The 72,089-nt window shown below is 34.1% G+C and overlaps 1 protein-coding gene, 2 long non-coding RNA genes and 2 pseudogenes across 3 annotated transcripts; 3 read left to right on the top strand and 2 right to left on the bottom strand.

Moving 5' to 3' along the window:
* The first annotated feature begins 17,602 nt into the window (after positions 1–17,602).
* On the top strand, positions 17,603–33,386 carry LOC132314597 (cytochrome P450 89A2-like). The gene is made up of 3 exons (XM_059813439.1): positions 17,603–17,990; positions 31,154–31,188; positions 31,580–33,386. Exons 1-3 carry the CDS (start codon positions 17,762–17,764, stop codon positions 32,816–32,818), a joined length of 1,503 nt encoding a protein of 500 aa, XP_059669422.1. The 5' UTR covers positions 17,603–17,761; the 3' UTR covers positions 32,819–33,386.
* On the bottom strand, positions 21,027–31,322 carry LOC132312903 (uncharacterized). Its single transcript, XR_009483347.1, has 3 exons — positions 30,594–31,322; positions 29,585–29,637; positions 21,027–21,267 (listed from the first exon to the last, which is right to left on the bottom strand). It is a non-coding gene; the product is annotated as an uncharacterized LOC132312903 (long non-coding RNA).
* An 18,195-nt stretch (positions 33,387–51,581) lies between the features above and the next one.
* LOC132312902 (cytochrome P450 89A2-like) lies at positions 51,582–54,884 on the top strand (annotated as a pseudogene).
* A 6,864-nt stretch (positions 54,885–61,748) lies between these two features.
* On the bottom strand, positions 61,749–65,671 carry LOC132315028 (uncharacterized). Its single transcript, XR_009483563.1, has 3 exons — positions 65,450–65,671; positions 64,428–64,480; positions 61,749–61,805 (listed from the first exon to the last, which is right to left on the bottom strand). It is a non-coding gene; the product is annotated as an uncharacterized LOC132315028 (long non-coding RNA).
* Positions 65,672–65,998: 327 nt separating this feature from the next.
* Positions 65,999–67,673, top strand: LOC132314596 (cytochrome P450 89A2-like; annotated as a pseudogene).
* Positions 67,674–72,089: the final 4,416 nt, after the last annotated feature.

Genomic DNA, 72,089 nt, shown 5'->3' with positions numbered 1-72,089 from the left:
TAAAGAATGTTTATATAGAAAGAATTGGAGGACAAGCAACGCGAGTCCTACCATAATTTTACAATCTTTTGTATATAAATAGAGGCTTAGACCTCCAATAAATGAATCAAGCAATTCTACACTTCGACATATATTGTTCTTGTTTATTTTTACTATTGACTGAGTGAGTTGTTTTATTTTTCTTAATCATTATTGGTTGAGCGAAATTCTGTACCTACAGTGAAGTACCCAGATGTTCAGGCAAAGCTTTATGAAGAGGTCACCGGAGTTGTGGGACCGCCGCCATCATCGGATGAGGAGTTGGGGTTGGCAGTGATAAAGGAGGATGATTTGCAGAGGATGCCATACTTGAAAGCGGTGGTGTTGGAAGGGCTGAGGCGTCACCCGCCGGCGCACTTCGTGTTGCCTCACTCGGCGACGGAGGAGGTTGAGTTAGAAGGGTTCGTGGTGCCCAAGAATGCCACCATCAATTTCATGGTGGCCGAAATGGGTTGGGACTCTAAAGTATGGGATGATCCCATGGAGTTCAAGCCAGAGAGATTCTTGAGTTCTACTACTGTCAATGGGAATGGTGGTGATAAAGAAGCGGTAGTCGGCGGAGGAGGAGGGGAAGCTGGTGGTTTTGACATAACCGGGAGCAGAGAAATCAAGATGATGCCATTTGGAGCAGGAAGGAGGATTTGTCCCGGGTCGGGTTTGGCTTTGCTTCACTTGGAGTACTTTGTTACTAATTTGATTTGGTATTTCAAATGGACGGCTGGTGATGATGGTGATGTTGATCTATCAGAGAAGCAAGAGTTCACTATTGTGATAAAGAATCCGTTGCGGGTCCATCTCTCTCAAAGGACAAAACAACATTAATGATGGAATATTTATTATTATAGATTAAAAATATGGTCTATTGGTCGTCTATTTATTTAATTTTATGTAATATCCTATCCAACTTGCCTTGTTTCTTCTGGTGTGGTGTTATGCATAGACGGTTGCAACTGGACTGGGATTTGCCGTCCTTCATCAGACCACCGCCGGAGCCGCCAGATCAAGCCACTCAGGGTTGTAAACCCTAATCTTGTTCTCACCGGAAGAGTATTCAATTTAGACACGCATAGTCTACAGTTCGTTAGACTAGAAGTGTCTTTGATTCTGTAAGGCTTTTTGGCCTTTGCACGTCTTTGGTGTATGTTTGGGCTCCTGTATCCTCTTTGTTTGTTTGTTGGTTTGGGTTGTCCATGTTTTGTGGGCTTTCCCTTATGGTTTGTGCATTTTACCTTTCAATGAATCTTACTTTCCAAAAAAAAAAAAAAAAGGTCATCAATGCTGCTTATTAGTATGTCATATATATTATATACAAATCATGTGTCCGTGTAACTATGGTTTACCCAACAAACAAAAACAAAAGATGGAAATTTATAAGTCAATGTAAGCATGAATACGACCCCTTGCTTTAATTGAAATTTGTCTTTCAATCTCATGTTTTTTTCTGTATAATTTTGCATAAATATATGCATATGATCCATATCAAGTTGTTGACTCATCTAGACCATAGGATAGACTTTTGAATCATAATTTAAGTATGAATAACAAAAAATTGGTTTTGGAGATCAAGTAAATCCCACCCTATGTGTATTGATCTGAACTTTGTTATGTAATAAACTCCACTTTATGTGAATTGATCTCAACTTTTCTTTTTGCTTCGTTAGAAAAAAAAAAAAAATAAAAAAAAAAAATTGTTTTCATCTAATTGAAGACTTATTCTTTGATCTAACAATCACATTCATATGGCTCTCTTCCATGTAATAGGTTATCTTCCATACGACATAATTCCAATCAATCATATGAAGTCACATAAACAAAAAGTTAACACAATTGCATGTGATTTGCTCCCGAATCATGTAAAAATTTCTCTAATTGACTTGGCAAATGAAATAGGTGGGATTGAGTGGGTGGAGAACGTGTTACAAAAAAGCAAGTGCAAAAAAAATGAAATTTCCAAAAGAAGGAAACAATTTTTCGGATTTGCCTCATGGTCTCATTATACAGGCAGCATGCACACTTTTACCGCTCTATTGGTCCTCGTGTATCCATGATGATGTGAAACCGAAAACCAAGAAGGAAGGAAAACTGAGAGCACTAGTTATGCTGGCAGTAGCAGCTCCACTTTGAAGGAAGTGAATTTGTTACTCAATTTTTTTTTATATATTTTTTTTGTTCTCTAGATTAATTGTTATATTTTATATCATTAGATAAGTATTTCAATAGTGTTGTGCTCTCCAGAGTCTTTGTATAATATTACTTCTATGTTATTGTGCAACTCACTGTTCTTATTCATCATAACCTTGTGGTACAGAGAGACATTGGATTGGACATATCAAAGCAAGTCGTGACTCTCTGGCTTTTTCACATTGTGGGAAAAAAAATCACAGCACAACTCTCATGCTTGATGTTAAGGCTGATCATAGATGAGGCTGGTAAGAGAAACGAGAAATGTCCGCGTTATTTTGGAGTGAATATGTTTTTCTGAGAGGTGGTGCTCCCAGGCATCTGGACTGAATATATATATAGGGTATTCTATATGTTTATGAGCTGGGAATCTGATTCTAAGGTATACATCGAAGAATTGTTTGAACAAGTTGCAGACTTTGTTTATGAGGTCGATGAGTTGAACATTGGCAATGTTGGGCTGCTACTGCTAACCATGAAATCACAATTTGATGTTTGGTCTTGCAAGAGAGAGTCGGTCCTTCCTCTGTCATCCTCTCTTAACAACTTCCAAACAAGGTGTTAAATTCATGATTATTATTATTATTTTTTTGGGGAGTTTTAAGCCACTGAAATATATATATAAATGAAAAATGGTAATAATTACAAAAAGGGCCATTAGGCCAAACCAGTCCATTGGACCGAACAAACAAGCCCAAAAAAGACCTACAAGAGATAAGCCCAGACAAAATAAAGTGAAAGAGCACAATTTCGGTGAACACAAAGCAGGCGGACACTAAGTAATCATTGATTTAATTATTTTTGGCCCTCTACTTTGCAATCGTAGCTCCGCCCCTGCCTACATTAACGGTTTTGGAGAACCGTTAATGGAGGGTGTAAGAGCACAATTTCGGTGAACACAAAGCAGGCAACATTGCCGCCAGCGAGACTTAGTCCGGAGGCCTTAATCAAACACCTAAATGTAGGTTTTATATTGCAGAGAATATGACCTCATCAACCGGCAAGAACCAGATCCTCTCCCGGACTAATTTATGTGTTGTATTTGTTGTGCATATGAAATACTTTTTCTTGGAGAATGCAACATCATTACATCAAAGTACAAGTGTAAATTGACTTTAAAAAACAAGTACAGTTGTAAATTGTAATATTAGCATCTTTTATTCTTCACCGTCCAAAATTCTCTTTTACGCGCCTTCCTCTGCAATTCAGTTTCCTTTTAGGATATGTTTGGTAGGGTTGATTTTGTTGACCCTAAAATCGGCCGGTTAGAGATGATCTTGATTTGAGAAGTTGCGGGCGTGCCAGAACCACTTGTGTGGTTCGATTGTAAATAGTCAACGTTAGTCCCTTTGAGAATGTTGACTTTCAAACGATGCGTGGAAAAAATGAACAATAAAATTCCTCTTTTGAGTTCAATAATGCTTTAGTTAAAAGGACTTTTCAGTAAATAATTTATAAAAACGAATCAAGAGAATAGAAAGGGAAAGAAAATAGATATAACAAGAAGAGAAAGAGAGATAGATGGAAAGAGAGAAATAAATAGAACGAGAGATTGAGAAATATTGATAGAAAGAGAGAAGGAATAGTAAGGATGCTATTCTTAGAAAAGCTTGAGAAAGCAAACAAATAATAATAATGATTCTATGTATGATATACGGAGTATATTAAATTGCGGACCTAAGTAACACATGAATGTAAAGTTAATTTTAAATAACACAAGGCAGGGCCGAATAAATGAATAAAAAAAGCATATTGATGGGATTACGAGTTAGGGGTAGGAAACCTTTGACATAGGGGGTCTGCAATCAGGATCTTGTTGTAGACACAAGTAGGCAGCTCGAGCTATTGCCTGTAGTTCATGGGACAAGTTGTGGAGTTGGCCAGAGGCTGCAGCTGGGTCCCGCTATTGGGGTTGTTGTGCACGGGGATTGTGTTTCGGGATAGTTGCATTTCATACATTGTTATTTGATGTACATTTATGTGGCTAGGTGTTTAAGCATGAGTGGGAGATCAAAGAAAGTTGGTTCAAATCCTTTAAGATGATGATTCATGTCAACAATTTTGTTTGGATTCTTATTTCTAGACCAAAAAAAGGCCCAGGCCCATAGATACAAACAACAAAAACTCGTTTGTTATAGATCGTGTGGGCTTGGGTTTTAGGCCTAAGTATTGGGCCGAGTCACTTGCATTTGTATGATTATTAATTGTGAGACGCCAGTGAGTGAATTTCACACACAGATGCATGTGCTTCGGTTCATAATTTCGGTTGAAATGAAAAAGCAAACAACCATTTTGGCCTACTCTACCAAAAATCAAACGTTGGACCCACTATATTAATTAAGTGAAAAGGCAAACATAGTTCATTGGTTTTTCAAGCCTCATTAATTGTAGGACGGGGATAATAAAAATTTCATTTGGGCATATGAAGGTAAAATTGAATATATTTAATCCAACCCCAAGTTTGAATGACAAGCATGAAGAAGTGTGTGTTGTGGAGAAGTGTCTTGACAATGAATTTGATAAAGCTAAGTCTGTGCTTGAAAGTGGAAGTTCCAAAAGTTCATTTTCCAAAAAGATTTCACAGAATGTTGTTTTGAAACCAAAATTTGAAAGGGCATGGAAGCCCAAAAGTTGCATTGACAAAGGACAATTAATCTCTTTTGATTCGAATCCAACAAGTTCTTTAGAGAACCATTTGTTGGGTAGGATTCAAAATGTCATTCACCCCGTCAAGGAGGGGATGCCAAACAAGATTTTTGATTCGGGCTAAAAGAGTCCAACGTCTTGCTAGAGATGTTAAAGACTAGTGCATTTTGTAGGGTTTGATAGCCCTATTCCTCCCTCATTTCTATTTTACATGTTCTTGCGTCATCTAGATATGAATTGAATTGAAAAATCTGGCTTGAGAGCCATTTTTTGCATTTTGAGTACTGCCAGGGACATTTTGGTCGATCAAACTTAAGTTCCTAAATTTCTGTTTATCACTAATATTGACACAAATTACAAAATGTCCCTCTAAAATTCTTTATTTATTTATTTTTACTCTTATTCCTCAACAAATATTTGTGATTCCTTCAAAACAACAAATGTACCGATTTTCTCTTCAAAATTTTTATATTATTCTTCACTGGAAGAAGTCAAAAAAATTGCCCTAGAGTAGTGGCGATTGATCGCTGAAGATCCACGATCGATCGCAGGCCACGCGATTCATCGTAGCTACCTCAACAATGGATAAGACTGTCACCTCATCATTCGTTTCAAGTGGCGATCGATCGCAGAAATTGACGATCCATCGCAGTGCCACGTTAGCGCCAGCTAAGAGGATAAGGTTGTAGGTTGTCAAGATAAGGATGCCACGTCATCGGCGATCGATCGCTGAGGTTGGCGATCGATCGCAGAAGTTGGTGATCGATCGCCAGGCAATTAGTTGTTTAATTCCTGAGCTCACCCGAACTCCACCTACCAAAGGGGCTACGAGATTAGACCAATTAGAAGGCCATTTTCTGACTTGTTCACCGCACAAAGGAGCTTGTATTTAAATCAAATTGAACCATTTTGTTGAGGTTCAACAATTTGTTCTACAACTTTTAATTAGTTTTTAGAAAAAGCAATTTTTAAACGTAGTTTCTCTTTCTAGAGATTAGGGTTATTGAGTAAGAAAAGAAGCAATAAAAAAGAAAGAAGATGGAGCTTGACTTGAGGATAACCCTTGAGTGTTTCATTTCTACATCCATGAGTGGCTAAATCATCCTCTTGCTTAGATTGCCCTGACCCACTTCCATTTTTCAGGTGTTCGTCAGTTCTAGGCGTAGAGATTGTTCGTGTTGAGCAGAGACAGCCACTCATTCTTCCGACGACGTAGGATCTCTCTTCATGATTTAGTTCTGGATTTCTTTTAGTTTTCCGTTTCAGTTTGGGATATTATTAGGGGTCTCTTATAATTTTCAAAAATAATATTTTATTTTCTGAATGACGAATCAAACAGATCACAGTTAAAAATATTAACTTCAACAACTCAATTTCACAATTCCTAAATTAATAATAAGAACCACAAATACTTTCAACATATATGTAGGAAGATTTGCATATTCCATCACCTACTTCTTGTAACAGCATACAATACAAAAGTTAGAGAGATCAAATTATTATTATCATGACTTTTTAAAACATGTATCATGTATGAATTGCATATAACATCAACATATTTTTCTAACACGTTAAAAAAATTAACTTCCACAACTCTAAAATCTATATAATTAGTCAATTATTTCAAAACACTAAAACCTCAAATAAATTTATATTTGGATACTGAACTGTACCGATACGTAATTATCACTCATTTATGGCTTAAACAAGTTTTACAGCAGTGGTATCCAAATTTTGATACAGTGGTTACTAATTGTAGGTTCAAAGAGAATGTTATTGATAAATGCATATACATCAAGTTTAGTGAAAGTCATTTTTTGTTTTCTTTGTCCTATATGTTGATGATTTTTTGCAAGGTAGCAATAACATTCATGTGATACATGATATTAAGAATTTTATGTAAAGTTTTGACATGAAGGACATGTGTATGCAAAATATGTCCTTGGCATTAGGATCCATAGAGATCATCATCTGAGCTATCAGTGTCAGTTTCAACACAATCAATATCACCTTCTGCCATATAATCTTGATTCTCTATCCTAAAATCATACACATCATCTTTCTCCACATCATTAACCTTTTACTCATTGTTTTCATCATCCAGTTCCTCATCATTTTCATCACTTAGTCCCTCACTATTTTTAGCATCCACTTCATGATCCATATCCTCATAAGGCTCATCCATATCAGGATCTAAATCAACTGATATATTTAAGGGTTCAACTTCTTCTACCCGGTTTTTGTTTTACTTTGATTCCTTTTTTGGTGAAAACTTGCTAACTTCTGGAGGAACAAGATTTTGTATGATTAGTTTCAAAACTTTGCTGGATATTAGATGACTTAGAATTTGATTTTTTTTTTTCTTGGTTGGACACGATTAGGACATGGCATTGACATAGTTGGAACATGAAACTAACACATTTGGGATACTTTTAGGACATGGTGTGGTAGTTTTACAATATATATTTTAAAAAGGATATCTAATGCATTTTAAAAACAAATTATGGGTTAATTAGAAAAAAAAAAATTTTAAACTTTTAGAAAATGAAAACACTCATTCTGAGCTCCGAATTAGTGATTACATTCATGATAATGTTTGGTAATCCACCAATATTATTAAATCCGCCGGTAGTAACCGCTGTGCCGGTGTATCAGCCACCAGTGAATAATAATCAAAATGTATAATGCCCACATGTGCAGCCGATTCCTCCGATGAGAGATCATCAAGAGGTGGTGGAAAACCAAAACCAAGGTAGGACTAATCTATTGATACCTCCGACGGTTGCCGAGGGCATGTAAATGCAAATCCACAATGAGAGTGGGTTAATCCATTTGTTTAGAAATCAACATAAAAAGCTATCCAGCAACAAATACATGCCTCCTTGGTCATATCCAACACACAAGTTGAAAATAATAATAATAATAATAGTAATAATAATAATAATAATAATGAAAACTTCATTTTAAACACACGAGGATATTTTCAGAACTTTAGTGCTGAAACAAAATTAAAGAGACAGCTGAATGAGGGCTATTTCAGTCGACTGAAATAGAGTTTTGGATAATTGAACTGGCAAAAATTTCACAAAAAAGCTAAAATTGAGGGAAGGAAGTTTCGGTAGACCGAAATAAGCCATCGGTTGACCGAACTGGGTCCAAACAGTGAAAAGGCTACTGGAACAAGTGTTTTACTGTGCAATGAAGTTCCCAAAAGCTATCGATCGACCAAACTAGCGTTACGGACGATCGAAATGACTCGAAATGGTGCTGAAGGACCTGATTTGAACAAGAAATGTTGAGACTTCACCCAAGCCTCAAACCCCAACACGAAATTGGTCTAAAAACAAGATTTTAAGCTATGTAAGCATGCCAACAAGTGTACTTTAAGTATTGAAGTGTGTTACTATGGCCCATGGCACGAATTCGGGCTTTGCTTCGATCAAATTACGAGTAACATGCAATGTGGTATGTGGGGTTCGTGAATTGAGCAAGCAAGCTATGACAACATTGCAGGTTCGCTCGCCGGGGATGCAATGAGAAGCAATGTAGAGGACGAAACGATGGTGAGCTTCGGAGAAGCGATTGGAGTGATAGAGGGCGTGAATTATGGTGCTGAAATTGAGAGAGTCCGGGCAGTAGCCGCGAAGGCAAAGATGGTCAAGAAGGCGAATGGCTTCGTCGACGTCGCTCGACCTTCTACTTTGGAAGGAGAGGAAGAACGGTTATTAAGAGTCACTGTGATATTTCTAAAAGATGGTAATCTCAATTAAGTCCTAAAAGCATGGGCATCCGGATGTGTCTGTACGCGCACACAAAGCAATGACAATGTGAGTTGAATGTGTAACTAGCCTTCTTTCATCAATTAGATACATGTTTTATGCTTTGTTTGGTTAGAAAGAAGGAATGAGGAACAATGGAGGAAAAGACGGATGAAAAATGCTTCCATTGGATGGAAGGAAGGGATGTGATATCCTTGGATTTACGAATGCGGGTTGGCCAGGCCTACGCTCGAATACTCGAGGATATCAAAGACAAATCGGTAATAAACGAACACAGAGTACAAAAGAATAAATATAAATAAATAATTTGCTGAAAGAAAACTAAAATAACAATCTAATAACTCATCAGAATAAATTCTTATTAATAATAAAAACATTCTGATAAAATTAATCCTCCATTAATATAACTCGGGAATCCATACTGTGTGGATCCCTAGAAAAAATTCAAAATAGAACAAGTGACAGCAATAACTGTCTACATCAGAAAATTGAAACGTAAAAGAAACTCCTATGTAGACTCCGGAAGAGTGAAGTAGACAGATCCCTTCTCAGCACAAATAACCTCTACTCCTGACAAACACTTGAAAAATAATGGTGGGTCAGGCCCACAAACAAGTTCTACTCTACTACAGTCCAAGTAGAGATTCGATACACGTATACATCCTAATCAATCCAACAATAACTAATAGTCCGTATATATATATACACACTAAAGGAACCTCACTAGACTATAGGGTTGTCTCAATTTGAATAGTAGGCAACATGCAAAACGCACATATAGTGGGCATGAGTACTTAGACCTACCAGGGTAAACAACTACACTATATCTAGATACACATCCCTGGCGATATACGCGCCCTAACCACTGATCTTGAGACTTAAGCTCATATCATGGCACCATACTTATATATATAAAATCTAATAACCATCATATCTAGTATAAATTAATCCTCCATAAGTCATTCAACTTGTTCAGCTGACTTGACTTGAATATAAGTAGGACTTAACATTTTAGTTAATCCATTCCCTTATATAATAAATTAATCCTCCATAAGTCATTCAATTTGTTCAGCTGACCTGACTTGAATATAAGTAGGACTTAACATTTTAGTTAATCCATTCCCTTATATAATAAATTAATCCTCCATAAGTCATTCAACTTGTTCAGCTGACCTGACTTGAATATAAGTAGGACTTAACATTTTAGTTAATCCATTCCCTTATATAAAATAGGTAGGACTTAACTGATAAGTTAATCCGTCCCTAGAATGCCACCGTCCCATACCGGTGCATTAAACCACACAATCTAACAATTGATGTAACAATTAAGGAAATATATCAAACATTTCAGAAATAACTATGATAATATGATATCAAGTTATCACATAATAGGAATGACTTATTATTTATTTAAGCTTCCTATATCATATGTCCTACACAAACTGAATCTTATACATAATGATATTTTATTATACCGTCAAATAAGCATTCTCCATATCCAATTCATCCTATACATTTAATCTCAATTGCTAAAACATTTTAAAAGATTAAATCCATTCGTTTGTTTAAAACATTCAAATAATAAGTATCATTATGATTGAGTCTATTTAAATTTATTTAAACCCAAACCTAGTTCCTATTTAATGTTCAGGAATCCTAGGCATGTTTCTACGTTCCATCATTCCACAAATATGAAAAATACATAATTTAAACATGTAAAATTTCACACCAGAAATCAAATCAAGCATTTATCAATTCATAACACAAGAACAGATATGAACCAATTTCAGGGTTTTTCTCCTCATTCCTTCCTTAATTTTCCTCCTTCCCTCTCTAACTCTCTCTCTCTAAAATATATCACGTGAATATTTCTAACCCCCTTTTACAACCTATAACAATATATTTATGGGCTAAATAAAATAACCCTAACCCTTTTCCCAATCCAAGTCAACCTAAAAAATAAAAAATAAAATATTAAAAAGGTAAGTAAAATATGTTAAGTATATAATTTATGTATATCTTTATTAAATAAATAAATTATACACATCCCATTATTTATTAATGGATTATCCAATAATACCTAAGTTACCATAATATTATAAAGTAACTTAAAACACAACACGTATCAAATCTATGTATATTTTTATTATTTAAATATAAAACATATACATCAGATTAAATATTACTGCCCAAGTTACCATAAAAGTAATTAATAAATTACCCATTATTTATTAATGGATTATCCAATAATACCTAAGTTACCATAATATTATAAAGTAACTTAAAACATAACATGTATCAAATCTATGTATATTTTTATTATTTAAATATAAAACATATATATCAGATTAAATATTACTACCCAAGTTACCATAAAAGTAATTAATAAATTACTTTCCCTTTTATATATGTATATGATATATATATATATATATATATATATACACACACACACACACAAACACACAACTATTCATGGGTAATAATCCATACCCATCTAAGTAGTCCATGAGATCCAATTGGTTGGCCCATTACTACTAACCATAATCATAAAAGAAAAATAAAAGAAAATATTTAATTTACAATTAATCAAAACACCATTTAAGCACACAATCTAATTAAACAATTAACACATAGACAAACACAAATAACACATACACATATAATCAAATACTCAAGTAACACTTAATTCAATTCAACCCATAAACAATTAGTCAAATAATCAATTAAATAATTAAAAATACAATTAAAATAAATAAATAAATACCGAGACTATCCTTTAAAAATTAGGGGTATTACAAGGGAAGAAAGGGAGGAAGCAAGAAGAAATGAAACATTCTTTATGACTCACGTTTTTTCATCATTCCAAAATTATACGAAAGAGAGAAGGGAAAGAAATTCATAATTATTATTTGTATATATAAGTTTGAAATTAACCTTTCAAAAAAAAATTGTATATAAAAATAATAATAATAACATATTCATGAAATAGTTAGAATAATATCAATTTGAGATTAAATTATCGTTATCCGTCCATTATGGTGGTCCCATTACAAAGCGGAATTTAAATTCAGATTTTAACGTTTAATCACATGTTCGTATAAGTATTTTATAAGTATACCAAGAAATGATCAAAATGAGACTTGAAACCGATGTCGGTGGTTTTGCAACTTGCCGACCGATCCATCCCTGCTCTCGTTTATGGGAGTGGGGAGGTGATAGCTGCCTCCCACGGCTGCAATGAACTCGGCGTGTTTCAATAAATGTGCTTCATGGGTGTGTTTTTACGCCCTTTTTGTTTTTGTTTGGTTAAATCTGCTCATATTTAGTTCGTTTTTGGATCACATAGATGGATCTGTTGTTTTTTCTCCAGCTAGATCTTCAATCTAGGTTGGTTTTGGTTTTGGTTTTGGTTTTGTCCCACCTTTGGATTGACAAAAAAAAAAAGAGTAATTCAAAGCTCCTTTTCGCAGTGACGTAGTTCTTTCATCTCTTTTATATATGTAGTATATTTCTTTTTTTATATTCTTAATATTATCTTTATTTTTTGTTTAATTTTTTGGGGAAAATCAAGCAAAGGCCAAAGTGTAAGGTGTTCAATTAATAAACTTTGTTCATTCAAGGCTTCAAGCAGACATTTACTTGTGTTTTGTGGTTCAAACAGTGTGTCTCTACGTTGAGCATGAAGATTGATGAACATAGTCGTCTTCAGAGCATAAAGCTTGTGAGGACATAATTTTTGTGATGGTTAGGGTTTGGCTCTAGTACGTGGACAAGTGTCCTCTAAGTCATAAGTGCACACTAGGTGGTACCTTGTGGGTTCAGAAACTCCTACTCATCGACTCAAGATCCCTTTTGAGATTTCCCAATCCACTAGAGCTTCTCCTTAATGGTGGAGAGTAAACCTTCTCATGAAGCAAGCCTTGCTTCTTTTTCTTGCTAGGAGAACACCCTTCTCCTAAGCTTCTTTTGGGTCATACCAACCCTTACAAGTTTGCCATTTTGCAACAAAAAAAATAAAAAAAAATTATTCAACGATCGCAGGCCGGCACGCGAGGAAAATTGAGCCCCACTTTTTTAGTTAGGGCGCTGTGCGCCCAAAAGGCCTTTGGCTAGCGAAAATTGGGCTTCTGCGAGCCCGCTGCACATGCTCTTAATGACTTTATAAAACCCATATGTAACTTTCAACTGGTTGTATGATCATTAAAGACTTTATAAAACTCAAATCTAACTTTCAACTGGTTGTATGTTGGTTTTATATCAAAATTCATTATACAGTAATAGAACCCACATCGAACAACAAAACATACAACCAAAACAACAAATAAGCCCCTGACAACAACACCAACCTTGATTAACATCATTAGCAGGTGGACTCCACCTTTGAATAATTTAATCAGGCTAAACTTTAGTGCATGTTTCCCTAAGGAATTTTTGAGAGAAGCATCGTTAGAGATCAAATAAAAGGATTACTTTTGCCTTTTTTTAATCTAACAAACAGGTGTGAGAACATCAATTCAAAGATTCTGGCTCCCCGAGCTTGTCTTGTAGATACTAAATGCCAGGCTTGGATTAAATAATTATCTAAAAAAATTTGTCCAATATAATTTGGAGGGCTATTAGAACCTCAAAATTCAGCGGAGAAACGATAATCTTCAAGAGAGATCATTCTCATATAGACAAAATGAAGAGAGTAATTATTTGGTCCCCTAACTCATCAACTCAAACATAAATTCCCAAGCTAAAGGTGGCACTACTTGCTAATATGTAAACATAACTTGTCGTTAGATATGGTACATTCTGGCATAGAAATCTCCTGGGTAACTAAAATTACATGAGAGGTCTTCATGCACCACTCAATATTGCAAAATGCAGCATTAAGGTACTTCTTTTCTGGATTATTAGCTCAAATGGACTTCAACAACCTTGGGGAGGGTTTGAGCCTTCCCCTTGGCTTTTCCAAGAGTGTTTGGATGGTTCCTCCACCCGGGATTGTAATGTGTGCGATACGGATTATTCCCTTGGTTGACAAATGTGGCATTCACTTGTTTATGGTTCTCATTTTGTACATGTCCATTGGGACAAAGGGTGTTGGACCTCTATCTCAGCATGCCTCTCTAATTATTTACAAAATAAAACATAGAAACAAACTCCTGTATGCAAGTACTTTACTTGCATTACAACTCTATCACAACTAGCTATAAATTCAAAATAAACTAATCCTATAGATAAACCAACTAACTACAAGTTTAAAATAAATTAATCCTAAAGATAAACATAAATATTTAACTTACATCAACTAAAAGATAAATACTAAAATTATAATCCCTATCTATTAAATAATTCAAATGTTTCAATCTCCTTTGCCTTTGAATGTAGCTTCTGTAACCTTTTCCATGTGTAAATTTATATCCAAATTGGTTGCCATGTTATTAATACAAAATTTACCAAAAAGGGTGTCAACAGATTTGGAGGGATAGGGAGAGAAAAGAAAAATAGTGTGAGAGTGTGTTTATGTGGGTTAAGTAGAGAGAAAATAGAGGATAGGGAGAGATAGGGAGTGATAGCTATCTCTCCCTATCCCTTATATGATTTCTCTCCCAATTTAGTCATTATCCTTTCTTTTCTTTTCTCTCCTATATCTTATCCAAACAAGAATAACTATCTTTTCTTTTCTTTTCTCCCATATCTATCCAAACACGAATAGAAATTATTACTATCCTTTCTTTTCTTTTATTTTCTCTCCTAACTAATACTATCATTTCTTTTCTTTTCTCCCTTATTTATCCAAACACACCCTTAAACATGACTACATAGGCACATGTCAAATCTCTCCTATTTATACAAGTTTTTATTTATTTATTTATTTAAATGATACAATTTTTAATTTATTTATTTAAAGGCAAGAATGTTAAGAGTTAATTGTTAAAAGAGGGAGGGTGCAAGGTTCCAACACATTCAACAACCCAATTATTCAAACAATATGACACTTGCTTCGTAAAATTTTACTTAAATTCCCGACTAGACTTTGTAAAATGGCCCAAAACACTTCCTCAAAAAAAAAAAAGGTGTTAGTTTTTCTTCTTCACCATTAAGAGTTTTATCAGATGAACTCTAGAATTTGGCTAACTAATTACCGTCTATGGCTTAGTTTGGTTTTAAGGGTTCGGATTATAGGAAAAGGAAAATTTTGTGAGAGTAATTTTTTATAATCACCTTTCTCACAAATTTTTTCTATAAAAAAACACACGAAAATTTTACTTTTTTGAAGGAAAAAAAAAAATAAAATTTCAATTGTACCCCTCTTTTATGGTACGTTTCACACTCTACAAAACCACAAAATGATAATTTTTCATAATTTTCTTCAAAAAAATTCATGCTAGTCGAAGTCTCGAAGACATGGAAAATTAATTTCTGTTTCTTTCCTCTCACTTTCCTTTGTCAATTTCTATTTAACTAAATAGACCCTAAAGCACTTAAAAATAGTGCAGCAGAAAACAAATTGTAACACAAAGCTTATATATTTGTGTGTGTATTATCTAACAACATGAAAACCAAATTTTCAAAAAAAGAAAAAAATAAACATGAAAACCACAAACATTTACAAGTTCATATCAACTCCAGTTGAAACTTACAAAACTTGAGTATTAGATTGAGACTTACAAAACTTGAGTATGAGATTGAGATTGAGATTGAAAACATATAATATATATTTTTACAATTTATAAGTTCATCCACTGAAAATGTCATATACACGTGAAGTAGTCGGTTGAATTACGAACGCATATCATAAAAATTTACAAATTCATATAAGATTCCATTAAAACTTGTGTATGAGATTGAGGTTGAAAAGATTATAATATATATTAACAATTTACAAATTTATCCACCGTAAAGGTCATGCTTTTTGTTGAATTACGACACTTATCTCACAAACACTTCCGCAAAATGTAATAATAAGTCAAAGTTAATGAGGCTCATTTCATTTATTTAATAAACTTTAAAATATTATTTTAGCATAAAACCACTTGTTACTTTCTCTTGTTGCAAATTAATCAAATCTGATGACAGTAGGATGAGGTTTGGTAAAACATCAACCAGTAGAAAGAGACAGCATTGAAACCTCATTACCCTCTTGACAGTTGACACTCATCTGTTTTGATGACCCACTTAGATGATCTATTTTCAAACGGGTCTAGACTCTAGACTTAGTGGGATCCAAATTGAGATTTGAATAGTTGACTAGCCAATGAAAAGATTAACGTTGATCAAAAAGACCAATCAAAGTTCACCACTATAATATCTTAGGCTCTATTCGGATAAGAATAATATTAGTTACAAGGGAAAAAGAAAAAAATTAGTAATAATCTCTATTTATGTTTAAATGGATAGAAAAGAAAAGAAAAGAAATAATCGTATTCTTAAAAGGATATGACAAAGGGAAGAAAAAAAGAGAAAGAACTTGCTTTTAATCGTTGATGACATTTTCAGGATTATGAAAATATTACTACACTATCATTTCTCTCCATAAATTTTTTTTTTTTTTCTTAGTTAGTACTCAAATACAAATGCCCGAGACTCGAACCTCTAACCTCTTTTTGATAAGTAAGGGCTTAATACTGTTAGGCGACTGGCCTGTTGGATTCTCAACCTATCTTTTCATTTTTTGAGATATAGAAAATGAGAGATCCCTCCCTATCTCTCTGTATCATTTCTTTTCTTTCATTTTTAACCAATCAAGCACACTCCTCACACCATCCTTTCTTTTCTTTTGTCTCTAATTTCTAACCAACCAAACACACTCCTCCCACTATTCTATTTGTCTATCCCTACCCCATATTCAAATGTACCCTTACAGTTAATAATATTTACTCGTATAATTTTTTTAGAAAAATAATAAAAATCCTGATCTTGATTATATTTATTGATTACTATGCAAAAGTCTTTGATAAACACTAGTCACCAACAATATGGAGTACTGATTGGTATAGTGGTGAAGACAAAATGTTCTTCTTCTTAGCTGGAGTGAGGGAGAAAATGGAATTCTTTATTATTAATGAAATAAGGAAAAAGAGCGTGCATAAGGTGCCGCCAATACAAGAATGTTAATCCAAAGCAGCGAGTAAGAGGGGAAGCTTAAGATAGACCTATAGCTGGGCATCTAGCCCGATTGTATAACTTCTCTCCATTCTCAAAAATGATGAGAGACGTTTGAAACCTATTGTGGAAGCAAAAATTGTGTATTAATATTAGGGCAAAATACATAAAACCTCCCTTAAACTTGTAGCATTTTTTTAGTAAACTCCTCTTATCTATTTTTTAATCAAAGAAGCCCGCTCGACTTGTAACATTTTCTAATTAATTTCCTTGTCTAATTTTTTTACCAAATAACCCCCCTTAACAATCTGGAGGGGGTAAAAGAGTTGATATTTGGACCGAAATTTCCTTTTATTTAAATCTTAATTCTTCCGAATCTCAAAAAAATAAGGATTTCAAAAATATAAGATTTGTATAATAAAACTTCATAACCCGAGAAAAATAGGTAAATAAAATACTTGAGATATTTGCAAGAAAATTTTCAGAATTATTCATTTACATATGGAACCGAATAAATAAAATATTTAGCCCCATCAGAGATCGATTTAATGAGATTTCATATTTTGTGTTCAAAACATTTTTATTCTTTTATAGACTCACTATTTAAAAAAAATTTAAAATAAATATTCAGTTTTTATTAGGGCTAATTTTTTTATATGTTATGTTCCATATAAAAATAAATAATTTTGAAAATTTTCATACAAATAATCCGAATATTTTATAAAAAATGAAATAAAATAAGATTGTTGCAGTAATTTTTAAATTGTTTATTTTTCTCTTATTATAAAATTTTGTTAAATAAATTTTATATTTTTGTAATCCTTGTTTTATAAGAGGAAGAGATATTTCTGTGACCAGGAAAACAAAAGAAAAAAAAATGTTATATCCACCGGCTTGTGGGACTCATTAGTTGTGCAACAGTGTGGGTGCCCTTACCTTTTATTTGGATTTTGGATTTCAAAGATATTGTCCCTATATTTGTACACACATAATCATTAAATACCACACCCGAGTTGAAGATGATAATCATGGACACCTGGTTCATCATCGTCGTCTCGCTATGCATCTCAGCACTGATCAAATCTTTCTTCAATCTCCTCTTCTCTTCTTCTTCTTCTTCCAACAACAAAAAGAAGCTTCCGCCGGGACCCTCTATTTTTCCGATCATCGGAAACTTTCTTAGAAGGGTTCGTGGCGCCGAAGAATGCCACTATCAATGTCATGGTGGCCGAGATGGGGTGGGACTCTAAAGTATGGGATGACCCCATGGAGTTCAAACCAGAGAGATTCTTGACTTCTACTACTGTTAATGGGAATGGCGGTGGTGCTGATAAAGAGGCGGTGGTCGGAGGAGAAGCTGGTGATTTTGACATAACTGGGAGCAGAGAAATCAAGATGATGCCATTTGGAGCGGGAAGGAGGATTTGCCCCGCGTTGGGTTTGGCTTTGCTTCATTTGGAGTATTTTGTTGCTAATTTGATTTGGTATTTCAAATGGACTGTTGGTGGTGATGGTAATGTTGATCTATCAGAGAAGCAAGAGTTCACTTTTTTGATGAAGAATCCGTTACGGGTCCAACCCTCCCCAAGGACGGAACAATATTAATAGGGGTTAGTAAATAGTTCCTCAATTCAGTTCTAACCAATTCGATTTGTGTGATTAGGTTCGATTTGATGATCATATCAATTTTTAGATTTTATAGCTAAGTGATAATTTAAAAAAATAACAAATTTACTATTCGTGATTCGGTTAATAGATTGGGATTTTTATTTTGTTCTATTTGGATATTTTATACTACTATTTGGTACTGTAATATTATTAAAAATATTATAATATTATTAAAAGTATATTGTAATATTATTAAAAACAATGTTTATATTTGTTATTGTAATATTATTAAAAAAATATTAATGTCTGAATCATAATTTAATGATGGATGACAAAGGATTTGGATTTGGACTATTGATCTCAACCTTCTTGTTGTAATAAACGCCGCCGTATGTTAATTGATCTCAACCTTTCTCTCGGCTTCACTCACTAGCTTTTCCATCCCTTCATTCAAAAGAAATATTATTTTAAAAATAATAATAATGCATATCAATGTCATGCCTAGGATTGTAATATTGTTTATATCCATTTTAAGATATATACTTTGATCTAGCAATCACATCCATACGGCTCTCATCCATATATGGCTTATCTCTTAAGAGTGGTTTTGTGCATGCTTCTTTTAAACCAAGCCACAATTACCTTGATAGTAGTTTAAGCATGCTAGTGTAGAGAATCTGCAACTCACTGTTCTTGGTCATGAAAATTTTAATCTTATTTTAATTATATTATTTTGGTGGTGTTTAGAGACACCTTCTCCAGCTCGGTAGAATCATTAAAGATACAGAGGGTGCCGGTGAGGTTTAAGTCATCTCGTTAGTGTATTAGCTTAAAATGGTGTTGTACTTTTTTTGGCACATCAAGCTTTACATTTTGCTAATATATTCTACTTCTACATCAACGCAGCTTTATTACAAGCCGTGTCAGTCCTTGCTACTGCTAACCATGAAATCACAATTTGAAGTTTGATCTTGCTAGAGAGAATATGACCTCATCAACCGGCAAGAACCAGATCCTCTCCCGTACTAATTTTTGTGTTGTATTTGTTGCGCAAATGAAATATTTTTTTCTTCCGGAATGCAGCATCATTACTTCACGATTGCAACATTATTACTTCAAAGTACAGGTGTAAATTGTAACATTGGCATATTTTATTCTTCACTCTCCAAAATTCTCTTTTATGTGCCTTGCTCTTCAATTCAGCTTCTTTGAACTTTTATCCTTCTTTATTGCTCCCTTAAACACGACTACATAAGCACATGCTTTGTTCTTCATTCACATCTGGTCAAATCTCTCCTATTAATACAAATTTTTATTTATTTATTTATTTAAAGGCAAGAATATTAGGGATTAGTTGTTAAAAGAGGGAGGTGCAATGTTTGAACACATTCTCCCAAATACGGAGAACAACTTAACGACATGATACTTGCTTTGTATTAGTTAACCATCAATTTTTTTCTCTCACCATCAATTCTCCCAGAACTTAAGGACTATATCATTTGAGAAGAGACTCGAGAGGATCAAAGAAGCTCAGCTTTCTCACGTAACATCTTAGAAGTTTATATAGACATTGTAAAAAATCAAATCACATCTTATATGGCAAAAAATCTAATCACTATTCTAATAGGTAAAAATGAATTTGTACCTCTAGTTCAGATGCTTTGATCTCTTCTTTCAAAATAGTTCGTGTATTCGGTTTTTCCTCTTCCTCTATCCCTATTCCATAGGTACAGTGTTTGAATCAATAGAAAACCTTTTCTTCTGTATGAATCGATATTCTTTATTACATTTCAATTCTTTCCTGCTACCTCCCAAGGAAAATCTCGAATTGGATCTCAAATTGACGACTTAGTGTAAACTTATCCACGCGGTTTTTTCCAACACATATTTAGAAGGTGACTCGTCTTTTATACACCCTCCTCGAGAAGATGGCTTGGCTTAACTTGTAATTAATCCTACTACATCCGCTAGATTTCAAAATGAATTACCTATGTAACAAAGAATTGTTGTGCATCAAATTTTTGAATAAAACATGGGTTTGAACCTGGATGTTGGGTCTACGGTGCTCACACAAAATTTTACTTAAATTCCCGACAAGATTTTGTAAAATGGCCCATAACACTCTCTCAAAAATAAATAAATAAATAAAAAGTGTTGGTCTTCTTAACCATTAAGAGTTTTATTAGATGAACTCTAGAATTTGGTTAACTCACTACCAGAAAAAGAATTTTTTACCACGGTGGAAAACACTTTCTACCATGGTTTTGAACCGTGGTAGAAACAGCCGTGGTAGTAAGTCATGACTTTCGACCACGGTTTCTCTTTCTACCACGGTGCGAAACTGTGGTAGAAAGTCCTTTTTCAACCGTGAAGTCGTTCTTTCAACCACAGTTTTACACCGTGGTAGAAAGAAGACTTTCTACCACGGTGCAAAACCGTGGTTGAAAAAGGACTTTCTACCACAGTTCAGAACCGTGGTAGAAAAAGGACTTTCTACCACAGTTCAGAACTGTGGTAGAAAGTGGTATATAATTTAAACAAAAAAAAATAGTACAGCCCCCATGAGGCCTTTTTTTTTGTTTTTTTTTTTTCCCTACTACTACTAGCCTTGTAAGGACTTCAGAAGCAAGCACTAAATAAATAAAAAATAGCATCATAACCAAAATAACTTACAACTAACCGAAATCATCACATATATATATATATAACAAATTCCAAATAATTGTTTTATACAAAAATTAACCGTATACAAATTTCTTGCTTCTTATACCATATACCAAAATAAAACAAAAATTCTTATATGTTCTTGCTCTGTTTTAGTCTCTCTCTTCCATTACATATGCAACTTCTTCATGAGCCATACAAAAAATATAACGGCAACAAAAAAAGTAACGGCAACCGCAATCCTAGCTTTGACCTACAAATATGTAATAGTTGAAGTCAGAGAATGTAAAGCAAGTTGTAAAGTTGTCAAAATTAAACCAAGCAAAGCAAGCAATATAAGAGACTCTTCGTATTAACTCAATATCTTGGGTCATTGACATCCCGTCACCAAAAGAAATCATTTGAGTAGTAATGCATGACTACAATAGTCCTCCTTCAAATCTTCAATGTAATATATATCATAATCAAATAAAGAGGAACTAAAGAAACATTGAGACTAATTAGAATTCTAGTTACATGCACTTAGCTTCGTAGTTATATAGGCTAGCTGAAATATCATCAGCTTCTACTATATAAAAGTACTTCAAGTTTTCAAATAATATCCCACAATAACAAGATTTGTTATAATTCAAATTAATTTACCTTTACCCCCATTCCCCACCCTACCCCACCCCCACCACACACACACACACACAACAGAACATTCATGATAGATAGAGACAATAAAAATAACAACACAATAGAAACAAAAAGATAGAAATCATAGAAAAAAGTTATCATTTCCATGCATATATATATGTGTGTGTGTGTGTATAGTTGATAAAAATGGTCTCTAATTAAATACTAATAAATTTTAATCATAGGTACAATCAGGCCATTGTCAATAATTAAATATATGTTTCATGTCAGGAGAAGAAAATGTTTGATTATTTATAACTTCTTTTCATTATAGGGTTACTCTTCATCAAAATTAGAACACTTTAAATGGCCAACAAAGAATCATAATGATTGATAGTGCGAATAGATGCTTTATTTTTCAAAGTGGTAGTTTCACACCCCACTAGAATTGCTTAAAGGGAAACAAAGTTCCCTAGCTAGCATATATCCTATGTACCATCAGTTATTTCTTTTAAGTCCAAATGCACATAAAATGAGCACTTTTTTTTTTCTAAAAGTATAGAAGAACAATTGATGTTTCACCTTAATTTAACCAAATAAAGTTTAGAAAAATGAAAGGGATTCATCAGCATTAGCCAATCAAAAAAGTGTTGTCGGCTAGAATGACTGAGAAAATTTTCCTTAAAACTCTATTCCTAGGAAAAATATTTCACTGCTCTTGAACTATATATGAATGGTATTGTAGCCTATGTAGTTTGGAAGCTGCCTTATATATATTCACAGGCAATCCCTCATCAACGCCGTTCTTCGGACTAAGAGAAGATGATTAAAACCAGATGAAGCAGCAGCAACAACCTTCCATACCCACTTCTTCAATAGCTCTAACCACAGCACCTCAGAAGAAAAGGACAAATCTTAGATAGGTTTAATAATTTGAAGTACCAATACATTCGTAAGTTGTGGTTAGTGTTTGCGCAACTTAAGGTCTGAGCTTGAGAATTTTAAGTCTTGGAAATTACTCTTCAAAGTCAGTTAAGTTGAACATTCTTCCGAAAATTTAAATAGGTCTAGTATAAAGTCTTATTTCAAAGGAAAATAGAACTAAAATAAGAAGTATGTTCATACTAAATAATTTTTTCCTTCTATAATACAATCTTGAAACTATGTAGGCACATTGTTTGCATTAAAAATGGCATCCTGATTTTGTTTATACAATTTCGAGCATGTATTGTTGCGAAGATATGATAGTTGACAATAAATGGGCATCCTTCCATACCCACTTCTTCAACAGCTCCAACCACAGCACCTCAGAAGAAAAGGACAAATCTTAGATAGGTTTAATAATTTGAAGTACCAATACATTCGTAGATTGTGGTTAGTGTTTGCGCAACTTAAGGTCTGAGCTTGAGAATTTTAAGTCTTGGAAATTACTCTTCAAAGTCAGTTAAGTTGAACATTCTTCCGAAAATTTAAATAGGTCTAGTATAAAGTCTTATTTCAGTGAAAAATAGAACTAAAATAAGAAGTATGTTCATACTAAATAATTTTTTCCTCCTATAATACAATCTTGAAACTATCTAGGCACATCGTTTGCATTAAAAATGGCATCCTGATTTTGTTTATACAATTTCGAGCATGTATTATTGCAAAGATATGATAGTTGACAATAAATGGGCATCCTAGTTAGTAAAGTTATGAAAAAAATAGCTATATTATTTTTGCATGATTAGTAGCCAATTCCATGGAGTTTACCTGGTTGTGTTTCTATCATCATCCTTTAAGGTACACAAATTAGGTACTTTAGGATTGAATTTTTATATTTATGAGTTTTATCTATTTTTGTTGGCACTTTTATCTACTTTTATATTTAAATAGCTTCAATTGTTGATCTTTGTGGCATAAGTCCAAATTGATTGTTGACACTATAATTTCACACCTTAATTTTTTCGGTTGCCAAAAGAAGGGGTGAATGTTAGGTGTTGCAAGGTCATACAAGCATTGAAAATTTAGGGGCAAACCTGTCTCTACTTTCAGATGCAACTAATTGGTTATATCAAACATGTCTTTTTTTTTTTTTTTTTTTTCTTTTTTTTCCCCCCTTGGATGCAACTGTATGTTATAGAGAGAGAGAGATAGCTAAAACGAGAGATGAAGTAGTGATTTTGAGGAAGGGGATTGCATAGTATTTATAGGAGAGAATTAAGAGTAGCCAGTTTTCAGATTGGTTTCCATAATACCAAAACAGTTGACAATACTTGGACATATCACAAAGAGGTAGGGACATGAGAGACGCCCTCCATACTAGTATTACTACAAACTTCTCAACTCTTCTGTAATCCCAGGTTGTCCTTTATCTCTTTATATATATATGTGTGTGTAAATGTGTATTATATATACACAAATATTATAAAATAGTGGGATATCAGGTCTGACTTTTTGTAAACACCTCATTCTAAACTGATCTCTTTCCAATCTTTTGTCATCATAATTTGTGTTATAAGTTGAATACAGTAATTCTTTTTATATATTTATTTTTAATTAATTTTCGGCTAATACATTGCATTTAATCATCTTAAAAGTACAAGATTATCTACTTATCACAATATTTCGACTTCTTTCTCCTACATAACAGATCCAGATGCGAAGGTAATTATACTATTTCCCAAGACCCTAATGGCAACAAACAAGTTCATTTGTGAGGTATGCAACAAAGGGTTCCAAAGGGAGCAAAACCTCCAGCTCCACAGAAGAGGACACAACCTACCTTGGAAGCTAAAGCAGAAAACTACAAAAGAAGTGAAGATGAAGGTGTATCTGTGAGAAGTGGACACAATCAAGAAGCACTACTCAAGAAAGCATGGTGAGAAGAAGTACAAGTGTGAGAAGTGATCAAAGAGATATGCAGTTCAATCTAACTAGAAAGCCATTCTAAAACATGTGGTATTAGAGAATACAGATGTGACTATAGCACTCTTTTTTCAAGGTAATTAATCCACCCCATTTTTTCTTACACCAATCATATGCATATAATATGAATAACAACTAATACATAAAAAAACAAAAAAAAAAAAAAAATTTAAGTTGCCAACTTGCATTAACTCCTTAAATAACATATCAACAACTTCTCCTCCACAACAATCAATCAAAACCTCCACATACGATGATACCATACTCCCATGCTTTTAACATTTTAAAACAAGAAATAAAAATGGCCTCCACACGGGCCGATGTCCCAATAAGATAATAAAGTTCAAGATACACCGAAAAATTAGTCACTTAAAGGCATGTGACCCCCCTGAGTATGAGTATAAAAAGCATTAAAAATGTGCAATCAGAAAAGAATTGTGATGAGCGCTGAAAAGTGCGCATTTAAACCCTTTAAACATAGGTATTTTAGGACCTTTATCTATCTTACTTTTCATTTTTAGACTAATTTCGTATTATTGCCCTTTTTAGGTGTTTATCCCTAAAATAAGCTAATTCAGCCAAATAAGAGCTTAAAAGAAGCTAACTCAAGCTGGATGGAAGAAAGGAGTAAAGTGAAAGCAGAATGAAGCAAAAAGTGTGGAAATCAGCATGTTCGATCGATCTCAAGAATACTTCGATTGATCGAAAGTTCATCGATCTAGACTTTCTAAGATGGATCCAAGCCCTGTTGTCCTTATCCAAAGATCCCATAAAGTTCGATCGATCCAATAATTCTCAGATCGATCGAAAAGATTCCATCTTATCATGTTGTACCACCCTACCTACCACTTTTGTCTCTTTCCCTAAATTTTCTCAGATCTGTCTTTATCCAAAAAGGGGCCGCCATGGGAGGATTGATCCAGCCAAAGTTTGATAGATCTCAGCCATGTTCGATTGATCTCAACACAGTTCGATCGATTGAACTTCCTCAAGTCCGAAAAAAATATATTTCCAGCTCATTAAAAGTTGTCTTATTGTGCAATCATTGGAGGAGCCCTTGTGTACAAGCCTAGACCATTGGGTGTGACATTTGAGCTATCTATATAAGGATTATGAGTCACTTTTACATATAGTCTTTGATATACTTTTTAGAGTGGAGAGATACAATTCTTAGAGAGGAAGAAAAGAGAAGAGGAGGCTAGAGACACATTCTTGAGAGGTTTTTCATCTCCCTCAAGAAGGAGAGCACTTCTACCATGGAGATAGCCCTTGAGGGTTGGAGGACACCATTCATGAGTGGCTAGACATTCTCTTGAGGCTAGAGTTAGCCCTAAACATGCTTTTTTTTTTTTACCTTGATTTATGTATTTTTGAGGGGATTTGTGTTGTAATATATATTTTGACATATTTATTTACATAGATCTTGTTTATTCAATAATTTGTGTGGTTTAATTCTTCCAATTGATCATTTCATTCTATCCATATGTCTATATATGCTAGAATAGATGTTCAGGTGTTTATCTCTATCTTTTGTGTTGTTGATGTATGTTTATGTGTGTTGATGGTATAGATCTAAAGTTTGTCAAGATATAGTGCTTAATAGAATGCTCTTGTGATTTATTTGATGGTTCATACTCATTTCTTAATAGATTGTGCCTCTTCCTTAGTTTAATTAGTTTAATTTTCATGTCATTAGCTTAGATGTAGTGTAGTCACCTTAGTTGTTAAATGGGAGAACAATCCATGCTTGTTGTTTGATGTTCCATACTTATGAATGCAAGTAGTATATTTCTCTAATTATGTGATGTGTTTGGATTGTGAGCTTAAAGAAGGATTAATGACTTAGTTTGATATATTGTGCTATTCATTGTGTTGTTTAGACAATATATACTTAATTGGTCATCCATACTTGTTAAAACAACCACACACACTCACTATTGTTGCAACATATATTTTCCCTCTCAATAATTGTGAATTGAGTGTATAGAAAAGTGATGCTTAGTGGTGATCTCTAAGTCCCAAGACATCTCTCTCTCTTGTTTTCTCTATCCTTTAATTACTTGTTTTATATTGAACTTGCTTAATCTTAATTGTAATTGAATCAACCAAACAACCTACCTTTGATCACTCGACCTACTAACCCTAAGCATTGTTTCCATTACTAGTAGCCCTCCAATCCCTTGGGACGATCCCTACTCACCCTTGCTACGTTAGTAGTAATGGTTTTTATAAATTTAAACTTGACCTAAAAGGCTTTTCTTGAACCTACATTCACTACATTAGTTTGGCGTATAGGAACAGCCGAGACACCGTCAAATTTTATCGAACATAAAAACCATATAACTTACAAATTTTGACATACTCTATAGGCCATGCAATTGACGCTTCCGTCGTTGTCTTTTCGCAACCCCTTTGGAAGACTACATTTCAAGTACACGCAAATCAATTAAAGAAAATATAACACCAAAATACACCCTAAGTGGAGATAGTTAAATGAAAAAACTCAAAAATAAGGGACATTATAAACAAATACACACAAAATCAAAATCACAAAACATCATTAAAACATCTTTGTATGATCATGTGAGAAGTCCACAGAGAATCCATGGAATGAGAAGCCCTTTCAACACCACTGGTTTGGATTGAATTGTAATTGTGAAAGCTTTGAGCTGAAAGGGTTTTAACACCACTGGGGTGGATCATATTTTAATGAATAATTATGCTTTGTGGCTTAATGTTTTACACTTTTTAGTTTTTATATTACTAATCATCTAATTTTTGTTTTTACATCAGTGAAATAAGGGAAAGGGGTGGGCCTTCATCAGGAAAGAGATATATATATTTGCTTATAAATATATGAACAGACCACTATATGAGCAGACCACTTTTTTTAATTGATTGGACTATTTGGAGCACCAAAAATCATAAGGAAGCCCAAAAATCTTTTTGAAATAGTTTTTCCCAAAAAAACGTACTTCCCTTTGATAATTCATAAAAAAATAAATTCTCAAACAATTTGCATGAAACCAAAGTCCATTGGAAGCTTAAAGACTATATTTTTCTTCTATCAATTTAAATCAATTCTTACCGATTAAATCAGGTTTGAAGGAAAATATGGGAAAATTTCTGCTCACAAAACAGTTTTGACAACATGTTAACATCAATTTCGAAAATCCGTAGTAATTTCAAAATTCAATCAATTTGAGCCAAAAAAAAAAGAGCATGTAAACTCATTAATAATTGTACTATCATATCCAAAATTTAATTTAAAAGATAACAGTTTTAAGTATAGATATTTCAGTTCTAAAATCAGTATGTTTGGTTCCATTTTCCAACACAACTCTTCATTTAAATTCTAACAATTCTTCAACTAATTGAATTAAGAGAATGTAAAGCAAGTTGTAAAGTTGCCAAAATTAAACCAAGCAAAGCAAGCATTATAATAAAGGTACATTGAAATATGAATCAGAAAATAGAAGTGGTTGTGGATTAAATATTTTACCTTCAGAGTGTCATGGTGTTGTTCTACTCCTAAGTTTTTAACAAACTGTTAGTAATGGATTCTGTCAGAAAAATATTTCAAAATGTAATGCCAACAAATATAAAATACTCACATTGTATGTTAATAATGACTGTTTTCCCAAAAAAAAAAGAGAGAAAAAAAAAAGGTAGTGAATGACCAAGGCTTAGCATAATAGCCAATGAAAATTCTCCATTAATAAGATTGAACCAACTCTGTAGCAAGTACCAAAACTAAACTTAATTCCTTAAATAAATCTCATTCTTAGGTTGTGCAGCCAACAAAATATAGTATAGAAACGTTTATATATGCATTTAAGCACCTGAACTGATGCACCTTTGAAATTTTTCACGAGACTCCTAATATCCTCCAAGACTACTGCTCTAGCACCAACCCAACACTCCCATCATTGATTGCTCTTATAATAGCTTTTGTGAATTTTACTGGAGTTAAAATGATTTATCATGTGGAGTAAAGATCAATAATTGTATAAGTGACAAAAAGTAACCTAATTTTCAATGTAATGTTAGCAAAATCAGAAGACAAAAAGTAAAATGGGTTGACTGTTAAAAATACTTCTGCTATGATAGTTGCTCTAAACATGTGTCAAATCAATTATAGGCACCTCCTTTTGTAGTCGCGCGCGCGTGCGTGTGTGTGTATTGTGTAAATTCAACTCCTGCACTAGTTGTGAAAAGAAAAAGGATCCACCATTCTTTTGGCCCATTTACAAATATTATCAAGTTCACTATATTTAATTTATGCATGCAGCTTATTCAAGTAGCTTTCTTTCCAAATGTCCCTTTAATGTTTCAAGAATTTGACATTTAGGATGCCGGCTCACTATGACAAACTACAAATATAAAAAATAAAAATATAAAAAAAATTCCAAATGACTTCTCCAAAGATTCAACAACCAAGAGATCCTTCAAAAAATTGTATATGAAATGTAACTCCCAAAACTTAGGTCAATAGCTTCATACAAATTCAGATGAAAAATGTGCTCCATGACAAGAATTATAAAATAAATAAATAAATAAATAATAAAACTAAACAAATATACAACTTTTGGTGAACCATCTATGCAGTGAATATCTAGATGTGTTTCGACACACAGGTTTTTAGTCATATCAATAAAGATCATGTTTCCCTTAGGTAGAGGAAAAAAAAAAATTGAACTTCATGAATTTTATGGTAATGAAGATAGTAAAATAATCTTATAACTGGTAAGAAAGTGCAAATGCAAAATTCTAAACACATTCTTACTTGAAACAACTATTATTAGGGTAGTAAAAGAACATTTTTTTTTTATTTTTTTTTTATTTTTAAGGTAAAATCAATTTTGTAAGATAATAAGATATGCAATACAAGTTAGCCCAGGCTAACCAAATACAAGAATAGCCCATAAGACAGCCCAAAGCACAAGAGCAAAACAAACCCAGCAAGAGTTACATTTGACACAACACAAAGCAATGTGTTTGTAGTAAGAGAACATTTATAAAAAAGAACAAGCATAGTTTTTTACCTTTTGGGTATATCACATAGTTTGAAGAAATGAAGCCAATTGATGAAATGCACCTGACAAGAAAAAATACTTATCTCTAATGATAGAAGAAGAAGAAAAAATTAAAACAAATGTATTTTTTGGTTATTAAATTAATCTTAAATACCCACTTCTACTACACAATTAAGACTATAAACTTTTTCTCATATTACATACTAGAATCCTTCAGTCACATGAAATCATTTAAAAATTGGATCATATATTCCTCTGATTCTGATCATATATGCTCTAAAAATTTTGCTTGTTAATTTTGTTAAAAGACAAAGTAGTATTGCAATAGTAATCTTGAGAATACATAATAAAGAATTCTTTAAAATAGTCATCAAACTATTAGTATGCAAGGTTCCCTGAAGCCAACAAGCTAGCTATATTGGTCACTCATAATTTCTAATACTAGGCATTCAATTGCATTTGAAGTTTGAACCTTTCATCAAGTTTTAAAATGCTAACATGTGATAAGTCAAAACTCTTCAAATTATTCAAATTTGTATGCTCCCTTACTAAGACTTTGACCATCGTTTTATTATTTGCTTACAAAGATGCCAATTTGGAAGCAAAATAATTGATATTTTTCATTATAGTTCACATAACAAATCTTTTATGTCTCACCTTATATATACCAAATCTGGTTCTAAAATTTCTCCTGCACCAAATCTACCTCAATCATAAACAAATCAAGCCTAATATTCCTCTTTGGAGATCAAATTTCCATTTCAAAAAGCTATTGAAAACTCAACAAAATACACAAATTTTCATCTAAACAATTTCTCAAACACTATGCATGCACATAGACACTCACGTAAAGGACTGCAAGTAGTAGTAACCATCAATCCAACTTTAGAGACCAAATTAAAACTACACAGGCACACACAATGTCAATATATTTTCAGAGTACTGTTCAAATCATTTTGCAAAACAAGAACTACAGAACTTGATTAATTGATTTAGAAAAAATAAAACCCATACTTACAAGTTAGCAATTCCAGAGAGAGAGGGCTTTAGAGTTGAGAGACAGCGGGACAGAGGCTGAAGTTTGCGAACGGCGAACCCGAACTGAAACAGCGGGCTATGGAAACTGAAGTAGGGATGGCAAATTCCCCATCCCCGCCCGCCCCGTTTATGGCAGGGATGGGGACCTTTTATGTAAACGAGGATAGGGATGGGGGTAAATTTTGAAAACCCGCCGGGGACGGGGTGGGGATGGGGTAAACCCGCCCCACCCCGATTAAAGGTTAAATTACTAATATACCTTTATATGTAATAATTTATTACTAAATTAGATTTAGTATATATATGAAAATAAGAAAAAATATGTTTTTTTAAAAAAATAATATATGTTAATCGGGGCAGGGGCCGGGGATAAGGGGTCGGGGGCGGGTATGGGGGTGGTGGTGAAATTTTAAGCAGGATGGGAATTGAAAAATTGATGGGGATGGGGAATGAGATCCCCGCCCCGCCATCCCTAAACTGAAGGATATGGGTTTTGATTTTTTGAACAATATATACTGATATGGGTTCTGATTCTTGTAGATTTTGTAGTTTGCAGTTGCAGAGACAGAAAGAGGGTAAGTTCAGAGTTGAGAACGAGAATAGAGATGGAGGCGATTTGGGAGGCTGATATGATTCTTGTAGATTTTGTAGTTTGCAGTTACAGAGACAGAGAGAGGAAAAGTTAACGAGAACAGATATGGAGGCGATTTGGGAGTCTGAAATGATTTGCCCTAAAATTGAATGTGTGCGGTCTGTACGTGTGTGTGTTGCGTACGGCCGTGAAAGTAAATTTCCTTTTTACCACCTGCATTTTTCATTTACCGTGATAGAAAGAGTGGTAAAAAATAAATTCACTTTTTTCTACAGTTCTATTATATTAATTTTTAAAAAAATGATAGTAAACCTGTAGTAAAAAGGATCTTTTATTATGGTTATTTTAAAATCGTGATAAAAAATAGAGGATAAAAAACTGTTTTTCTGACTTCCGAGATACTGCACCCTTCCCGCGTCAAGAATTACTCGGCGGCGCGAAACTGGGTTCTCGCCATCCTAATTAACCGCCTCAATAAATCGCAATCGGAATCGAAATCCGTCATAGTGGTGGATCATTTTCAGTACGCCATGTTCTGTCTTCTGGTCTTGATGTGCTTCGGCGACAAGCTTGACGAAAAGCAAATTAAGGAAATTGAAAGAGTTCAGAGAGAGTTGTTACTGAGTTTTGTGCGATATAACAAACTCAATTTCTGGCCCACAATAGGGAAAATTGTGTTCCGGAATCGGTGGAAAGAACTGATACGGCTGCGACGAAATCAGGTTGCTGTAGTGATCCCTCTTATCAGAGCCCGATCAGTAGAAGTTGCTCTCAAAAAACAACGGAGGAAAGAAGAGTACGGTAGTGGTGTGGTGGCGTACGTCGACACTTTGTTGGATCTGGAGTTGCCGGAGGAGAAGAGGAAGCTTAACGACGATGAGATGGTGAGTCTGTGCGGGGAATTTCTCAACGCGGGCGCTGACACGACGTCGACGGCGTTGCAGTGGATCATGGCTAGCTTGGTGAAGTACCCAGATGTTCAGGCAAAGTTTTATGAAGAGGTCACCGGAGTTGTGGGACCGCCGCCACCGCCGCCATCATCGGATGAGGAGTTGGGGTTGACAGTGATAAAGGAGGATGATTTGCAGAGGATGCCATACTTGAAAGCGGTGGTGTTGGAAGGGCTGAGGCGTCACCCGCCGGCGCACTTCTTGTTGCCTCACCCGGTGACGGAGGAGGTTGAGTTAGAAGGGTTCGTGGTGCCCAAGAATGCCACCATCAATTTCATGGTGGCCGAAATGGGTTGGGACTCTAAAGTATGGGATGATCCCATGGAGTTCAAGCCAGAGAGATTCTTGAGTTCTACTACTGTCAATGGGAATGGTGGTGATAAAGAAGCGGTAGTCGGCGGAGGAGGAGGGGAAGCTGGTGGTTTTGACATAACCGGGAGCAGAGAAATCAAGATGATGCCATTTGGAGCAGGAAGGAGGATTTGTCCCGGGTCGGGTTTGGCTTTGCTTCACTTGGAGTATTTTGTTACTAATTTGATTTGGTATTTCAAATGGACGGCTGGTGATGATGGTGATGTTAATCTATCAGAGAAGCAAGAGTTCACTATTGTGATAAAGAATCCGTTGCGGGTCCATCTCTCTCAAAGGACAAAACAACATTAATAATGGAATATTTATTATTATAGATTAAAAATATGGTCTATTGGTCGTCTATTTATTTAATTTTATGTAATATCCTATCCAACTTGCCTTGTTTCTTCTGGTGTGCTGTTATGCATAGACGGTTGCAACTGGACTGGGATTTGCCGTCCTTCATCAGACCACCGCCGGAGCCGCCAGATCAAGCCACTTAGGGTTGTAAACCCTAATCTTGTTCTCACCGGAAGAGTATTCAATTTAGACACGCATAGTCTACAGTTCGTTAGACTAGAAGTGTCTTTGATTCTGTAAGGCTTTTTGGCCTTTGCACGTCTTTGGTGTATGTTTGGGCTCCTGTATCCTCTTTGTTTGTTTGTTGGTTTGGGTTGTCCACGTTTTGTGGGCTTTCCCTTATGGTTTGTGCATTTTACCTTTCAATGAATCCTACTTTCCAAAAAAAAAAAAAAAGGTCATCAATGCTGCTTATTAGTATGTCATATATATTATATACAAATCATGTGTCCGTGTAACTATGGTTTACCCAACAAACAAAAACAAAAGATGGAAATTTATAAGTCAATGTAAGCATGAATACGACCCCTTGCTTTAATTGAAATTTGTCTTTCAATCTCATGTTTTTTTCTGTATAATTTTGCATAAATATATGCACATGATCCATATCAAGTTGTTGACTCACTTATCTAGACCATAGGATAGACTTTTGAATCATAATTTAAGTATGAATAACAAAAAATTGGTTTTGGAGATCAAGTAAATCCCACCCTATGTGTATTGATCTGAACTTTGTTATGTAATAAACTCCACTTTATGTGAATTGATCTCAACTTTTCTTTTTGCTTTGTTAGAAAAAAATAAAAAAATAAAAAAAAATTGTTTTCATCAAATTGAAGACTTATTCTTTGATCTAACAATCACATTCATATGGCTCTTTTCCATGTAATAGGTTATCTTCCATACGACATAATTCCAATCAATCATATGAAGTCACATAAACAAAAAGTTAACACAATTGCATGTGATTTGCTCCCGAATCATGTAAAAATTTCTCTAATTGACTTGGCAAATGAAATAGGTGGGATTGAGTGGGTGGAGAACGTGTTCCAAAAAAGCAAGTGCAAAAAAAATGAAATTTCCAAAAGAAGGAAACAATTTTTCGGATTTGCCTCATGGTCTCATTATACAGGCAGCATGCACACTTCTACCGCTCTATTGGTCCTCGTGTATCCATGATGATGTGAAACCGAAAACCAAGAAGGAAGGAAAACTGAGAGCACTAGTTATGCTGGCAGTAGCAGCTCCATTTTGAAGGAAGTGAATTTGTTACTCAATTTTTATTTTTATTTTTTTTTTGTTCTCTAGATTAATTGTTATATTTTTATATCATTAGATAAGTATTTCAATAGTGTTGTGTTCTCCAGAGTCTTTGTATAATATTAGTTCTATGTTATCGTGCAACTCACTGTTCTTATTCATCATAACCTTGTGGTACAGAGAGACATTGGATTGGACATATCAAAGCAAGTTGTGACTCTCTGGCTTTTTCACATTGTGGGAAAAAAAATCACAGCACAACTTTCATGCTTGATGGTAAGGCTGATCATAGATGAGGCTGGTAAGAGAAACGAGAAATGTCCGCGTTATTTTGGAGTGAATATGATTTTCTGAGAGGTGGTGCTCCCAGGCATCTGGACTGAATATATATATAGGGTATTCTATATGTTTATGAGCTGGGAATCTGATTCTAAGGTATACATCGAAGAATTGTTTGAACAAGTTGCAGACTTTGTTTATGAGGTCGATGAGTTGAACATTGACAATGTTGGGCTGCTACTGCTAACCATGAAATCACAATTTGATGTTTGGTCTTGCAAGAGAGAGTCAGTCCTTCCTCTGTCATCCTCTCTTAACAACTTCCAAACATGGTGTTAAATTCATTATTATTATTTTTTTTTTTGGGGAGTTTTAAGCCACTGAAATATATATATAAATGAAAAATGGTGATAATTACAAAAAGGGCCATTAGGCCAAACCAGTCCATTGGACCGAACAAACAAGCCCAAAAAAGACCTACAAGAGATAAGCCTAGACAAAACAAAGTGTAAGAGCACAATTTCGGTGAACACAAAGCAGGCGGACACTAAGTAATCATTGATTTAATTATTTTTGGCCCCCTACTTTGCAATCGTAGCTCCGCCCCTGCCTACACTAACGGTTTTGGAGAACCGTTAATGGAGGGTGTAAGAGCACAATTTCGGTGAACACAAAGCAGGCAACATTGCCGCCGGCGAGACTTAGTCCGGAGGCCTTGATCAAACACCTAAATGTAGGTTTTATATTACAGAGAATATGACCTCATCAACTGGCAAGAACCAGATCCTCTCCTGTACTAATTTATGTGTTGTATTTGTTGTGCATATGAAATACTTTTTCTTGGAGAATGCAACATCATTACTTCAAATTACAGGTGTAAATTGACTTTAAAAAACAAGTACAGTTGTAAATTGTAATATTAGCATCTTTTATTCTTTACCGTCCAAAATTCTCTTTTACGCGCCTTCCTCTGCAATTCAGTTTCCTTTTAGGATATGTTTGGTAGGGTTGATTTTGTTGACCCTAAAATCGGCCAGTTAGAGCCGATCTTGATTTGAGAAGTTGCAGGCGTGCCAGAACCACTTATGTGGTTCGATTGTAAATAGTCAACATTAGTCCCTTTGAGAATGTTGACTTTCAGACGATGCGAGGAAAAAAGGAACAATAAAATTCCTCTTTTGAGTTCAATAAAGCTTTAGTTAAAAGGACTTTTCAGTAAGTAATTTATAGAAACGTATCAAGAAAATAGAAAGGGAAAGAAAATAGATATAGCAAGAAGAGAAAGAGAGATAGAAGGAAAGAGAGAAATAAATAGAACGAGAGGTTGAGAAATATAGATAGAAAGAGATAAGAAATAGTAAGGATGCTATTCTTGGAAAAGCTTGAGAAAGCAAACAAATAATAATAACGATTCTACGTATGATATATGGAGTATATTAAATTACGGACCTAAGTAACACATGAATGTAAAGTTAATTTTAAATGACACAAGGCAGGGCTGAATAAATGAATAAAAAAAGCATATTGATGGGATTATGAGTTAGGGGTAGGAAACCTTTGACATAGGGGGTCTGCAATCAGGATCTTGTTGTAGACACAAAGAGGCAGCTCGAGCTATTGCCTGTAGTTCATGGGACAAGTTGTGGAGTTGGCCAGAGGCTGCAGCTGGGTCCCGCTATTGGGGTTGTTGTGCACGGGGATCGTGTTTCGGGATAGTTGCATTTTATACATTGTTATTTGATGTACATTTATGTGGCTAGGTGTTTAAGCATGAGTGGGAGATCAAAGAAAGCTGGTTCAGATCCTTTAAGATGATGATTCATGTCAACAATTTTGTTTGGATTCTTATTTCTGGACGAAAAAAAGGCCCAGGCCCATAGATACAAGCAACAAAAACTCGTTTGTTATAGATCGTGTGGGCTTGGGTTTTAGGCCTAAGATTGGGCCGAGTCACTTGCATTTGTATGATTATTAATAGTGAGACGCCAGTGAGTGAATCTCACACACAGATGCATGTGCTTCGGTTCATAATTTCGGTTGAAATGAAAAAGCAAACAACCATTTTGGCCTACTCTGCCAAACATCAAACGTTGGACCCACTCTATTAATTAAGTGAAAAGGCAAACATAGTTCATTGGTTTTTCAAGCCTCATTAGTTGTAGGACGGGGATAATAAAAATTTCATTTGGGCATATGAAGGTAAAATTGAATATATTTAATCCAACCCCAAGTTTGAATGACAAGCATGAAGAAGTGTGTGTTGTGGAGAAGTGTCTTGACAATGAATTTGATAAAGCTAAGTCTGTGCTTGAAAGTGGAAGTTCCAAAAGTTCATTTTCCAAAAAGATTTCAAAGAATGTTGTTTTGAAACCAAAATTTGAATGGGCATGGAAGCCCAAAAGTTGCATTAACAAAAGACAATTAATCTCTTTTGATTCAAATCCAACAAGTTCTTTAGAGAACCATTTGTTGGGTAGGATTCAAAATGTCATTCACCCCGTCAAGGAGGGGATGCCAAATAAGATTTTTGATTCAGGCTAAAAGAGTCCAACGTCTTGCTAGAGACGTTAAAGACTAATGCATTCTGTAAGGTTTGACAACCCTATTCCTCCCTCATTTCTATTTTACATGTTCTTGCGTCGTCTAGATATGAATTGAATTGAAAAATCTGGCTTGAGAGCCATTTTCTGCATTTTGAGTACTGCCAAGGACATTTTGATCGATCAAACTTAAGTTCCTAAATTTCTGTTTATCACTAATATTGACACAAATTACAAAATGTCCCTCTAAAATTCTTTATTTATTTATTTTTACTCTTATTCTTTAACAAATATTTGTGATTCCTTCAAAACAACAAATGTACCGATTTTCTCTTCAAAATTTTTATATTATTCTTCACTGGAAGAAGTCAGAAAAATTGCCCTAGAGTAGTGGTGATCGATCGCTGAAGATCCACGATCGATCGCAGGCCATGCGATTCATCGTAGTTACCTCAACAATGGATAAGACTGTCACCTCATCATTCGTTTCAAGTGGCGATCGATCGCAGAAATTGACGATCCATCGCAGTGCCACGTCAGCGCTAGCTAAAAGGATAAGGTTGTAAGTTGTCAAGATAAGGATGCCACATCATCAGCGATCGATCGTTGAGGTTGGCGATCGATCGCAGAAGTTGGGGATCGATCGCCAGGCAGTGATTTGTTTAATTCCTGAGCTCACTCGACCTCCACCTACCAAAGGGGCTACGAGATTAGACCAATTAGAAGGCCATTTTTTGACTTGTTCACCGCACAAATGAGCTTGTTTTTAAATCAAATTGAACCATTTTGTTGAGGTTCAACAATTTGTTCTACAACTTTTAATTAGTTTTTAGAAAAAGCAATTTTTAAACATAGTTTCTTTTTCTAAAGATTAGGGTTATTGAGTAAGAAAAGAAGCAATAAAAGAGAAAGAAGATGGAGCTTAACTTGAAGATAACCCTTGAGTGTTTCATTTCTACATCCATGAGTGGTAAATCATCCTCTTGCTTGGATTGTAGTAGGATAGAACTTATTCGTGGCCCTGACCCACTTCCATTTTTCAGGTGTTCGTCAGTTTCAGGCGTAGAGATTGTTCGTGCTGAGCAGAGATAGCCACTCATTCTTTCGACGACGTAGGATCTCTCTTCATGATTTAGTTCTGGATTTCTTTTAGTTTTCCGTTTCAGTTTGGGATATTATTAGGGGTCTTTTATAATTTTCAAAAATAATATTTTATTTTCTGAATGATGAATCAAACAGATCACAGTTAAAAAAATTAATTTCAACAACTCAATTTCACAATTCCTAAATTTATAATAAGAACAACAAATACTTTCAACATATATGTGGGAAGATTTGCATATTCCATCACCTACTTCTTGTAACAGCATACAATACAAAAGTTAGAGAGATCAAATTATTATTATCATGACTTTTTAAAACATGTATCATGTATGAATTGCATATAACATCAACATATTTTTCTAACACGTTAAAAAAATTAACTTCCACAACTCTAAAATCTATATAATTAGTCAATTATTTCAAAACACTAAAACCTCAAATAAATTTATATTTGGATACTGAACTGTACCGATACGTAATTATCACTCATTTATGGCTTAAACAAGTTTTACAGCAGTGGTATCCAAATTTTGATACAGTGGTTACTAATTGTAGGTTCAAAGAGAATGTTATTGATAAATGCATATACATCAAATTTAGTGAAAGTCATTTTTTGTTTTCTTTGTCCTATATGTTGATGATTTTTTGCAAGGTAGCAATAACATTCATGTGATACATGATATTAAGAATTTTATGTAAAGTTTTGACATGAAGGACATATGTATGCAAAGTATGTCCTTGGCATTAGGATCCATAGAGATCATCATCTGAGCTATTAGTATCAGTTTCAACACAATCAATATCACCTTCTGCCATATAATCTTGATTCTCTATCCTAAAATCATACACATCATCTTTCTCCACATCATTAACCTTTTCCTCATTGTTTTCATCATCCAGTTCCTCATCATTTTCATCACTTAGTCCCTCACTATTTTTATCATCCACTTCATGATCCATATCCTCATAAGGCTCATCCATATCAGGATCTAAATCAACTGATATATTTAAGGGTTCAACTTCTTCTACCCGGTTTTTGTTTTACTTTGATTCCTTTTTTGGTGAAAACTTGCTAACTTCTGGAGGAACAAGATTTTGTATGATTAGTTTCAAAACTTTGCTGGATATTAGATGACTTAGAATTTGATTTTTTTTTTTCTTGGTTGGACACGATTAGGACATGGCATTGACATAGTTGGAACATGAAACTAACACATTTGGGATACTTTTAGGACATGGTGTGGTAGTTTTACAATATATATTTTAAAAAGGATATCTAATGCATTTTAAAAACAAATTATTGGTTAATTAGAAAAAAAAAAATTTAAAACTTTTAGAAAACGAAAACACCCATTCTAAGCTTCAAATTAGTGATTACATTCATGATAATGTTTGGTAATCCACCAATATTATTAAATCCGCCGGCAGTAACCGCTGTGCCGGTGTATCAGCCACCAGTGAATAATAATCAAAATGTACAACGCCCACATGTGCAGCCGATTCCTCCGATGAGAGATCATCAAGAGGTGGTGGAAAACCAAAACCAAGGTAAGACTAATCTATTGATACCTCCGACGGCTGCCGAGGGCATGTAAATGCAAATCCACAACGAGAGGAGGTTAATCCATTTGTTTAGAAATCACCATAAAAAGCTAACCAGCAACAAATACATGCCTCCTTGGTCATATCCAACACACAAGTTGAAAATAATAATAATAATAATAATGAAAAAATCATTCTAAACATACGAGGATACTTTCAGAACTTCAGTGCTGAAACAAAATTAAAGAGACAGCTGAATGAGGGCTATTTCAGTTGACCGAAATAGAGTTTTGGATAACTGAACTGGGCAAAAATTTCACAAAAAAGCTAAAATTGAGGGAAGGAAGTTTCGGTAGACCGAAATAAGCCATCGGTTGACCGAACTGGGTCCAAACAGTGAAAAAGGCTACTGGAACAAGTGTTTTACTGTGCAATGAAGTTCCCAAAAGTTATCGATCGACCAAACTAGCGTTGCAGACGACCGAAATGACTCGAAATGGTGCTGAAGGACCTGTTTTGAACAAGAAATGTTGAGACTTCACTCAAGCCTCAAACCCCAACACGAAATTGGTCCAAAAACAAGATTTTAAGCTATGTAAGCATGCCAACAAGTATACTTTAAGTATTGAAGTCAGTTACTATGGCCCATGGCACGAATTCGGACTTTGCTTCGATCAAATAATGAGTAACATGCAATGTGGTATGTGGGGTTCGTAAATTGAGCAAGCAAGCTATGACAACATTGCAGGTTCGCTCGCCGGGGATGCAATGAGAAGCAATGTAGAGGACAAAGCGATGGTGAGCTTCAGAGAAGCGATTGGAGTGACCGAGGGCGTGAATTATGGTGCTGAAATTGAGAGAGTCCGGGCAGTAGCCGCGGAGGCAAAGATGGTCAAGAAGGCGAATGGCTTCGTCGACATCGCTCGACCTTCTACTTTGGAAGGAGAGGAAGAACGGTTATTAAGAGTCACTGTGATATTTCTAAAAGATGGTAATCTCAATTAAGTCCTAAAAGCATGGGCATCCGGATGTGTCTGTACACGCACACAAAGCAATGACAATGTGAGTTGAATGTGTAACTAGCCTTCTTTCATCAATTAGATACATGTTTTATGCTTTGTTTGGTTAGAAAGAAGGAATGAGGAACAATGGAGGAAAAGACGGATGAAAAATGCTTCCATTGGATGGAAGGAAGGGATGTGATACCCTTGGATTTATGAATGCGGGTTGGCCAGGCCCACGCTCGAATACTCGGGGATATCAAAGACAAATCGGTAATAAACGAACACAGAGTACAAAAGAATAAATATAAATAAATCATTTGTTGAAAGAAAACTAAAATAACAATCCAATAACTCATCAGAATAAATTCTTATTAATAATAAAAACATTATGATAAAATTAATCCTCCATTAATATAACTCGGGAATTCATACTGTGTGGACCCCTAGAAAAAATTCAAAATAGAACAAGTGACAGCAATAACTGTCTACATTAGAAAATTGAAATGTAAAAGAAACTCCTATGTAGACTTCGGAAGAGTGAAGTAGACAGATCTCTTCTCAGCACGAATAACCTTTACTTTTGATGAACACCTGAAAAATAATGGTGGGTCAGGCCCACAAACAAGTTCTACTCTACTACAGTCCAAGTAGAGATTCGATACACGTATATATCCTAATCAATCCAATAATAACTAATAGTCCGCATATATATATACACACTAAATGAACCTCACTAGACTATCGGGTTGTCTCAATTTGAATAGTAGGCAACATGCAAAATGCACATATAGTGGGCATGAGTACTTAGACCTACCAGGGTAAGCAACTACACTATATCTAGATACACATCCCTGGCGATATACGCGCCCTAACCACTGATCCTGAGACTCAAGCTCATATCATGGCACCATACTTATATATATATAATCTAATAACCATCCTAATAGTATAAATTAATCCTCTATAAGTCATTCAACTTGTTCAGCTTACTTGACTTGAATATAAGTAGGACTTAACATTTTAGTTAATCCATTCCCTTATATAATAAATTAATCCTCCATAAGTCATTCAACTTGTTCAGCTGACCTGACTTGAATATAAGTAGGACTTAACATTTTAGTAAATCCATTCCCTTATATAAAATAGGTAAGACTTAACTGATAAGTTAATCTGTCCCTAGAATGCCACCGTCTCATACCGGTGCATTAAACCACACAATCCAACAATTGATGTAACAATTAAGGAAATATATCAAACATTCCAGAAATAACTATAATAATATGATATCAAGTTATCACATAATAGGAATGACTTATTATTTATTTAAGCTTCCTATATCATATGTCCTACACAAACTGAATCTTATACATAATGATATTTTATTATACCGTCAAATAAGCATTCTCCATATCCAATTCATCCTACATATTTAATCTCAATTGCTAAAACATTTTAAAAGATTAAATCCATTTGTTTGTTTAAAACATTCAAATAACAAGTATCATTATGACTGAGTCTATTTAAATTTATTTAAACCCAAACCTAGTTCCTATTTAATGTTCAGGAATCCTAGGCATGTTTCTACGTTCCATCATTCCACAGATATGAAAAATACATAATTTAAACATGTAAAATTTCACACCAGAAATCAAATCAAGCATTTATCAATTCATAACACAAGAACAGATATGAACCAATTTCATAAAACCTATATTCTAATCCAATTAAACATGCATAATTATTTAATTTTATGTGTTTAATAAATTCTGGAATTTCCTAGGCATGTACAGAAACACGAATCAAAGGGAAAGAGATAAAAGAGAAACTTGCCTTAAACTTTCGAATCGAAAGTTAAACTTCTTCTTCCTTGATCTTCTCTCTACAAGGTTTTTCTCCTCATTCCTTCCTTAATTTTCCTCATTCCCTCTCTAACTCTCTCTATCTGAAATATATCACGTGAATATTTCTAACCCCCTTTTACAACCTATAACAATATATTTATGGGTTAAATAAAATAACCCTAACCCTTTTCCCAATCCAAGTCGACCTAAAAAATAAAAATTAAAATATTAAAAAGGTAAGTAAAATATGTTAAGTATATAATTTATGTATATCTTTATTAAATAAATAAATTATACACATCCCATTATTTATTAATGGATTATCCAATAATACTTAAGTTACCATAATATTATAACGTAACTTAAAACATAACACGTATCAAATCTATGTATATTTTTATTATTTAAATATAAAACATATACATCAGATTAAATATTACTGCCCAAGTTACCATAAAAGTAATTAATAAATTACCCATTATTTATTAATGGATTATCCAATAATACCTAAGTTACCATAATATTATAAAGTAACTTAAAACATAACACGTATCAAATCTATGTATATTTTTATTATTTAAATATAAAACATATACATCAGATTAAATATTACTACCCAAGTTACCATAAAAGTAATTAATAAATTACTTTCCCTTTTATATATGTATATGATATATATATATATATATACACACACACACACACAACTATTCATGGGTAATAATCCATACCCATCCAAGTAGTCCATGAGACCCAATTGGTTGGCCCATTACTACTAACCATAACCATAAAAGAAAATAATAAAATAAAAGAAAACATTAAATTTACAATTAATCAAAATACCATTTAAGCACATAATCTAATTAAACAATTAACACATAGACAAATACAAATAACACATACACACATAATCAAATACTCAAGTAACACTTAATTCAATTCAACACATAAACAATTAGTCAAATAATCAATTAAATAATTAAAAATACAATTAAAACAAATAAATAAATACCGAGACTATCCTTTAAATATTAAGGGTATGACAAGGGAAGTAAGGGATGAAGCAAGAAGAAATGAAATATTCTTTGTGACTCACGTTTTTTCATCATTCCAAAATTATACGAAAGAGAGAAGGGAAAGAAATTCGTAATTATTATTTGTATATATAAGTTTGAAATTAACCTTTCAAAAAAAAATTGTATATAAAAATAATAATAATAACATATTCATGAAATAGTTAAAATAATATCAATTTGAGATTAAATGATCGTTATCCATCGATTATGGTGGTCCCATTACAAAGCGGAATTTAAATTCAGATTTTAACGTTTAATCACATGTTCGTATAAGTATTTTATAAGTACACCAAGAAATGATCAAAATGAGACTTGAAACCGACGTCGGTGGTTTTGCAACTTGCCGACCGATCTATCAAAAAGCCTAATTTGATATATACCGAGTATGGAAGAAGGTTAACATTTGCTCCTAAATCAAGGATAGCCCGATTAATGACATGGTCATCAATGACACAAGATGTAGTAGGTGAACCGGGGACCTTAAACTTTGGAAGAGTGTTATGTTGCAAAATAGAGCTCACTTGCTCGGTCAAGACCACTTTCCTAGGTGCTTGGCTTTTTGTTCTTTCTTTTTTCGGTGTAAAGATCTTTTAAAAACTTGGCATAAGCCGGAATTTGCTTGATTGCATCCAAAAGCAGAATGTTAACTTTTACTTGCCTAAACACATCCATGATTTCATTTGTCTTGACCTTTTGCTTGTCATTTGAAATTGATCCTTTTAATTTGAGAAATAAGCATGAGTATTGTTTTTTTATGGGGCAAGTTAAATATGTTCCTCTACACAACATCCATCAGAATATGAGAGAATAGGAAAGTACCATAAACAAATGAGTAATGTTCTAAAGAGAGCTCCCTCTTGAAAGCAACTTTTTTCAAATCGTCAAAGGATTTGAGAATAAAATCATAAACCCAAATCAGAGATTCGGATATTCATAGATTTGAGAAAAATTGTACTTGCAGCAGATATAACTAGGATCAATCCCAAACTGAAACCTGACTGGCCCTAATTTCATCTCTAATTGATGCTCAAACCTAATCAAAACTTTTCTTGTGAATTTATACATTTCAATCTAATGTTAAAATCTATGATCCTAACTCGTAGAAATTCCAAATCTCAAGTGGATTTGAAGAACACGGGTGAGGAAGATTTGGGGTGTTTAAGGACAAGTTTATCGACATTTGGGGTTCTTAAGTGATTGAAGAGAAGGGTTGGGATCAATTTGGAGTAGTTGGGATAGACAAGTGTGCTTCCGTGTGTAAATGCAATTGAAATGTGAGCAGCTAATTGGCTAGCAAATCTTGGAAGTTACGCAAACAAGGTCTATATTATGCTTATGTACAAGGTGAATCAATCAATGAAAATAAGGTAGTAGGTGCTGAAAAACGCTCCCACCTTTCTTTAACTTTCTCTCTTTACCCAGCCATCGTCTTCTTCCCTTTGTTCTTCCCTGTTCCCTTCTATGGGAGTGGCGAGGTGATAGCTGCCTCCCACGGCTGCAATGAACTCGGTGTGTTTCAATAAATATGCTTCGTGGGTGTGTTTTTACGCCCTTTTTGTTTTTGTTTGGTTAGATCTGCTCATATTTAGTTCGTTTTTGGCTCACATAGATGGATCTGTTGTTTTTTCTCCAGCTAGATCTTCAATCTAGGTTGGTTTTGGTTTTGGTTTTGTCCCACCTTTGGATTGACAAAAAAAAAAAAAGAGTAATTCAAAGCTCCTTTTCGCAGTGACGTAGTTCTTTCATCTCTTTTATATACGTAGTATATTTCTTTTTTTATATTCTTAATATTATCTTTATTTTTTGTTTAATTTTTTGGGGAAAATCAAGCAAAGGCCAAAGTGTAAGGTGTTCAATTAATAAACTTTGTTCATTCAAGGCTTCAAACAGACATTTACTTGTGTTTTGTGGTTCAAACAGTGTGTCTATACGTTGAGCATGAAGATTGATGAACATAGTCGTCTTTAGAGCATAAAGCTTGTGAGTACATAATTTATGTGATGGTTAGGGTTTGGCTCTAGTACGTGGAAAAGTGTCCTCTAAGTTATAAATGCACACTAGGTGGTACCTTGTGGGTTCAAAAACTCCTACTCATCGGCTCAAGATCCCTCTTGAGATTTTCCAATCCACTAGAGCTTCTCCTTAATGGTGGAGAGTAAACCTTCTCATGAAGCAAGCCTTGCTTCTTTTTCTTGCTAGGAGAACACCCTTCTCCTAAGCTTCTTTTGGGTCATACCAACCCTTACAAGTTTGCCATTTTGCAACAAAAAAAACAAAAAAAAATTATTCAACGATCGCAGGCCGGCCTGCAAGGAAAATTGAGCCCCACTTTTTTAGTTAGGGCGCTGTGCGCCCAAAAGGCCTTTGGCTCGCGAAAATTAGGCTTCTGCGAGCCCGCTGCACATGCTCTTAAAGACTTTATAAAACCTATATGTAACTTTCAACTGGTTGTATGATCATTAAAGACTTTATAAAACGCAAATCTAACTTTCAACTGGTTGTATGTTGGTTCTATATCAAAAATCATTATGCAGTAATAGAACCCACAACGAACAACAAAACATACAACCAAAACAACAAATAAGCCCCTGACAACAACACCAACCTTGATTAACATCATTAGCAGGTGGACTCCACCTTTGAATAATTTAATCAGGCTAAACTTTAGTGCATGTTTCCTTAAGGAATTTTTGAGAGAAGCATTGTTAGAGATCAAATAAAAGGATTACTTTTGCCTTTTTTAATCTAACAAACAGGTGTGAGAACATCAATTCAAAGATTCTGGCTCCCCGAGCTTGTCTTGTAGATACTAAATGCCAGGTTTGGATTAAATAATCATCTAAAAAAATTTGTCCAATATAATTTGGAGGGCAATTAGAACCTCAAAATTCAGCGGAGAAACGATAATCTTCAAGAGAGATCATTCTCATATAGACGAAATGAAGAGAGTAATTATTTGGTCCCCTAACTCATCAACTCAAACATAAATTCCCAAGCTAAAGGTGGCACTACTTGCTAATATGTAAACATAACTTGCCGTTAGATACGGTACATTCTGGCATAGAAATCTCCTAGGTAACTAAAATTACATGAGAGGTCTTCATGCACCACTCAATACTGTAAAATGCAGCATTAAGGTACTTCTTTTCTGGATTATTAGCTCAAATGGACTTCAACAACCTTGGGGAAGGCTTGGTTTGAGCCTTCCCCTTGGCTTTTCCAAGAGTGTTTGGATGGTTCCTCCACTCGGGATTGTAATGTGTGCCATACGGATTATTCCCTTGGTTGACAAATGTGGCATTCACTTGTTTATGGTTCTCATTTTGTACATGTCCATAGGGACAAAGGGTGCTGGACCTCTATCTCAGCATGCCTCTTTGATTATTTATAGAATAAAACATAAAAACAAACTCCTGTATGCAAGTACTTTACTTGCATTACAACTCTATCACAACTAGCTATAAATTCAAAATAAACTAATCCTATAGATAAACCAACTAACTACAAGTTTAAAATAAATTAATCCTAAAGATAAACATAAATATTTAACTTACATCAACTAAAAGATAAATACTAAAATTATAATCCATATCTATTAAATGATTCAAATGTTTCAATCCTTTGAATGTAGCTTCTGTAACATTTTCCATGTGTAAATTTATATCCAAATTGGTTGCCATGTTTTTGTTAATAAAAATAAATTAATGTATCATATACTATAGTATAATTTATTTAAATATTATTTGTAAATATAATATTTATTATAATAATCTATATATATATATTTATATAGTTTAATATCAAGAAAATAAAACTATAAAAGAACCTGATAAAGTCGAGGCTAGAATTTAATTCTATAGCCTTAAGACAGATACGCCCCGCTACGGTGCTAACGGACTCTTCGGCGTCTATCTCCCAGGATACAACGACTTTTCTTCCTTTGGTAGTAGCACTTCAAACCAATGGAATAGGCGAACCGGCTCGGTGTAGTACTCTCTGATGAACTCAGACTCGGAGACCAGGATTGAACCCTAACTCGGAAACCAAGGTTCGAACCCAATCCAAACCAGTTTAGGTTGACCCAAACCAGTGGCTAAACCGAACAAGAAGAATTAGAAGAAGAAATTCAGAAGAAGAGAAGAAGATTTCTGAATTTGGTGTGAAAAGAAATGAACCCAATGATGGGTATTTATAGGCTTGTTGGTGCCTATTCTCAATGGGTGCACCCATAGTCCGAATGGGTGCAACCATTGTTGACCAATCAGAATTAAAAATCTGTTGGTGGTTTTTAATTTGTAAAGGGTGCAACCCTTGGTTCAAAATTTAAAACTGAATCCTTTTAATTCTGATCCAGCCCAGCCCTTTAATTTCGTCCAGTCCAGCAAGCAAATAACCCAACTCGGCTATTAATTCAGCCCAGTAAACAGGCCCATTTTGATAAGTCCAGCAACAAAATAAAATTACCACACAGGCCCATCCTAACTTTGGATAAAAAGTTAAACCCATTTCACAATCAAGCCCCGCCCCGCCCCGCCCTAGCTCGGACCGGCCGGGCGGCGCGCGCGTGGTAGTTGGTTCGGATCCATGCTAGCCTAGGTCCTCCCTCTCTTAAAAACTTGGGTGCCCTTGGGCCCAAACCCAAATCCCATACTAGACATATATATACTCAAGGTTGCTTTGCTACTTTTTCGATGTGGGACAAGCATTTCCCACTTTATTCACACCCATTTAGGCTTTATAAATCACTTACTTTGGAGCCAATTTCTCATTCACCCGGAAACGGATTTGAGAAAATAAATATACCACGTTCATCTCCTCGCAGAGAGGAACGCGTTCATCAATAGATTCGCAAAAAATTCTTAGCGGAATCTTTTTAATAATCCTTCCAAAGTTTGCGTTTTCTAATGCCGTTTCCAACAGTTATTAATACAAAATTTACCAAAAAGGGTGTCAACAGATTTGGAGGGATGGGGAGAGAAAAGAAAAAACAGAGGATAGTGTGAGAGTGTGTTTATATGGGTTAAGTAGAGAGAAAAGAGAGGATAGGGAGTGATAGCTATCTCTCCCTATCCCTTATATGATTTCTCTCCCAATTTAGTCATTATCCTTTCTTTTCTTTTCTCTCCTATATCTTATCCAAACAAGAATAACTATCTTTTCTTTTCTTTTCTCTCATATCTATCCAAACACGAATAGAAATTATTACTATCCTTTCTTTTCTTTTATTTTCTCTCATAACTAATACTATCATTTCTTTTCTTTTCTCCCTTATTTATCCAAACACACCCTTAAACACGACTTCATAGGCACATGTCAAATCTCTCCTATTTATACAAGTTTTTATTTATTTATTTATTTAAAGGATACAATTTTAAATTTATTTATTTAAGGGCAAGAATGTTAGGAGTTAATTGTTAAAAGAGGGAGGGTGCAAGGTTCCAACACGTTCAACAACCCAATTATTCGAACAATATGACACTTGCTTCGTAACATTTTACTTAAATTCCCGACTAGACTTTGTAAATGGCCCAAAACATTTTCTCAAAAAAAAAAAAAAAGTGTTAGTTTTTCTTCTTCACCATTAAGAGTTTTATCAGATGAACTCTAGAATTTGGCTAACTAATTACCGTCTATGGCTTAGTTTGGTTTTAAGGGTTCGGATTATAGGAAAAGGAAAATTTTGTGAGAGTAATTTTTTATAATCACCTTTCTCACAAATTTTTTCTATAAAAAAACACACGAAAATTTTACTTTTTTGAAGGAAAAAAAAAATGAAATTTCAATTGTACCCCTCTTTTATGGTACGTTTCACACTCTACAAAACCACAAAATGATAATTTTTCATAATTTTCTTCAGAAAAATTCATGCTAGTCGAAGTCTCGAAGACATGGAAAATTAATTTTTGTTTCTTTCCTCTCACTTTCCTTTGTCAATTTCTATTTAACTAAATAGACCCTAAAGCACTTAAAAATAGTGCAGCAGAAAACAAATTGTAACACAAAGCTTATATATTTGTGTGTGTATTATCTAACAACATGAAAACCAAATTTTCAAAAAAAGAAAAAAATAAACATGAAAACCACAAACATTTACAAGTTCATATCAACTCCAGTTGAAACTTACAAAACTTGAGTATGAGATTGAGACTTACAAAACTTGAGTATGAGATTGAGATTGAGATTGAAAACATATAATATATATTTTTACAATTTATAAGTTCATCCACTGAAAATGTCATATACACGTGAAGTAGCCGGTTGAATTACGAACGCATATCATAAATATTTACAAATTCATATAAGATTCCATTAAAACTTGAGTATGAGATTGAGGTTGAAAAGATTATAATATATATTAACAATTTACAAATTTATCCACCGAAAAGGTCATGCTTTTTGTTGAAGTACGACACTTATCTCACAAACACTTCCGCAAAATGTAATAATAAGTCAAAGTTAATGAGGCTCATTTCATTTATTTAATAAACTTAAATATATTATTTTAGCATAAAACCACTTGTTACTTTCTCTTGTTGCAAATTAATCAAATCTGATGACAGTAGGATGAGGTTTGGTAAAACATCAACCAGTAGAAAGAGACAGCGTTGAAACCTCATTACCCTCTTGACAGTTGACACTCATCTGTTTTGATGACCCACTTAGATGATCTATTTTCAAACGGGTCTAGACTCTAGACTTAGTGGGATCCAAATTGAGATTTGAATAGTTGACTAGCCAATGAAAAGATTAACGTTGATAAAAAAAGACCAATCAAAGTTCACCACTATAATATCTTAGGCTCTATTTGGATAAGAATAGTATTAGTTACAAGGGAAAAAGAAAAAAATTAGTAATAATTTCTATTTATGTTTAAATGGATAGAAGAGACGAGAAAAGAAAAGAAATAATCGTATTCTTGTTTGGATATGACAAAGGGAAGAAAAAAAGAGAAAGAACTTGCTTTTAATCGTTGATGACATTTTCATGATTATGAAAATATTACTACACTATCATTTCTCTTCCTAATTTTTTTTTTTTTTTTTTTTTCCTAGTTAGTACTCAAATACATATGCCCGAGACTCGAACCTCTAACCTCTCTTTGATAAGTAAGGGCTTAATACTGTTAGGCGACTGGCCTGTTGGTTTCTCAACCTATCTTTTCATTTTTTGAGAGATAGAAAATGAGAGATCCCTCCCTATCTCTCTGTATCATTTCTTTTCTTTCATTTTTAACCAACCAAGCACACTCCTCACACCATCCTTTCTTTTCTTTTGTCTCTAATTTCTAACCAACCAAACACACTCCTCCAACTATTCTAAATTCATATCTCACAAACCGTACATTTAGAAATAAGGATTTCAAAAATATAAGATTTGTATAATAAAACTTCATAACCAGAGAAAAATAGGTAATTTACAAATTATTTTATTTTTAAAAAATAAAATACTCGCATATTTGCAATAAAATTTTCAGAATCATTCATTTACATATGGAACAGAATAAATAAAATATTTAGCCCCATCAGAGATCGATTTAATGAGATTTCATTTTGTGTCAAAACGTTAGGCAAGAGGATAGCAAGTTAAAAATTCTGTCTCGGTAGTACATGTATTTCTATTACTATGAAATTCATAAATGAAGTAATTAATGTTGGGGTTACCATTATCCTTTTTGTAGTGACGAATCTTGTATGTGTTCCTAAGAAAAGGAATTTGTCCATTTTTTGGGGTCTCAAAGGGGCGTGTTTTTATTCTTTTATAGACTCACTATTTAAAAAAAATTTAAAATAAATATTCAGTCTTTATTGGGGCTAATTTTTTTTTATATATTATGTTTCATATAAAAATAAATAATTTTGAAAATTTTCATACAAATAATTCGAGTATTTTATAAAAAATGAAATAAAATAAGATTGTTGCAGTAATTTTTAAATTGTTTATTTTTCTCTTATTATAAAATTTTGTTAAATAAATTTTATATTTTTGTAATCCTTAAGAGACATTTCTGTGTTCAGGAAAACAAAAGAAAAAAAAATGTTATATCCACCAGCTTGTGGGACTCATTAGTTGTGCAACAGTGTGGGTGCCCTTTCCTTTTATTTGAATTTTGGATTTCAAAGATATTGTCCCTATATTTGTACACACATAATCATTAAATACCACACACAAGTTGAAGATGATAATCATGGACACCTGGTTCATCATCGTCGTCTCGCTATGCATCTCAGCACTGATCAAATCTTTCTTCAATCTCCTCTTCTCTTCTTCTTCTTCTTCCAACAACAAAAAGAAGCTTCCGCCGGGACCCTCTATTTTTCCGATCATCGGAAACTTTCTATGGCTACGGAAGTCGTTTTCGGAGATCGAACCCGTCCTTAAAGATCTCCGGCAAAAGTATGGTCCCATCATCACTCTGTATATAGGGTCTGGGCCGGCCATCTTCGTCTGCAACCACTCGCTCGCCCACAAAGTCCTTGTCCAGAATGGCGCCGTCTTCTCCGACCGCCCCAAGGCGCTGGCCACCAGCAAGATCATCGGCAGCAACCAACACAATGTCAGCTCCGCCGCCTACGGCCCCACTTGGCGCACCCTCCGCCGCAACCTCACTTCCGAGATACTCCACCCTTCCCGCGTCAAGAGTTACTCGGCGGCGCGAAACTGGGTTCTCGCCATCCTTATTAACCGCCTCAACAAATCGCGGTCGGAATCGAAATCCGTGATAGTGGTGGATCATTTTCAGTACGCCATGTTCTGTCTTCTGGTCTTGATGTGCTTCGGCGACAAGCTTGAGGAAAAGCAAATCAAAGAAATTGAAAGAGTTGAGCGAGAGCTGTTACTGAGTTTTGACCGATTTAACATACTCAATTTCTGGCCGACCATCGGGAAAATTTTGTTCCGGAATCGGTGGAAAGAACTGATACGGCTGCGACAAAATCAGGAAGCTGTATTGATCCCTCTGATCAGAGCCCGGTCAGTAGAAGTTGCTCTCAAGAAACAACAACGGAAAGAAGAGTACGGTGGTGGTGTGGTGGCGTACGTCGACACTTTGATGGATCTGGAGTTGCCGGAGGAGAAGAGAAAGCTTAACAACAACGAGATGGTGAGTCTGTGCGGGGAATTTCTCAAAGCGGGCACTGACATGACGTCGACGGCGTTGCAGTGGATCATGGCTAGCTTGGTGAAGTACCCGGATGTTCAGGCCAAGCTTTATGAACAGGTCACCAGAGTCGTGGGACCACCGCCACCGCCGCCAGCATCGGATGAGGAGGTGGGGTTGATAGTGATAAACGAGGAGGATTTGCAGAAGATGCCATACTTGAAAGCGGTGGTGTTGGAAGGACTGAGGCGTCACCGCCGGCGCACTTCTTATTGCCTCACTCGGTGACGGAGGAGACTGAGTTAGAAGGGTTCGTGGTGCCGAAGAATGCCACCATCAATGTCATGGTGGCCGAGATGGGGTGGGACTCTAAAGTATGGGATGACCCCATGGAGTTCAAACCAGAGAGATTCTTGACTTCTACTACTGTTAATGGGAATGGCGGTGGTGCTGATAAAGAGGCGGTGGTCGGAGGAGAAGCTGGTGATTTTGACATAACTGGGAGCAGAGAAATCAAGATGATGCCATTTGGAGCGGGAAGGAGGATTTGCCCCGCGTTGGGTTTGGCTTTGCTTCATTTGGAGTATTTTGTTGCTAATTTGATTTGGTATTTCAAATGGACGGTTGGTGGTGATGGTGATGTTGATCTATCAGAGAAGCAAGAGTTCAGTTTTGTGATGAAGAATCCGTTACGGGTCCAACTCTCCCCAAGGACGGAACAATATTAATAGGGGTTTGTAAATAGTTCCTCAATTCAGTTCTAACCGATTCGATTTGCGTGATTAGGTTCGATTTGATGATCATATTAATTTTTAAATTTTATGGCTCAATGATGGTTTAAAAAAATAACAATTTTACTATTCGTGATTCCGTTAATAGATTAGGATTTTTATTTTGTTTTATTTGGATATTTTATACTACTATTTGGTACTGTAATATTATTAAAAATATTATAATATTATTAAAAGTATATTGTAATATTATTAAAAAATGTTTATATTTGTTATTGTAATATTATTAAAAAAATATTAATGATTTATATTTGGATAATAGTAGTTATTATTATAAATTAAAAAAAATATTGATTGTCTCTTAATTTAATTTTGTGTGATATGTCGTATCCAACTTGTCTTTCTTCGTCTGGAGTAGTTCCATGTATAAGGGGCTTATTACTATTAGTATGCCATATATATATATAATATATACAAATCATGTGTCAGTGTAAAATTATGATTTACCCAACAAACAAAAACAAAAAATGGAAACTTGTAAGTCAATGTAAGCATGGATACGAGCTTTAATTGAAATTTGTCTTTCAATCTCATGTTTTTTCTGTATAATTTTGCATAAATATATGTATACGATTCATATCAAGCAGTTGACTCACTTTTTTTTTGTTTTTTTAAGTTAATAGTAAGCTTGTAGTTGACTCACTTGTCTATACCATAAGATAGACTTTTGAATCATAATTTAATGATGGATGACAAAGGATTTGGATTTGGAGATCAACTAGTGATGTGGTAAACCTAACCCTATGTGTATTGACTATTGATCTCAACCTTCTTGTTGTAATAAACTCCGTCGTATGTTAATTGATCTCAACTTTTCTCTCGGCTTCACTCACTAGCTTTTCCATCCCTTCATTCAAAAGAAATATTTTTTTAAAAATAATAATAATGCATATCAATGTCATGCCTAGGATTGTAATATTGTTTTAATCCATTTTAAGATATATACTTTGATCTAGCAATCACATCCATACAGCTCTCATCCATATATGGCTTATCTCTTAAGAGTGGTTTTGTGCATGCTTCTTTTAAACCAAGCCACAATTACCTTGATAGTAGTTTAAGCATGCTAGTGTAGAGAATCTGCAACTCACTGTTCTTGGTCATGAAAATTTTAATCTTATTTTAATTATATTATTTTGGTGGTGTTTAGAGACACCTTCTCCAGCATGGTAGAATCATTAAAGATACAGAGGGTGCCGGTGAGGTTTAAGTCATCTCGTTAGTGTATTAGCTTAAAATGGTGTTGTACTATTTTTGGCACATCAAGCTTTACATTTTGCTAATATATTCTACTTCTACATCAACGCAGCTTTATTACAAGCCGTGTCAGTCCTTGCTACTGCTAACCATGAAATCACAATTTGAAGTTTGGTCTTGCTAGAGAGAATATGACCTCATCAACCGGCAAGAACCAGATCCTCTCCCGTACTAATTTTTGTGTTGTATTTGTTGCGCAAATGAAATATTTTTTTCTTCCGGAATGCAACATCATTACTTCAAAGTACAGGTGTAAATTGTAACATTAGCATATTTTATTCTTCACTCTCCAAAATTCTCGTTTATGTGCCTTGCTCTTCAATTCAGCTTCTTTGAACTTTTATCCTTCTTTATTGCTCCCTTAAACACGACTACATAAGCACGTGCTTTGTTCTTCATTCACATCTGGTCAAATCTCTCCTATTAATACAAATTTTTATTTATTTATTTATTTAAAGGCAAGAATATTAGGGATTAGTTGTTAAAAGAGGGAGGTGCAATGTTTGAACACATTCTCCCAAATACGGAGAATAACTTAACGACATGATACTTGCTTTGTATTAGTTAACCATCAATTTTTTTCTCTCACCATCAATTCTTCTAGAACTTAAAGACTATATCATTTGAGAAGAGACTCGAGAGGATCAAAGAAGCTTAGCTTTCTCACGTAACATCTTAGAAATTTATATAGACATTGTAAAAAATCAAATCACATCTTATAGGGCAAAAAATCTGATCACTATTCTAATAGGTAAAAATGAATTTGTTAGATGAACTCTAGAATTTGGGTAACTCACTACCAGAAAAAGAATTTTTTACCACGGTGGAAAACACTTTCAACCATGGTTTTGAACCGTGGTAGAAACAGCCGTGGTAGTAAGTCATGACTTTCTACCACGGTTTCTCTTTCTACCACGGTGCGAAACTGTGATAGAAAGTCCTTTTTCAACCGTGAAGTCGTTCTTTCAACCACAGTTCTACACCGTGGTAGAAAGAAGACTTTCTACCACGGTGCAAAACCGTGGTTGAATAAGGACTTTCTACCACAGTTCAGAACCGTGGTAGAAAGTGGTATATAATTTAAACAAAAAAAAAAAACAAATAGTACAGCCCCCATGAGGCCTTTTTTTTTTTTTTCCCTACTGCTACTAGCCTTGCAAGGACTTCAGATGTAAACACTAAATAAATAAAAATAACATCATAACCAAAATAACTTACAACTAACCAATATCATCATATATATATATATATAACAAATTCCAAATAATTGTTTTATACAAAAATTAACCGTATACAAATTTCTTGCTTCTTATACCATATACCAAAATAAAACAAAAATTCTTATATGTTCTTGCTTTGTTTTAGTCTCTCTCTTCCATTACATATGCAACTTCTTCATGAGCCATACAAAAAATATAACGGCAACAAAAAAAGTAACGGCAACCGCAATCCTAGCTTTGACCTACAAAGATGTAATAGTTAAAGTCAAAGAATGTAAAGCAAGTTGTAAAGTTGTCAAAATTAAACCAAGCAAAGCAAGCAATATAAGAGACTCTTCGTATTAACTCAATATCTTGGGTCATTGACATCCCGTCACCAAAAGAAATCATTTGAGTAATAATGCATGACTACAATATTCCTCCTTCAAATCTTCAATGTAATATATATCATAATCAAATAGAGAGGAACTAAAGAAGCATTGAGACTAATCAGAATTCTAGTTACATGCACTTAGCTTCGTAGTTATATAGGCTAGCTAAAATATCATCAGCTTCTACTATACAAAAGTACTTCAAGTTTTCAAATAATATCCCACAATAACAAGATTTGTTATAATTCAAATTAATTTACCTTTACCCCCATTCCCCACCTTACCCCACCCCCACCCCACACACACACACACACACAAAAGAACATTCATGATAGATAGAGACAATAAAAATAACAACACAACAGAAACAAAAAGATAGAAATCATAGAAAAAAGTTATCATTTCCATGCATATATATGTGTGTGTGTGTGTGTATAGTAGATAAAAAAAAGTCTCTAATTAAATACTAATAAATTTTAATCATAGGTACAATCAGGCCATTGTCAATAATTAAATATATGTTTCATGTCAGGAGAAGAAAATGTTTGATTATTTATAACTTCTTTTCATTATAGGGTTACTCTTCATCAAAATTAGAACACTTTAAATGGCCAACAAAGAATCATAATGATTGATAGTGCGAATAGATGCTTTATTTTTCAAAGTGGTAGTTTCACACCCCACTAGAATTGCTTAAAGGGAAACAAAGTTCCCTAGCTAGCATATATCCTATGTACCATCAGTTATTTCTTTTAAGTCCAAATGCACATAAAATGAGCACTTTTTTTTTTCTAAAAGTATAGAAGAACAATTGATGTTTCACCTTAATTTAACCAAATAAAGTTTAGAAAAATGAAAGGGATTCATCAGCATTAGCCAATCATAAAAGTGTTGTCGGCTAGAATGACTGAGAAAATTTTCCTTAAAACTCTATTCCTAGGAAAAATATTTCACTGCTCTTGAACTATATATGAATGGTATTGTAGCCTATGCAGTTTGGAAGCTGCCTTATATATATTCACAGGCAATCCCTCATCAACGCCATTCTTCGGACTAAGAGAAGATGATTAAAACCAGATGAAGCAGCAGCAACAACCTTCCATACCCACTTCTTCAATAGCTCCAACCACAGCACCTCAGAAGAAAAGGACAAATCTTAGATAGGTTTAATAATTTGAAGTACCAATACATTCGTAGGTTGTGGTTAGTGTTTACGCAACTTAAGGTCTGAGCTTGAGAATTTTAAGTCTTGGAAATTACTCTTCAAAGTCAGTTAAGTTGAACATTCTTCCGAAAATTTAAATAGGTCTAGTATAAAGTCTTATTTCAGAGGAAAATAGAACTAAAATAAGAAGTATGTTCATACTAAATAATTTTTTCCTTCTATAATACAATCTTGAAACTATGTAGGCACATTGTTTGCATTAAAAATGGCATCCTGATTTTGTTTATACAATTTCGAGCATGTATTATTGCGAAGATATGATAGTTGACAATAAATGGGCATCCTTCCATACCCACTTCTTCAACAGCTCCAACCACAGCACCTCAGAAGGAAAGGACAAATCTTAGATAAGTTTAATAATTTGAAGTACCAATACATTCGTAGATTGTGGTTAGTGTTTGCGCAACTTAAGGTCTGAGCTTGAGAATTTTAAGTCTTGGAAATTACTCTTCAAAGTCAGTTAAGTTGAACATTCTTCCGAAAATTTAAATAGGTTTAGTATAAAGTCTTATTTCAGTGAAAAATAGAACTAAAATAACAACTATGTTCATACTAAATAATTTTTTCCTCCTATAATACAATCTTGAAACTATCTAGGCACATCGTTTGCATTAAAAATGGCATCCTGATTCTGTTTATACAATTTCGAGCATGTATTATTGCGAAGATATGATAGTTGACAATAAATGGGCATCCTAGTTAGTAAAGTTATGGAAAAAACAGCTATATTATTTTTGCATGATTAGTAGCCAATTCCATGGAGTTTACCTGGTTGTGTTTCTATCATCATCCTTTAAGGTGCACAAATTAGGTACTTCAGGATTGAATTTTTATATTTATGAGTTTTATCTATTTTTGTTGGCACTTTTATCTATTTTTATATTTAAATAGCTTCAATTGTTGATCTTTGTGGCATAAGTCCAAATTGATTGTTGACACTATAATTTCACACCTTAATTTTTTCGGTTGCCAAAAGAAGGGGTGAATGTTAGGTGTTGCTAGGTCATACCAGCATTGAAAATTTAGGGGCAAACCCGTCTCTACTTTCAGATGCAACTAATTGGTTATATCAAACCTGTCTTTTTTTTTTCTTTTTTTTTCTTTTTTTTCTTTTCCCCCCTTGGATGCAACTGTATGTTATAGAGAGAGAGAGATAGCTAAAACGAGAGATGAAGTAGTGATTTTGAGGAAGGGGATTGCATAGTATTTATAGGAGAGAATTAAGAGTAGCCAGTTTTCAGATTGGTTTCCATAATACCAAAACAGTTGACAATACTTGGACATATCACAAAGAGGTAGGGACATGAGAGACGCCCTCCATTCTAGTATTACTACAAATTTCTCAACTCTTCTGTAATCCCAGGTTGTCCTTTATCTCTTTTTATATATATGTGTGTGTAAATGTGTATTATATATACACAAATATTATAAAATAGTGGGATATCAGGTCTGACTTTTTGTAAACACCTCATTCTAAACTGATCTCTTTCCAATCTTTTGTCATCATAATTTGTGTTAAAGTTGAATACAGTAATTCTTTTTATATATTTATTTTTAATTAATTTTTGGCTAATACATTGCATTTAATCATCTTAAAAGTACAAGATTATCTACTTATCACACTATTTTGACTTCTTTATCCTACATAACAGATCCAGATGTGAAGGTAATTATACTATTTCCCAAGACCCTAATGGCAAAAAACAAGTTCATTTGTGAGGAATGCAACAAAGGATTCCAAAGGGAGCAAAACCTCCAGCTCCACAGAAGAGGACACAACCTACCTTGGAAGCTAAAGCAGAAAACTACAAAAGAAGTGAAGATGAAGGTGTATCTGTGAAAAGTGGACACAATCAAGAAGCACTACTCAAGAAAGCTTGGTGAGAAGAAGTACAAGTGTGAGAAGTGATCAAAGAGATATGCGGTTCAATCTAACTGGAAAGCCATTCTAAAACATGTGGTACTAGAGAATATAGATGTGACTATAGCACTCTTTTTTCAAGGTAATCAATCCACCGCATTTTTCTTACACCAATCATATGCATATAATATGAATAACAACTAATACATAAAAAAAAAAAAAATTTAAGTTGCCAACTTGCATTAACTCCTTAAACAACATATCAACAACTTCTCCTCCACAACAATCAATCAAAACCTCCACATACGATGATACCATACTCCCATGCTTTCAACATTTTAAAACAAGAAATAAAAATGGCCTCCACACGGGCCGATGTACCAATAAGATAATAAAGTTCAAGATGCACTGAAAAATTAGTCACTTAAAGGCATGTGACCCCCCTGAGTATGAGTATAAAAAGCATTAAAAATGGGCAATCATAAAAGAATTGTGATGAGCACTGAAAAGTGCGCATTTAAACCCCTTAAGCATAGGTATTTTAGGACCTTTATCTATCTTACTTTTCATTTTTAGACTAATTTCGTGTTATTGCCCTTTTTAGGCGTTTATCCCCAAAATAAGCTAATTCAGCCAAATAAGAGCTTAAAAGAAGCTAACTCAAGCTGGATGGAAGAAAGGAGCAAAGTGAAAGCAGAATGAAGCAAAAAGTGTGGAAATCAGCATGTTCGATCGATCTCAAGAATACTTCGATTGATCGAAAGTTCATCGATCTAGACTTTCCAAGATGGATCCAAGCCCTGTTGTCCTTATCCAAAGATCCCATAAAGTTCGATCGATCCAACAATTCTCAGATCGATTGAAAATATTCCATCTTATCCTGTTGTACCACCCTACCTACCACTTTTGTCTCTTTCCCTAAAATATCTCAGATCTGTCCTTATCCAAAAAGGGGCCGCCATGGGAGGATTGATCTAGCCAAAGTTTGATAGATCTCAGCCATGTTCGATTGATCTCAACACAGTTCGATCGATCGAACTTTCTCAAGTCCGAAAAAAATATATTTCCAGCTCATTAAAAGTTGTCTCATTGTGCAATCATTGGAGGAGCCCTTATGTACGAGCCTAGACCATTGGGTGTGACATTTGAGCTATCTATATAAGGATTATGAGTCACTTTTACATATAGTCTTTGATATACTTTTTAGAGTGGAGGGATACAATTCTTAGAGAGGAAGAAAAGAGAAGAGGAGGCTAGAAACACATTCTTGAGAGGTTTTTCATCTTCCTCAAGAAGGAGAGCACTTCTACCATGGAGATAGCCCTTGAGGGTTGGAGGACACCATTCATGAGTGGCTAGACATCCTCTTGGGGCTAGAGTTAGCCCTAAGCATGCTTTTTTTTACCTTGATTTATGTATTTTTGAGGGGATTCGTGTTGTAATACATGTTTTGACATATTTATTTACATAGAACTTGTTTATTCAATGATTTGTGTGGTTTAATTCTTCCAACTGATCATTTCATTCTATCCATATGTCTATGTACACTGGAATAGATGTTCAGGTGTTTATCTCTATCTTTTGTGTTGTTGATGCATGTTTATGTGTGTTGATGGTATAGATCTAAAGTTTGTCAAGATATAATGCTTAATAGAATGCTCTTGTGGTTTATTTGATGGTTCATACTCATTTCTTGATGGATTGTGCCTCTTCCTTAGTTTAATTAGTTTAATTTCCTTGTCATTAGCTTAGATGTAGTGTAGTCACCTTAGTTGTTAAATGAGAGAACAAACCATGCTTGTTATTTGATGTTCCATACTTATGAATGCAAGTAGTATATTTCTCTAATTATGTGATGTGTTTGGATTGTGAGCTTAAAGAAGGATTAATGACTTAGTTTGATGTATTGTGCTATTCATTGTGTTGTTTAGACAATATATACTTAATTGGTCATCCATGCTTGTTAAAACAACCACACAAACTCACTATTGTTGCAACATATATTTTCCCTCTTATTTATTGTGAATTAAGTGTATAGAAAAGTGATGCTTAGTGGTGATCTCTAAGTCCCAAGACATCTCTCTCTCTTGTTTTCTCTATCCTTTAATTACTTGTTTTATATTGAACTTGCTTAATCTTAATTGTAGTTTAATCAACCAAACAACCTACCTTTGATCACTCGACGTACTAACCCTAAGCATTGTTTCCATTACTAGTAGCCCTCAAATCCCTTGGGACGATCCCTACTCACCCTTGCTACGTTAGTAGTAATGGTTTTTATAAATTTAAACTTGACCTAAAAGGCTTTTCTTAAACCTACATTCACTACATTAGTTTGGCGAATAGGAACGGCCGAGACACCGTCAAATTTTATCGAACATAAAGACCATATAACTTACAAATTTTGATATACTTGATAGGCCATGCAATTGACGCTTCCGTCGTTGTCTTTTCCCAGCCCCTTTGGAAGACTACATTTCAAGTACATGTAAATCAATTAAAGAAAATATAACACCAAAATATACCCTAAGTGGAGATAGTTAAATGAAAAAACTAAAAAATAAGGGACATTATAAATAAATACACACAAAATCAAAATCACAAAACATCATTAAAACATCTTTGCATGATCATGTGAGAAGTCCACAGAGAATCCATGGAATGAGAAGCCCTTTCAACACCACTGGTTTGGATTGAATTGTAATTGTGAAAGCTTTGAGCTGAAAGGGTTTTAACACCACTGGGGTGGATCATATTTTAATGAATAATTATGCTTTGTGGCTTAATGTTTTACACTTTTTAGTTTTTATATTACTAATCATCTAATTTTTGTTTTTATATCCGTGAAATAAGGGAAAGGGGTGGGCCTTCATCAGGAAAGAGATATATTATAAATATATGAACAGACCACTATATGAGCAGACCACTTTTTTTAATTGATTGGACTATTTGGAGCACCAAAAATCATAAGGAAGCCCAAAAATCTGTTTGAAATAGTTTTTCCCAGAAAAATGTACTTCCCTTTGATAATTCATAAAAAAATAAATTCTCAAACAATTTGCATGAAACCAAAGTCCATTGGAAGCTTAAAGACTATATTTTTCTTCTATCAATTTAAATCAATTCTTACCGATTAAATCAGGTTTGAAGGAAAATATGAGAAAATTTCTGCTCACAAAACAGTTTTGGCAACATGTTAACATCAACTTCGAAAATCCGTAGTAATTTCAAAATTCAATCAATTTGAGCCAAAAAAAAAAAAAAAAAAGAGCATGTAAACTCATTAATAATTGTACTATCATATCCAAAATTTAATTTAAAAGATAACAGTTTTAAGTATAGATATTTCAGTTCTAAAATCAGTATGTTTGGTTCCATTTTCCAACACAACTCTTCATTTAAATTCTAACAATTCTTCAACTAATTGAATTAAGAGAATGTAAAGCAAGTTGTAAAGTTGCCAAAATTAAAACAAGCAAAGCGAGCATTATAATAAAGGTACATTGAAATATGATTCAGAAAATAGAATTGGTTGTGGATTAAATATTTTACCTTCAGAGTGTCATGGTGTTGTTCTGCTCCTAAGTTTCTAACAAACTGTTAGTAATGGATCCTGTCAGAAAAATATTTCAAAATGTAATGCCAACAAATATAAAATACTCACATTGTATGTTAATAATGACTGTTTTCCCAAAAATAAAGAGAGAAAAAAAAAAGGTAGTGAATGACCAAGGCTTAGCATAATAGCCAATGAAAATTCTCCATTAATAAGATTGAACCAACTCTGTAGCAAGTACCAAAACTAAACTTAATTCCTTAAATAAATCTCATTCTTAGGTTGTGCATCCAACAAAATATAGTATAGAAACGTTTATATATGCATTTAAGCACCTGAATTGATGCACCTTTGAAAATTTTCACGAGACTCCTAATATCCTCCAAGACTACTGCTCTAGCACTAACCCAACACTCCAATCATTGATTGCTCTTATAATAGCTTTTGTGAATTTTACTGGAGTTAAAATGATTTATCATGTGGAGTAAAGATCAATAGTTGTATAAGTGACAAAAAGTAACCTAATTTTCAATGTAATGTTAGCAAAATCAGAAGACAAAAAGTAAAATGGGTTGACTGTTAAAAATACTTCTGCTATGATAGTTGCTCTAAACATGTGTCAAATCAATTATAGGCACCTCCTTTTGTAGTCGCGCGCGCGTGCGTGTGTGTGTATTGTGTAAATTCAACTCCTGCACTAGTTGTGAAAAGAAAAAGGATCCACCATTCTTTTGGCCCATTTACAAATATTATCAAGTTCACTATATTTAATTTATGCATGCAGCTTATTCAAGTAGCTTTCTTTCCAAATGTCCCTTTAATGTTTCAAGAATTTGACATTTAGGATGCCGGCTCACTATGACAAACTACAAATATAAAAAATAAAAAAATAAAAAAAATTCCAAATGACTTCTCCAAAGATTCAACAACCAAGAGATCCTTCAAAAAATTGTATATGAAATGTAACTCCCAAAACTTAGGTCAATAGCTTCATACAAATTCAGATGAAAAATGTGCTCCATGACAAGAATTATAAAATAAATAAATAAATAAATAATAAAACTAAACAAATATACAACTTTTGGTGAACCATCTATGCAGTGAATATCTAGATGTGTTTCGACACACAGGTTTTTAGTCATATCAATAAAGATCATGTTTCCCTTAGGTAGAGGAAAAAAAAAAATTGAACTTCATGAATTTTATGGTAATGAAGATAGTAAAATAATCTTATAACTGGTAAGAAAGTGCAAATGCAAAATTCTAAACACATTCTTACTTGAAACAACTATTATTAGGGTAGTAAAAGAACATTTTTTTTATTTTTATTTTTATTTTTAAGGTAAAATCAATTTTGTAAGATAATAAGATATGCAATACAAGTTAGCCCAGGCTAACCAAATACAAGAACAGCCCATAAGACAGCCCAAATTACAAAAGCAAAACAAACCCAGCAAGAGTTGCATTTGACACAACACAAAGCAATGTGTTTGTAGTAAGAGAACATTTATAAAAAAGAACAAGCATAGTTTTTTACCTTTTGGGTATATCACATAGTTTGAAGAAATGAAGCCAATTGATGAAATGCACCTGACAAGAAAAAATACTTATCTCTAATGATAGAAGAAGAAGAAAAAATAAAAACAAATGTATTTTTTGGTTATTAAATTAATCTTAAATACCCACTTCTACTACACAATTAAGAATATAAACTTTTTCTCATATTACATACTAGAATCCTTCAGTCACATGAAATCATTTAAAAATTGGGTCATATATGCCTCTGATTCTGATCCTATATGCTCTAAAAATTTTGCTTGTTAATTTTGTTAAAAGACAAAGTAGTATTGCAATAGTAATCTTGAGAATACATAATAAAGAATTCTTTAAAATAGTCATCAAACTATTAGTATGCAAGGTTCTCTGAAGCCAACAAGCTGGCTATATTGGTCACTCATAATTTCTAATATTAGGCATTCAATTGCATTTGAAGTTTGAACCTTTGATCAAGTTTTAAAATGCTAACATGTGATAAGTCAAAACTCTTCAAATTATTCAAATTTGTATGCTCCCTTACTAGGACTTTGACCATCGTTTTATTATTTGCTTACAAAGATGCCAATTTGGAAGCAAAATAATTGATATTTTTCATTATAGTTCACATAACAAATCTTTTATGTCTCACCTTATATACCAAATCTGGTTCTAAAATTTCTCCTGCACCAAATCTACCTCAATCATAAACAAATCAAGCCTAATATTCCTCTTTGGAGATCAAATTTCCATTTCAAAAACCTATTGAAAACCCAACAAAATACACAAATTTTCATCTAAACAATTTCTCAAACACTATGCATGCACATAGACACTCACGTAAAGGATTGCAAGTAGTAGTAACCATCAATCCAACTTTAGAGACCAAATTAAAACTACACAGGCACACACAATGTCAATATATATTTCAGAGTACTGTTCAAATCATTTTGCAAAACAAGAACTACAGAACTTGATTAATTGATTTAGAAAAAAAAAAAAATTTAAAATAAAACCCATACTTACAAGTTAGCAATTCCAGAGAGAGAGGGCTTGAGAGTTGAGAGACAGCGGGATAGAGGCTGAAGCTTGCGAACGGCGAACCCAAACTGGAACAGCTATGGAAACTGAAGTAGGGATGGCAAATTCCCCCTCCCCGCGCAGGGATGGGGACCCTTTTATGTAAACGAGGATGGGGATGGGGTAAGTTTTGAAAACCCGCCGGGGACGGGGTGGAGATGGGGTAAACCCGCCCCACCCCGATTAAAGGTTAAATTACTAATATACCCTTATATTTAATAATTTATTACTAAATTAGATTAGTATATATATGAAAATAAAAAAAAAATATGTTTTTTTTAAAAAAAATAATATATGCTAATCGGGGCAGGGGTCGGGGATGGGGCGGGGATAAGGGGTCGGGGGCGGATATGGGGGTGGTGGTGAAATTTTAAGCTGGGATGGGGATTGAAAAATTGATGGGGATGGGGAATGAAATCCCCGCCCCGCCCCACCATCCCGAAACTGAAGGATATGGGTTTTGATTTTTTGAACAATCTGAAATGATATACTGATATGGGTTCTGATTCTTGTAAATTTTGTAGTTTACAGTTGCAGAGACAGAAAGAGGGTAAGTTTAGAGTTGAGAATGAGAATAGAGATGGAGGCGATTTGGGAGGCTGATATGATTCTCGTAGATTTTGTAGTTTGCATATGTAGGCGATTTGGGAGGCTGAAATGATTTGCCCTAAAATTGTATGTGTGCGGTCTGTACGTGTGTGTGTGTATTGCGTACGGCCGTGAAAGTAAATTTCCTTTTTACCACGATGCCTGCATTTTTCATTTATCGTGATAGAAAGAGCGGTAAAAAAATAAATTCACTTTTTTCTACAGTTCTATTATATTAATTTTTAAAAAAATTATAGTAAAACTGTAATAAAAAGGATCTTTTATTATGATTATTTTAAAATCGTGATAAAAAATACAGGATAAAAAACTGTTTTTCTCACTTCCAAGATACTCCACCCTTCCCGCGTCAAGAATTACCGGGCGGCGCGAAACTGGGTTCTCGCCATCCTTATTAACCGCCTCAACAAATCGGGATCGAAATCCGTCATAGTGGTGAATCATTTTCAGTACGCCATGCTCTGTCTTCTGGTCTTGATGTGCTTCGGCGACAAGCTTGACGAATATCAAATTAAGGAAATTGAAAGAGTTCAGAGAGAGTTGTTACTGAGTTTTGCCTGAAGTTGACGGAGGAGAAGATGAAGCTTAACGACGATGAGATGGTGAGTCTGTGCGGGGAATTTCTCAACGCGGGCACTGACACGACGTCGACGGCGTTGCAGTGGATCATGGCTAGCTTGGTGAAGTACCCAGATGTTCAGGCAAAGCTTTATGAATAGGTCACCGGAGTTGTGGGACCGCCGCCACCGCCGCCATCATCGGATGAGGAGTTGGGGTTGACAGTGATAAAGGAGGATGATTTGCAGAGGATGCCATACTTGAAAGCGGTGGTGTTGGAAGGGCTGAGGCGTCACCCGCCGGCGCACTTCATGTTGCCTCACTCGGCGACGGAGGAGGTTGAGTTAGAAGGGTTCGTGGTGCCTAAGAATGCCACCATCAATTTCATGGTGGCCGAAATGGGTTGGGACTCTAAACTATGGGATGATCCCATGGAGTTCAAGCCAGAGAGATTCTTGAGTTCTACTACTGTCAATGGGAATGGTGGTGATAAAGAAGCGGTAGTCGGCGGAGGAGGAGGGGAAGCTGGTGGTTTTGACATAACCGGGAGCAGAGAAATCAAGATGATGCCATTTGGAGCAGGAAGGAGGATTTGTCCCGGGTCGGGTTTGGCTTTGCTTCACTTGGAGTATTTTGTTGCTAATTTGATTTGGTATTTCAAATGGACGGCTGGTGATGATGGTGATGTTGATCTATCAGAGAAGCAAGAGTTCACTATTGTGATGAAGAATCCGTTGCGGGTCCATCTCTCTCAAAGGACAAAACAACATTAATAATGGAATATTTATTATTATAGATTAAAAATATGGTCTATTGGTCGTCTATTTATTTAATTTTATGTAATATCCTATCCAACTTGCCTTGTTTCTTCTGGTGTGGTGTTATGCATAGACGGTTGCAACTGGACTGGGATTTGCCGTCCTTCATCAGACCACCGCCGGAGCCGCCGGATCAAGCCACTTAGGGTTGTAAACCCTAATCTTGTTCTCACCGGAAGAGTATTCAATTTAGACACGCATAGTCTACAGTTCGTTAGACTAGAAGTGTCTTTGTTTCTGTAAGGCTTTTGGGCCTTTGCACGTCTTTGGTATATGTTTGGGCTCCTGTATCCTCTTTGTTTGTTTGTTGGTTTGGGTTGTCCACGTTTTGTGTGGGCTTTCCCTTATGGTTTGTGCATTTTACCTTTCAATGAATCTTACTTTCCAAAAAAAAAAAAAAAAAAAAAATCATCAATGCTGCTTATTAGATGTCATATATATTATATACAAATCATGTGTCCGTGTAACTATGGTTTACCCAACAAACAAAAACAAAAGATGGAAATTTATAAGTCAATGTAAGCATGAATACGACCCCTTGCTTTAATTGAAATTTGTCTTTCAATCTCATGTTTTTTTCTGTATAATTTTGCATAAATGTATGCATATGATCCATATCAAGTTGTTGACTCGCTTATCTAGACCATAGGATAGACTTTTGAATCATAATTTAAATTTGAATAACAAAAAATTGGTTTTGGAGATCAATGGTAAATCCCACCCTATGTGTATTGATCTCAACTTTGTTATGTAATAAACTCCACTTTATGTGAATTGATCTCAACTTTTCTTTTTGCTTCGTTAGAAAACAATAAAATAAAATAAAAAAAAAGATTGTTTTCATCTAATTGAAGACTTATTCTTTGATCTAACAATCACATTCATATTGCTCTCTTCCATGTAATAGGTTATCTTCCATACGACATAATTCCAATCAATCATAAGAAGTCACATAAACAAAAAGTTAACACAATTGCATGTGATTCGCTCTTGAATCATGTAAAAATTTCTCCAATTGACCTGGCAAATGAAATAGGTGGGATTGAGTGGGTGGAGAATAGTTGGTTCTCATTTTAAAATGTCAAGTATTCAAGTCCCAAATATTTAATTACAAAAAAGCAAGTGCAAAAAAAAATGAAATTTCCAAAAGAAGGAAACAATTTTTCGGATTTGCCTCGTGGTCTCATTATACAGGCAGCATGCACACTTCTACCGCTCTATTGGTCCTCGTGTATCCATGATGATGTGAAACCGAAAACCAAGAAGGAAGGAAAACTGAGAGCATTAGTTATGCAGGCAGTAGCAGCTCCACTTTGAAGGAAGTGAATTTGTTACTCAATTTTTATTTTTATTTATTTTTTGTTCTCTAGATTAATTGTTATATTTTTATATCATTAGATAAGTATTTCAACAAAATTCATTAGATAAGTATTTCAACCCGTATGTTGGTTCTATATCAAAATTCATTATGCAGTAATAGAACCCACATCGAACAACAAAACATACAACCAAAACAACAAATAAGCCCCTGACAACAACACCAACCTTGATTAACATCATTAGTAGGTGGACTCCACCTTTGAATAATTTAATCAGGCTAAACTTTAGTGCATGTTTCCCTAAGGAATTTTTGAGAGAAGCATCGTTAGAGATCAAATAAAAGGATTACTTTTGCCTTTTTTAATCTAACAAACAGGTGTGAGAACATCAATTCAAAGATTCTGGCTCCCCGAGCTTGTCTTGTAGATACTAAATGCCAGGCTTGGATTAAATAATTATCTAAAAAAATTTGTCCAATATAATTTGGAGGGTTATTAGAACCTCAAAATTCAGCGGAGAAACGATAATCTTCAAGAGAGATCATTCTCCTATAGACAAAATGAAGAGAGTAATTATTTGGTCCCCTAACTCATCAACTCAAACATAAATTCCCAAGCTAAAGGTGGCACTACTTGCTAATATGTAAACATAACTTGCCGTTAGATATGGTACATTCTGGCATAGAAATCTCCTGGGTAACTAAAATTACATGAGAGGTCTTCATGCACCACTCAATATTGCAAAATGCAGCATTAAGGTACTTCTTTTCTGGAAAATTAGCTCAAATGGACTTCAACAACCTTGGGGAGGGTTTGAGCCTTCCCCTTGGCTTTTCCAAGAGTGTTTGGATGGTTCCTCCACCCGGGATCGTAATGTGTGCCATACGGATTATTCCCTTGGTTGACAAATGTGGCATTCACTTGTTTATGGTTCTCATTTTGTATATGTCCATAGGGACAAAGGGTGCTGGACCTCTATCTCAGCATGCCTCTTTGATTATTTATAGAATAAAACATAGAAACAAACTCCTGTATGCAAGTACTTTACTTGCATTACAACTCTATCACAACTAGCTATAAATTCAAAATAAACTAATCCTATAGATAAACCAACTAACTACAAGTTTAAAATAAATTAATCCTAAAGATAAACATAAATATTTAACTTACATCAACTAAAAGATAAATACTAAAATTATAATCCCTATCTATTAAATAATTCAAATGTTTTAATCTCCTTTGCCTTTGAATGTAGCTTCTGTAACCTTTTCCATTTGTAAATTTATATCCAAATTGGTTGCCATGTTATTAATACAAAATTTACCAAAAAGGGTGTCAACAATTTTGGAGGGATAGGGAGAGAAAAGAAAAAACAAAGGATAGTGTGAGAGTGTGTTCATGTGGGTTAAGTAGAGAGAAAAGAGAGGATAGGGAGTGATAGCTATCTCTCCCTATCCCGTATATGATTTCTCTCCCAATTTAGTCATTATCCTTTCTTTTCTTTTCTCTCCTATATCTTATCCAAACAAGAATAATTATTTTTTCTTTTCTTTTCTCCCATATCTATCCAAATACGAATAAAAATTATTACTATCCTTTCTTTTCTTTTATTTTCTCTCCTAACTAATACTATCATTTCTTTTCTTTTCTCCCTTATTTATCCAAACACACCCTTTAACACGACTACATAGGCACATGTCAAATCTCTCCTATTTATACAAGTTTTTATTTATTTATTTATTTAAATGATACAATTTTTAATTTATTAATTTAAAGGCAAGAATGTTAGGAGTTAATTGTTAAAAGAGGGAGGGTGCAAGGTTCTAACACGTTCAACAACCCAATTATTCGAACAATATGACACTTGCTTCGTAAAATTTTACTTAAATTCCCGACTAGACTTTGTAAAATGGCCCAAACACTTTCTCAAAAAAAAAAAAAAAAAAAAAAAAAGTATTAGTTTTTCTTCTTCACCATTAAGAGTTTTATCAGATGAACTCTAGAATTTGGCTAACTAATTACCGTCTATGGCTTAGTTTGGTTTTAAGGGTTCGGATTATAGGAAAAGGAAAATTTTGTGAGAGTAATTTTTTATAATCACCTTTCTCACAAATTTTTTCTATAAAAAAACACAGGAAAATTTTGCTTTTTTGAAGGAAAAAAAAAAATGAAATTTCAATTGTACCCCTCTTTTATGGTACGTTTCACACTCTACAAAACCACAAAATGATAATTTTTCATAATTTTCTTCAAAAAAATTCATGCTAGTCAAAGTCTCGAAGATATGGAAAATTAATTTTTGTTTCTTTCCTCTCACTTTCCTTTGTCAATTTCTATTTAACTAAATAGACCCTAAAGTACTTAAAAATAGTGCAGCAGAAAACAAATTGTAACACAAAGCTTATATATTTGTGTGTGTATTATCTAACAACATGAAAACCAAATTTTCAAAAAAAGAAAAAAATAAACATGAAAACCACAAACATTTACAAGTTCATATCAACTCCAGTTGAAACTTACAAAACTTGAGTATGAGATTGAGATTGAAAAGATATAATATATATTTTTACAATTTATAAGTTCATCCACTGAAAATGTCATATACACGTGAAGTAGTCGGTTGAATTACGAACGCATATCATAAATATTTACAAATTCATATAAGATTCCATTAAAACTTGAGTATGAGATTGAGGTTGAAAAGATTATAATATATATTAACAATTTACAAATTTATCCACCGAAAAGGTCATGCTTTTTGTTGAATTACGACACTTATCTCACAAACACTTCCGCAAAATGTAATAATAAGTCAAAGTCTCATTTCATTTATTTAATAAACTTAAAAATATTATTTTAGCATAAAACCTCTTGTTACTTTCTCTTGTTGCAAATTAATCAAATCTGATGACAGTAGGATGAGGTTTGGTAAAACATCAACCAGTAGAAAGAGACAGCATTGAAACCTCATTACCCTCTTGACAGTTGACACTCATCTGTTTTGATGACCCACGTAGATGATCTATTTTCAAACGGGTCTAGACTCTAGACTTAGTGGGATCCAAATTGAGATTTGAATAGTTGACTAGCCAATGAAAAGATTAACGTTGATCAAAAAGACCAATCAAAGTTCACCACTATAATATCTTAGGCTCCATTCGGATAAGAATAGTATTAGTTAAAAGGGAAAAAGTACAAGGGAAAAAGAAAAAAAAAATAGTAATAACTTCTATTTATGTTTAAATGGATAGAAGGGAAAAGAAAAGAAATAATCATATTCTTGTT

The sequence above is a fragment of the Cornus florida genome, unplaced genomic scaffold (assembly GCF_030987335.1).
Source record: "Cornus florida cultivar Cherokee Brave unplaced genomic scaffold, ASM3098733v1 CherokeeBrave_3.0.0_Hap2_Chr06, whole genome shotgun sequence".
NCBI classification, from domain to species: Eukaryota; Viridiplantae; Streptophyta; class Magnoliopsida; order Cornales; family Cornaceae; genus Cornus; species Cornus florida.
This window is presented reverse-complemented; position numbering and strand designations above follow the sequence as displayed.

What these genes read in the sequence shown, in the direction of transcription:
- LOC132314597 (XM_059813439.1), top strand. Translation starts at nt 17,762, where the DNA reads ATGATAATCATGGACACCTGGTTCATCATCGTCGTCTCGCTATGCATC. An exon ending in CCGAGATGGGGTGGGACTCT is followed by an intron (nt 17,991 to 31,153) that starts AAAGTATGGGAT and finishes TGATTCTTGTAG; the next exon opens with ATTTTGTAGTTTGCAGTTGC. An exon ending in GTTGCAGAGACAGAAAGAGG is followed by an intron (nt 31,189 to 31,579) that starts GTAAGTTCAGAG and finishes AATAGAGGATAA; the next exon opens with AAAACTGTTTTTCTGACTTC.